The sequence below is a fragment of the Tetrao urogallus genome (genome assembly GCF_951394365.1).
Source record: "Tetrao urogallus genome assembly, chromosome: 26".
NCBI lineage: Eukaryota > Metazoa > Chordata > Aves > Galliformes > Phasianidae > Tetrao > Tetrao urogallus.
Genome location: NC_136839.1, coordinates 1,850,349 through 1,911,296, shown reverse-complemented (window position 1 = coordinate 1,911,296; position 60,948 = coordinate 1,850,349). Strand labels below are relative to the sequence as shown.

Sequence of the window (60,948 nt, the reverse complement as noted above, 5' to 3'; positions counted from 1 at the left end):
CGGATAAAGCCACGCCTACTTTCCCCTCAACCAGCTGCGATTGGCGGACGCGCCCCAGCTCGGGGCTTCATTCACGAAGTCAATGAAACAAAGGAGCAGGGAGCTGAGCTCGTGAAGGCGGCGATGCGCCAATGGGAGGCCGCCCCCGGGCGCTCAACGGCCTGAACGGCCGCGCGGGCGGGGCTGCGCGGGGCTCCGCATGGGCCGGGAGCCGCCACCGGGTGAGACGCGGGGCCGGAGGGTCGGGGACTCGTCCTGGGACCAGGGGAGGCTCGTTCTTGGGCTCGGGGAGTTCTGTCCCGCTCGCTTACTTTAGTTCTAAAAGCGGCACGGAGCTTCCTTGGAGTCCCGGTTCTTCCAGCCCTCTCTCCGGTGGGGGGTGCCCCGCTTGTAGCCCCCGCCCTCGGTAGCTGTTGCCGGCCCGCTGGTAGCCCTCCTCTGTGCTTTCCCCAGGTGCGCTCCGAGAGCCGGCAGCTCCGCGGCCGCGGAGGTAGCGCCCGGGCGGCAGGATGAAGGGGTACGTGGACCAGCAGGTGCCGTTCACTTTCCCCCAGGTGAGTGGTGGCTCTACCGGGAGTGGGATGGGGCTCAGGGTCTGGGCGGCCCCCTCTCGGAGTCCCGCGCTGATCCGCTCCTCCTGCAGCCGCCGCCGGGCCATGCGGGCTCCGGGTGCCGGACTCCGACGAGCGCTGGGAAGAGCCCCATGGAGCCGGGCTTACTGCCGGCGCAGGATTCGGAAGGTAAGGGTGGGGGGGTGCTGGCGGGGGAGGCTGGGGAAGGCTCTGGGCAGGGGCCGGGTCCTCCCCCTGTGCCTCCGCCCCCACCTCCCCGTCCCGCCCGGCGTCTCCCCGCTGGAGCATCCCGCTGTCCCTCCCCAGAGCTCCACTGAAGAAACCTCTCGCTTTTCGTGCAGACCTCTTCCAGGACTTGAGCCAGTTCCAGGAGACTTGGCTGACAGAAGGTAGGCTCCTTCCCCTCGCTCTGTTTTGGTTTCTTCGTCTTTCGCTTCTTTGTCTTTTTGGTGTTTGTACTGTTCCTTTGCTTTGTTTGCCCAGCTCCAAACATTGAGGATTTTTTTTCAGGCTTGCCAACCTCTGCGCTGTGTAAATGAAGAAGCATGAATCACACCATTGTGCTGGGTATTTGCTTATGAATGGAACTTGGCTGCCAGCCCGTTTTCCTGGTTACAATTTTTGTTTCAGCCTCTACTTGTAACCGGTTTGATTTTATGCTAATTTGTCGCTGATCTTTGTTAGTTACCAAAACAATTCTATTTTCTTAAACAAACAATGAACTGTTATTTTAGTTTGGGAGCCGAGGTGCTTTTCCTAAGGCTTTTTCTTTTGGAAGATAATTCTCTGCAAGTACCATCCTGGAGTTCATCGTTCTACATTAATATCTAAACTGTTTTCTCTCTTGGCTTCAAAGAAGAGAAAGCCTCAAGTGCTGGGGAGTGCCGTTAATTCCGAGTGAAAATGGTTCTGGGCGATGTAGTGAATTTGTTCTCAAATTGTGAATTTGAATGAAAATGAATTTGTGAATCTGAATTTGTGCTTCAAACGATCTGTTTTGTAGAGGAACTGAAAAGGTTTCCTTAAGGACAGACTCGTGGTCAATAGGAGAGCGCTCACTGTGATATCGGTTCTCAATGGTTAAATAGTAGTTAAGTAAAGGAACATCTTTGTGGTTCTTTTCAATTTGGAGTAGGCAGAACTCAGTGAGGATTTAAGGGTACAATAGAAATTAACTGAGGCTGTTCTGGGGTTGAAACACTGCTAATTTGGAGCAGGAATGTCGGTATTAATTACTGGCTGTCTGTTGGATCTATGGAGCTGCATGCTTGCTTGGGACTGATTTCTCCATTGAGATTTTTATATCAGTCAGATTGCAGCAGTCTTTCAATTTTGAGTTTTCTGATGCTTGATAACGTTTTCAAATATTAACCCAAAGAACTGGTGCCCATTGGTGTGAATTCATTCCCACTCTGCAGATGGTCAGTGCCTCAGGTGGAAGGGAGGCTGCACTGAGGTCTCATAGCAGTGGATGGAGAAAGGGAACTGTCATTAACGTGTTTCATTACCTATAATGCAAACCTTAGAGGAAAAGCAGCAGCACGATGTTATCATTGCTACTGAGTTCCTTCTGCTTGGAGGAAAAACTCTTTAATAGCTCTGAAGATGGAAGGAACTTTAGGTTGTGCTAACAGCTCTGCTCTTTGCATCCTGCCAGATGAAATCCCCCCCTTCTCACTCTCTTTATAAGTCTGAATGCTCCACAGCTTTAAAATGCCTTTCGCTCCCATAACTTCAAACACTTTGCTGCTTTCTGTGAGTGATTCCTCACGATGCACTCAGCAATGATGTGCTGTGCTCTCCATCTTCTGGGTGCAGCTGAGTGGCAGAGCATCCCAACATCTTGTCAAGATCCCACAGCTGAGGATGGGGCTCTGGGTTTCCTATCCCTTAATTTTATGCTGCAGTCACAAGAAGTGCAGTGCCTGCAGCGCTCAGTGCCTCATAAAATGTAATGACTTTTATTTTTGATGGGCACGTGGACTATTCTTGAAATTACTAATGAATCTTCGGAGCTGAGAAGACAAGATTTTAACGGGGACAAAATGAAATGAGAGGGTAGAGCCCAGAAATAAGAGCCATTAAAGGAAGGCTTTGGAGGTGGCTTTGTGCAGTGGATTATTTCTGAGAGGTGACAGTAGAAGTGGAGAACAAAAATCTGTTGGAGGCTGTTTTGTTGCTGTCTGATAACAAGCAGATCTTCTGTCCCCTTTATCCATGTTATCAGATTAAACCTCCAGGCTGAACGCAAGAGAAACACGTGTGAGAAAATGCCCTGTGATTTAAAAACTGCTGCATGCTTTCAGAAAAGAGGAAGGTTTTACACAGCTCATCCACATCCAGAATCTGTCAGAATGTGCTGATGTGAGGCTGGCAGATGGTGACGGTGCAGATCTTGGAATGAAGCTGTCAGCAAAGCGACGCGCGCTGAGCTGAGAAACCCAACCTCAGCTCGGAGGGTGTGATGGCATTATTTCTTCTCAGTCACTTTCTGTAGGTGGTTCATGCCGGGAATTGGGCAGGTTTGCTTCTGTTCCCCCTCCTTTTGTGACTTACGGTCCCCGTTAGCTGGCACATGGGTTATTTTAAGGAGCAGTGATTGCAGTGAGAAGAGCTCAGCTAGTTCCACTCTAATCCGCTGCCCGTTGTTAGCCTGGATTATTCCCTGAGGTTTATTTTTGGCATGTCTTGTCTATCTTGGCTTCACATGACCGAGATCAGTGGGCTTCCATTGCTCATCTCCCTTTACTCTCTCTGCATTGCTTTAGAGCTGAGTGCAGGCTTCTGTTTGTGCCGCAATATCCAGAGCAAGGTCTGCAGTGAACCAGCAGTATATTTTGTAAGTGGTTTTGTGACTTCAGCTGCAAACTTTCCTTTCCCTGCAGTTAAAGGGGCATAAAAATAATAGCTGGAAGTTATAAAATATTATTGCAACAGGCGTCTGCTGTGGTGAAGGTTCTCCCCAAGATGATTCCTTGCTGTGTGCAGTGAGGGCTGTGGGATGTGGGCTGAGGGAAGCAGAGCAGACTCATCAGCAAGGATAGGACTCAGCAGTGTTTGTGCTTGGAACGTTGGAAGGAATTATTCCCTGTATGGATGCGCAAGGGTGAAGTTAGGAATGCTGCTCTTGGCAAATGGGAGATGCAGGAAGTGCAGGAGGACGTGTGGCTGACGGCTGTGAAATCACAAGAGCTGGTAACTACAACAAACACAGCAGCACCACTTGGATATCCCAGCATTCTGGTGTCAAAACAGCCTACAGTAGCACTCTGCACTATGAAAGCATTTGGGTTTGTCTTTTTTTTTAATGTTAATCTGCCAAAGGCCCACTTGAGCACCTTGCAATCAAACTCCTTCCTCTATCGTGCTGCTGACTTTTTGCCATGAGGCTCTTTGTTTCGGCTGAGGGAGACATTAAGTCTAGACTTTGTGCTGTTAGTGAGATGCTGGAGTTGTTCAGCAATATCTCCTTCCAGGTATTGTTGTTTTCCTCCTAAATGTTGTCTTCCTGCCCATCTACAAGTGGTCTCCTATCCTGTTAGCAGCTATCCCCTGCTGCTGGAGCTGCTGAAAGATCCTTCCTATACAAAGATGTAGGTGTTTCGTGCTCTCCTTGCTGCTTTGGCACAGCCTTTCCAAATCCCTCAGCTGGTCAGAGCGTTTCCTTTGCTAAATGCTTTTTAAAAAGATCCCACGTTTGATGTTGGTTGGGAAAAGTGAATCTGGAGCTGGTAAACTTGCTGTCACCCTTTCTGCTCCCAAGGAAGGGGCAGGATGCTGAAGCATAGCTCTGTGGGCAGCAGAGCTGGATCCACAAAACCCAAAGGGAAGCAGCTCTGTGAGCACTGAAGTGCTCAGGTCTTTCCAGCATAGAATCATTTCTACTTTACTGTTAATTACACCATACAAAGTACCAAATCTAATTCTCTCCTCTCTTTCTCTCTCTTTACCCCTCCCCCTGGCAGCTCAGGTTCCAGACAGCGATGAGCAATTTGTGCCTGACTTCCATTCAGAAAACCGTAAGTGGCGTGGGGTGGCTGTGCACCTCAAGGGAGAAGGGCTGGATGTGTTTCCAGGATCCATTTACCCCCCAAAGGACTCTGCAGATGTGACACAGATACGGAGGCTGAAGTGCTCTGCTCAGTCCTGCTCTGTTGTGACAGTGACAACGAAGCCCCACTGTTCCCATTCACACCATGCAGGGATGTCCGTGTGCTCAGAGCTACCAAACCTTATGCTGAGCTGATTCAGTGGGTTTTGTTTTTAGGTGGTGCACGTGGGAACGATCAGGCATCCTGAAGAGCTTATAGAGGGCATTAATATGATAACCAAAGGTAGAATTTGTGCTGTTGCTCATCCCAGATTGGAAGGAGTTAGGCTGTGTGTGGAATTCTGGGTGTTGCATGTCCTAGGGGGGAACGCTCTGGGGCTCTGCTCACCCACATGAGCTCATGCTGCCCTTAGGAACTGAAAACACGTGCTGAAAACAGCCCTGTTTGCACCAGAGTGTGCAGAGCACAGCATTTGCATCCATCCTGCAGAGCATCATGCAGGTCTCACATGGGGCTGGGAGCTTCTGCCCATGGCTGTGCAGCAATTCCTGCTCCTCTCCTGCCCAAATGCCAATGGCACAGCAGTCACTCCACCCTCTGGGCAGGATGTAAATGTTCATTGACAGCCAACTGCAGTCAGCTGTGCTGTTATCCCATCTCTCTTCCTCTCTGTTCAGGACAATTCTCCCCATGAAAACCAAAACAAAACGCTCCTCCGAGTGGTTTTCTCCTCCTTCCTTCCCAGCTTGGCTCCAGGCTTGCTCTCTGAGTCATGCAGCTTGTTTCTTCCTTTCTTTGACCTAGAACTGAGAGGAGGGCCGATCCCATGTTCCTATCTCAATGAATGAGCCAGTTGTAATGCGATCTCCTGTTCCAGCTAGCAGGGGCCAGAAGGAGTGGGCTGCTCCCAGCACATTTTACTGCTTGAGGTTTCGATGGAGCTCAGTGTACTGGGCAGAGTATTTCTATTTGTGTTGGTTTTTGTTGTTTTTTTTTTTTTTCCCTGCAGGCTCAGCCAACACATCAGTGTTTTTAGGTGGGTTCTGCCTGTCCCTTTACAGGTGTGAACTTGTAAAGGTTTACTTTGGTGTGCTTTGGGAAGAGCAGCTCAGGGGTGCCCACGGGAGCCCCTCATCCTCAGGAAGCCAAAAGCAGTTTGAGGCTCTGCTCTCTGATGGATGTATTTATTTATTCTGATTCTGTCAGGTTGCTTGGATCCCTCTGGGTGCTGGCATGGTGCAGAGGGTGAAGACAGGCTTTCCTGGAGTGAGCTGAATCCCAAAGTGGGCAAACAGATCCAGACTAGTGGGCTATTTTTCCCCCCTCCTCTTGCAGAGATCTAATTCTGGAGCAGGGTGGGGAAGTGCTAGCAGTAAGAAGTGGTCAGAATGTTGTGTACTGAGGGAAAGAAGCAGCAGCCCCTTCCCCAACCCTCTTGTTAGCAGCTTGCTGAGGTGCTTAGGAACTGCCAGGCTTGCAGTGAGGCACAGCTGGTGCTCCCATGGCACAGGTTAGTGCAGAAACAAACCCAGCAAAATGAGTTATTTGTGGCTCAGGATGTGATCTTCCACCCTTCAAACTGTAATCACAGCTCTGGACATCCCACTGCTCGCAAGCAGGGTTGTGTCACCTCAAAGAGGTGGGAGGAAACTGGCAAAGGGACTGCAGCAAGCCTTGGGAAGGGCTCAGCCCTCATTTGGGAGACTGATCTCTCCCTTGTTTGTATAAACAGAGCTGGGCATTTCTTTGGGGTTACTCTTCCTTCCCCTCTAAGTGCCATAGCCTCCTACCAGCAGCAGCAGCAGCAGAGCCCATAGGCAGAAGATGCTCACCGCATCCCTAAGCCAGGGTGAGATTTCCAGAGGAATGGGTGAAGGAAGTTGAGTTCCCTGCTGGATTTAATTAAGCACAAGAAGTAACGCTACCCACATCCTGACGCTGAGAACTGCAACCCACGTTTGTTATTCATGAAACCTTAACCAGCCCAGAAATATTCCTCCTATTACAGCCTAGGAAAGAGGCTGCAGAGAGGATCTGCAAGCTGCTCTTCCAGCTTGGAGGTGGGTTTGGTGAAAACAGGGACCTGAAGTCAGGTTCTGTGTGAGCACTGATGAGGCTCTTCTAGAACAGGACCTCCAGTTCTGAGTTGGTTGTGCTTCTGGAAATGCTTTTTGTGTGAGTTCGTCTGGTGACTGCCAGTAATAGGATGCAATCTATAATAGTATTTTCCCAGGGAAAGCTCTCAGCTCATTGTCTACAGAAGCCTCACACTTATTTTCATGCAGGACAAACCATACAATCAGGAAATCCTCAGTGTGGCATCGTATGATTGCATTATAACTTAATGCAGTGTGACATGGTAATGCTACCCATAAGACATGTTTAACAAGTATGCCAACGGAAGAGAGTTTTGCCTGGTGATGCAAACCAGAGCTTTGCTTTCATGTGTTGAAAAATGGGATTCCTGCATGCAACCCCTCGGGACTTTCTCTGTAAATGAGAGAAGTTTCAGCTTGATTTTCCCACCTCTCCCCCTCAGTAGCTTTTCACAGCCCTCCTGCAAAGATTAAAAAGGAGCCACAGAGTCCCTCCTCGGACCCCACGCTGTCCTGCAACCACAAGCAGCCATTCCAATACCACAATGGAGAGCAGTGCCTTTACGCCAGGTAACACAGGGAGGGATGGGGGCTGTTGGGAAATGGGGTGCTGCAGTGTTATCTGATGAGCTCTTATTGCCACGACCTGACCTGGGGGAGGGCAGCGTGGTATGGATCTGCAGCACGGATAACACAGGGGGTTGATATTTCCAATGCATGGCATAGCAGAGGGCCAGCATCTTTTTTCCTCCCTAGTGTTGATGAGAGCAATACTGAGTGCATCATAACCATGGGATTGTAATGCTCCAATATGTTTGACTCCCCCAGTGCCTATGATCAACCCAGACCAGTTGGGATCAAGTCCCCTGACCCAGGAACCCCAATCCAGTCGCAGCTCCAGCAGTTCCCCAGACAGGACAGGAACTTCCTGACTCCTTCAGGGCCACCCCACCCCACGTCCAGCTGTGGATACCTCATTGAAAACAGGTGAACTGTGGCAGCCATTGGCTGGGTCGGTCTGTTTGGGTTTGGGAAAGAGAGATGGCTGCATCAGCAGGGCAGGGAGGGGACCGTACCTCTCTGCTCTGCTCTTGTGAGACCCCCAGAGCAACAAAGATGTGGGGTGGGTCCAGAGGTGGCCACAAGGATGCTCAGAGCCTACAACACCTCTGCTATGGAGAAAGGCTGAGGGAGAAGAGGAGGCTCTGGGGGAGACCTCATTGCAGCTACCTTGTACTTGAGAGGAGCTTATAAACAGGAGGAGAATGCCCTTAAACTAAAAAAGGGGAGATGTAGGTGAGATGGGAGGAGAAAATTCTTTACCCAGAGGGTGGTGAGGTGCTGGAGGTGCCCTTCCCTGGAGGTGTCCATGGCCATGGATGAGCCCTGGGCTGCCTGAGCTGCTGGGGGGTACCCAGCCCATGGCAGGGGGAGTGGAACCAGATACTTCCAGGATCCTTCCAGTACAACCAAATTCTATGATCCAAACCCAAGTGCTCACTTCCAGCAATCCCCCCAGCCTAAAGCACCTTGAATCCACAGCTGCTGCCAGGGGTTTGAAGGGAAGTCTGACGTGAAGCTCACTGTTGCAAACGATGGGCTGTGTTGTTGTTGTTGTCATTGCAAACACCCACTGTAGGGTTGACTCCCTGCCCCACCTCTGCGTGCAGCTCCTCCAGCCCATGCAGCAAGCAGCACGAGGCCTTTTGTCCCCTTGAGCAGCCCAACACCAGCTTAGAAGGCCAGGAAAGCATCCCATGCCCTCTCTTCTCTTGCAGCTCTGCCTACCAGCCACCTGTGGAGATGTGCCGCTCCTTCCCCTCCTCCCAGGGCATGGCCCGGGATGCTCCCATCACCTACCAGCGCCCCATATCTGAGCAATGCCTCCAGTTCCCCCCACAGGGCTTCAAGCAGGAGTTCCACGACCCTCGGTACGAGCAGGCAGGCAGCAGCTGTCAGTACCCAGCAGCCGTGGTCGTCAAGCAGGAGCAGGTGGACTACATGTATGACTCAGGTGGGCAAAGGGAGCTCCTTCTGACAGTGGCATTGGTTTGGGTGAGCCAAGTCCATGGGTGAACATCCATCATTGTTGGATTCTGGCCTTTCCAATTGTGCTTGGTTGCATCTTCAGGAGCTGGGAAGGTGGCTGTGTAGTGAGGAATGCAAGCAGTTCTGCTTGGGGTGCTAAAGGGGAGGTTGGGGCATTCGCTTTCTGTAAGGAAGGGATTTCTGGTAGGCTGAAAACTAGATATAGGAGCTCAAAGGTGAAGATAACCCCACTCAGACTAGATTTAAGGCGTGCACCTTGTTGCTTTACAAGAGAATAAGCAGCCTTTGGAGGAGGCTTTGCAATTCCTTGATTAACCTAGAAAAGGTTGGCTTATTCTTAAGCCTGTTTTGGCAGCCCTGGAGGTCAAACGTTCTTCCTCGCCTCATACTGAAGTTGAATGCCTTTGGACAACAGCTGATTTTGACAGGATGAGAAACCCGTTCTGACTGGAAAAGTGTTTTCCTGCCCACTCCTTTCTGGTGAAGCTGCTCCAGAAACTGCAAGGTTGTGCTCATTGTTACATCCTGTGCTTTGTGGTGAGGTCTGAACCAGATTTCAATTCCCCCCCCCCCCCCGCAGCCTTTCCAGAGCAGTGTGGGCATGTGGGATCGCATTCATCAAAACCTGAATCTGTAAAGCATGAGAAAGGAGCGCTGTGTTTGTAGGTAATTAAAAACCTGGGAAATGCTCATGCAATGCCATACTTCATTTCAGCCAGACTGGATCACTGCATTAATAAACACCACTGATTTCATTTGCATTAATGGAACCAAAACCGGCTTCTTGGCCACAGTCTCTGAAAACCATTTGGGCCTTTGCCCAGCCCAGTGCATTTAGGAGGTTTGGACAAGAATCTTGCATTCTTAGATATATTTTTATCTGGTCAGGTAATGCTGATCATTCTGGTTGGATTCCAAGGGCGAGTCCCTGAAGGCAGAAGTTTGGCTCTGCCAAAGGACTGGCAGAGAAACTGGAGTTGGGGCTTGTCTCCCTGCTTCATTTTCTGCTCTACAAGCTTCTCTTGTATCTTGGTAGCAATGCATTGCCACTGCCATAGAACAAGAAATGATGCAAATAGAAGCATACAGCCAGGGGACCTGTTTGCCCCAATGCCAAGGGATCATAGGAGCTGCTTCTCTGTGCCACCCAGGTCTGTGTTCTGGGTTACACATCTGTGCAAAGGTGCAAACAAGTGCAACAACAGACACAAGCAGATAAACTTCCTTTTAGCTCCTTGCAGCTGGAGGATGATGTGCACTGTGTTAAAAGGACCTTTTTTCCTCCCCTTTAGCTCTTTTTCTTTGTCTTATCTGCTTGGTAATAAGAGGCATCAGAAACAGGATCTTGGAGGAATCTCAAGACTTCTGCTATTCACTTCCTTCAGAAGGCATTTGGAGACCATAGCAGTGCCTACATAGAAGACCCTAACCAGATAAATTAATATGTTGGAGAGTCCTGTGCAGGGAACTCAACACTGGGTGCTGAAGTTTCCCATTGAAGGCTTTAGGAATGGAGGGGAGGGAAAAGATGTTCCCAGCTTCAAGGGGAGTTTCCCTCTTGAGGGGGACGTGGAAGCTGGCAGGAAGCAGAGAGGGAGAGATATGAGATCAGCGTGGATGGAATTATACCAAAAACCTTCTACCATTAACAGCAGAAAGGAAGGCATCCAATATCTCAGAGCCAGTACAGAACATCCACGTCAGGTCTTTGCAGCAGAGGTGACCCTGAGCTGCTCGGGATGCAGGGTTTGCATTGTACTATAAGGTGATGCTATGGGGCAGTTGTTATGGGGTAGTGCTATGAGGTGACCCTATGGGATAGTGCTATGGGGTGGCATTATGGGGTCACACTCTGTGCCCTCCTGGTCCCGTTCCTCTGCTCTGAATGGAGGCAGAGGGATTTCATTCACAAAAATGGAGGTGCTGGGATCACCTTTCACTGCTGCCTGGTACCCACAGCTGCTGCTGGAAACCTGAGTGCTGCTCCCTGCAGCAAAACCCTGTGCTGTGTGAAATAAACCTGCTGATGAGCAGAGCTAAAAGCTTGCCGCTAAAGCAGGTTGGCTGCCCCCAAGCTGGCCTGTCCCATGGCCACAGCACGGAGCTCAGTGCAAATCTCTCTGTCAGTGTCAGCCTCCACCTGCTTCTTCCCATAGGAGCAGGGCAAGGCAGAGCAAACAGCAGAGATCTCCGAGGGTCACCAACAGAAATCAAGTTCATGGTTCTGCAAATAGCTCTCTATGTGCCAGAGCAATTGGATAATTCTCATTTTCCACAAGGGAAAAATCTTATTTGTTTCTGTCTGAAGATGTGCTGCCCTGACAGTGCTCATCCCACATGCTGTTCTAGAGGGAATATTCCTTCTGCTTTCCTGTGTTTTAATGGAGGTTTTGAATTAATTCCTTTTTAGCAGACAAAAATCCATCACCCAAACTCATGTGGGAGCAGAGAATGCTGTGCCCCTGCTGATACCATGCTTTCACTGGGCCTTGCTGGGCAGATGGGGGAGAAAATGGGCAAACCCAGGAAACCTCTTCTTTGAGAGTGGTTTACGGTCGTAATAATGCAGAGTCTGTCAGCTCAAACACCCTTCTGCCCTCAGCATCAGCAAAATCTGTGGGCACTGATGGCTCTACGTGGGAGTATGAAGGACATGGGCTGCGTTCACCCACAGCTCCCAATTACAGCTTCCCATCCAGAGGGTGTTTGATACAGAAAATGCAGGAAACAAGATAGAGAGGATATAAATTATGGCACCAGGCAACAATATGTGCTGCACAGATATCTGAAGGAGTCTTTCTGCTTGATTTTTGGGCTCTGATCGTTTTTTGCCTTCATGTTGGCTCTATTTCAATGGGAAGACGCTGTGTATCAGCACCTGAATGTTGGCTGCTCTCTGTTAAGATCTTCATAGTGCCCCTAAAACAAACCATAATGCCTCCTCACCTGTGAAAACAGCACCAGAGTGCATGGTTATCTTATACTAGGCTTCAGGTAAGAGAGAGATGTGCAAACTGAGCCTGTTGCCCCAGACCTGATGGGAAGGGCTGTTCTGGAGGAAGCCAGGTAGCGCCATGGAGATCAACTGGTTCAATCCATGGTACAAAATGTGGTGAAGATAAAGTTGTAGTGGGGTGGCTGGGCTGTAGGAAGGGCTCTGTCTGTCACCTGAGAGCTGTGCTTGTGCTGCCCTGTCTGCTTCTGACTCCTTTGTGCCTTCCTTCCCCTTCCAGGCTGCAGCTATGACAAGCAGATGAGGCCCTTTGCTGATGATGTCTGCGTTGTTCCAGAAAAATTTGAAGGTTAGAGGAAGAGTAACTTCTTTTAAATGGGCTTATCCAGCCTCTGTGCTCACGGCTTGGCCACTGCCTGTGCTGCTCATAGTGCATTCGCTGTGATTCATGAGCAGCTCTTTGGCACCCCATTTCCTGAGCATCTTTAGCAGCACATTCTAACGATTGTATCTTAATTGGGAAGTGCATCAGAGCTTCTAGAAGAGCTGCTGGTGAATTTGCCGCTTTGGTTAACGTGAACTGAAATATTCTGGGTAAGCTTTTATGGGTTGTGCTCTCTTTGCAGCTGTGTTTTACCCTCAGAAGCACTTTGTTTGTCCCTCTCAGCAGGTGACATCAAGCAGGAGGTTGGAGGGTACCGGGAGGGCCCCCCCTACCAGCGGAGGGGATCTCTCCAGCTTTGGCAGTTCCTTGTGGCTCTATTGGATGATCCCACCAACTCCCATTTCATTGCCTGGACTGGAAGAGGGATGGAGTTCAAGCTGATTGAGCCAGAAGAGGTGAAGCCCTCATGTTTCTCTGCATGCTCAGGGGGAGCAGCTGCTGACCCCCAAGACCCCCAGGTCCAACCTCAGCCCACCCCCACTGTGCCCACCAGCCATATCTCACTGCCACATTTTCACTGTTCTTAATGTCCTGCAGGCAATTGGAACTGCTGAGCCTGTGCCACTGTTTGAGCCTCATCCTTAAGTGCTGTAAATGTTTCTATATGGACTGCGGTCCCCTTTATCCAAAGTTGATCGGCTGAATGATGTTCTCTGTTCACAGCTGCTCACGTGCTCTGTGGTTTTATCCTGCAGGTAGCCAGGCTGTGGGGCATCCAGAAGAACCGGCCAGCCATGAACTACGACAAGCTGAGCCGCTCTCTTCGCTACTATTACGAGAAAGGCATCATGCAGAAGGTGAGTTTGCAAAGAGAATCATAGAATGGCCTGGGTTGAAAAAGACCACAGTGCTCACCTGGTTTCAACCCCCTGCTATGTGCAGGTCACCAACCAGCAGACCAGGCTGCCCAGAGCCACATCCAGCCTGGCCTTGAATGCCTGCAGGAATGGGGCATCCGCAGCCTCCTTGGGCAACCTGTTCCAGTGCCTCACCAGCCTCTGTGTGGAAAAGCTTCCTCCTAATATCCAACCTCAACCTCCCCTGTCTCAGTTTAAAACCATTCTCCCTTGTCCTGGTCACTATCCACCCCCATAAGCAGAGCTGGAGATTTTGTGCCACTTGTGATGGTCCTTTTGAGAGAGCCAGGAAGCCTTGCAGGTGCACCATCTCCTTGGGCTCACTGATTTACTCACTCCCTATCCACTCTCTGCAGCAGCTAAATGAGGATGGTGCAAAGGAGCTGAAGCTGGGAACGACACAAAGACATTATGGCTCCTCTTTGTATTATTTTCCTGCATATCAGTAGTAAGAAGAGCTTGAATTTAGGCAGCTGCAAAGGTGGATGATCAGCTGAGAGAGAGATCCACTGCCTGCGGCTTGGCCCCGCATGGTGGGGATGTTCTCTCCCAGATCCAGGACCCTGGAGGCGATAACTGTGTGTGTGACACCGTGCTGGGCAGTGAGGTGGTTGGCAGCATCCTCTGCTCTCTCTCTCCCTGCAGGTGGCAGGGGAACGCTATGTCTACAAGTTTGTGTGTGAGCCTGAGGCTCTGTTCTCTCTGGCCTTCCCTGACAACCAGAGGCCGGCCCTGAAGACAGAGCTGGAGCGGCAGATCAGCGAGGAGGACACGGTGCCTCTGTCCCACCTGGATGAGAGCACGGCTTACCTGCCTGACCTTGGGAGCCTCCCCCCGCAGCTCTACGGCAAAGGCTACACCTACTAGAGCTGCTTGGAGCTGTGTGCCACCCTGTTTGTGTATATAAGGAGATGTCTGGTTAGTATCCAAGCTGTATAGGTGTTTTCCCAGGCCAGCCTGGGGCTGCACGGAACTATGATACCTGCTGTGGGCAGGAGAAGGGTTCAGGTTGATGCATGGATGGATAACCAGCAGGAGGTTAATGGGGCTGCTGGGTGCTGGTGGTGCCAACCCCATATCTGGCAGGATGGGGCCACTCCTCAGTGTGAAGTCATCACCTGAGCAGGGCAGTTGCAGCTTCCCAGCATCACAGGTGGTCGCTGCCTCCAGCAGGAACCCACCTACAACATCCCCCCCCTTGGCAGAGGTGATGCCATCCTGTTCAGCTTCTTCTCACAGCTGGGGATGCCACAGCTGCTGCTGGCTGTGTTCTTCCAGTGCTGATTCCCTGGGTATTCTGCCCTCAGCCAGAAGCAGCCCAGACCTGTGCAGATTCACCTCCTCAGGGCCAATCTTCCCTTCTGCCCAGGAGAACTGTGCCATGTGGCTGCAGACCAAATGCCTCCTCCTGAACTGCTTTGTTGGCACTGAAAAGTACCCATCTTGTACGTGCATGCTCCTGCATTGCCACCTCCTTGCCTGCAGCACCTCATGCCAGGGTTGCTACATATTTCTGAGCTGGGCAGCTGAAGATTAGAGGCCACAGTGAGAGCACTCTCAATGTGCATGGCCCTGAAACCAGCACAGGGCAACCACAGAGCTGCCTGATGTGCTGTGCTGGGTCTGAATCAAATCAATGTTGTTGCCTCTGCCACCTGTGCAGCAGTGTAGTGTGGCTGTTTCAGCCTAGAAAGGGCTAGGACCATTTCTAGGATCTTTGGAGGCTCATGGGCTTGGCTAGAAAATCATCTGAGGTGCGAAAAGTATCTGAGAGGGAGGGGGAAGAGATTATGAAAAGGCTCTGTAGAATAACTTAAATCAGAGCTCTTATCAGCTGAATTTAGACCTAACCTCTGCATGCATTTACCTCTTTAAAGGAAAGTCTGAAGTGGTGGAAAGGCAGATGTATCTGCATCCTAAGCAGCACTTTAACTGTTTTTCCACTACAGTGAAAATTCACAGTGAGCACCGCATCCTCAGGGAGAGGTGCTGCACTTCTTAATTAATAATTCCAATCCCATTTGGGTGAGGAGCAGCGTGGTGAATCTGTACCAAAACAGACTGGAAGACCCATTCCCTCTGTGCTTCAGCCCTGCAGGGCTGACAGCAGCCCCTCCTGGGGGGGCATAGGAGCAGCCCCCTCTGCTGCTGCCTTCCCATGCTCAGCCCTGGGCTCCCAGCCCTGCTGCCTCATCTCACTCTACCAGTGCCTCCGCTGTCCCAAAGTGATGGCAAAGGGGGACCCTGCTGTTGGTATAATCTGCCTTTACTATTTATGAGTGTAAAAAAATACTATAATTAATAAATTGGTCTATGTCTTTGGTTGCTGCCCCTTCCTTTTAGCCCCTAGCTGTTCCAGTAGCTTGCTTTGGATCCATGCCTCCAAGCTGCAGGATGCCTGAAGCAATTTGTTTTCTGGAGTTCTTTGGGCTACCCTTGAGCCCATTCAAGCTTCCTTCCAGAAAGGAGGAGGGAGCTGATTATCAGTCGGGTGATATTGCAGCCCCATCTTTCACTCGGGGTTGTCAGTGCACGGATCAATGCTGCACGGAGCAGTTCTGGGAATCAGCAAGATCAGGTTCTCATAATTGAGGGGGGGTGACCTCCAAAGGGCAGAGATTTATAATACCCACAGCAGAGAGTGGGAGCTAATGAATGCACTCTGCAGTCCCAGTTCAGCCAGGCCAAGGCTGCTGGGGTGCCAAGCACTCCTTGTGCTGCTCCTGGAGGTGCCAACTCCATCCCACCCTGCATGAGAGTTTCCAGCACTCAGAAACCCAAATGCCTGCAGTTGCAGCCAGCAGTGCTGCTTTTCTCCAAGCTGGATCCTTGTGGCACATCCATGGGTGCAAAGGGTTGTGCAGACACTGCTCCAGCACAACGCTGTCCCTTCCCCCCATACGTTTCCAGGCCAGCTCTTCTCCATGCTAGATGTAGAACAGGGAGGAAGGACACAGCTCACACCATTGCTCTTCATGGGAAAACCCCCAGGGGCAATTTCTGCTCATGACAACGCTCTGCCACCTGGATGCAAGTACACCTGATATTCTCACACTTTTTACTATTGTTTCCTCACCCTATTTAAGATTTAATCCCACTGGCTTATTCCTCAGGATATGATGGTGCTTTGGGAGCAGCAGGAAATAAACCCTCAGCACTCATTTCTTTCCAGTTTTACCTTTTTTCTAGCATTCCTTTTGGTTGCTCCTTTTGCCCCACGGCCCTACCATCCCTCTGCCTCCAGTAACAGCCCAGAGCCCAGCAGGATGTGCTGTAAATCTCTCACACAGAACACAATGCAAAGTTCCTTTCTGGTCATAGTAAATAATTAACGTGCAACATTACAGCATGTCCCAGATGTACCCTTAAGTGTGTGCTGTCTGGGACAAAGGAATGAGCCCTAACAGGTTGCCAAGTGGAGCTGAACTCTCTTGAGCCCACATCTATAGGATTTTCTGACTGGAGGTCAGCGCAGGAAATATTCTACCCCTGGATTCCATAAGGCTGAATGGTGATAATGAAGAAAAGCAACAGCAAATCTCGCCTGACCAGGAGGGGGATTTAGTGACACAATGCAAACATCTCTCCCTGATCCAGCACAGAGTGCAGCAGGCACTGCTCCACTGCTTTGGTGCTGGTCTTGTCCCAGGAGCACCAGCCAGAATGCTGAGCAGTGCATGCCACACCATTACACACCATGGCTGAGCACAACCCCAGGGGCACTGACAGCAGCACAACCAAACCCCTGCAGTGTTTTATGGAGGACACAGGCATCGAGCTTGCAGATACACTCAAGAGATCTGCTCTGCTAAATTCCTCAGCCCCATAATGCCACCTCTGCACATCTCCCCCCCCTCCTCGAATCACAGGAACAATTGTCATCCCCAATAGCAGCTCGTTAGCTGGAGCAGTTAATGGCACCTGAAGTGCCTCTCATCTTCTGGCTCAGCCCCGTGGCACCTGTTTCCATTTCTCTGAGTGAGCTCCATGTGAGTTTGGGGTGCACTGCTGCCCTTTCTGCTTTCATTCCATCAGGCAGAGACAGACAGAGCCCCCAGGGTCAGGCAGGCACATCCCAGCTGCTGACAGCCCCAACCAAACTGATTTTTGCCTATGCAAAACCCTGGCGTAGTTCAAGGATCCCAGTACAAATGAATTAAAGGCGAGTTATTAAAGAGGGAACAACAACAACAAAAAAGCAAAACCAAAAAGACCAACCACATAAACAGCCCAGCAGGCACAGCAGTTTTAAACTAGTTGCATTAATGCACAACAGGAACATAGAAATTATGAACATTATGAAAGAAATTGGTGCAAGGATGCACAGCTGAGCACAGGTGAGCAGTGCCTGCATTCACCACTGGTGCTGCAGGGGCTTTGGGTGCTCTCCCCAGCTCTGATCCTGGATTTGTAGTGGAGTTCACACCTCTGTGCTCACAGGCAGCTCACTGCAGGAGGACCCCAGGGCTCCAGCAGATACCCAGAGGGCAGAGCTTGGCAGCTGTGGCCCTCAGCACTGCTCAGTATCACCTGCATCACCCAGCAGCTCCTCCTCCCCTTGCAGGCTCTGCTCAGGTGCACCAGTCTGACAATGGATTTCCATCAGCAGAGTTTTCAGGCACTGACAGATCTTGGTAGTAGAAATGAATGGCAACGCTTCCAAAATAGCCAGGAGCCACCAGGATCCAATTCGTTTCCACCTCTTTGCTTCTATTCTGGCCAAAGGGAACTGTTTCAAAAAGAGAAACTTTTCTGCACTCAAGGATTCCGTCCTTTCCCTCCTGAACACAGACTGCTGGCCAAGCAGCTCCACAAGCACCAGCACCATTTTCAGCCCAGACCAAGCAGCAAAACCAATGCAGCTCCAGCACCTGCAGCACAGAGCCATCAGCCCAAGGATTTATGCAGGTGACAGAAAATGCACACACAAAGCACGTGGGCTAAAAATGGGGGCTCGCTGTATTCCCAGCTGGCTTGAAGAGAACAATACATTCATAAATGAAAAATTCCACACAAGTGCTAATGGCTCGACATCACAGCCCTCTGCAATTGTCACAGAAAGCTCATGGAAACTGAATTACTACAAACAAAGCCCCCGTTGTATAAGGAGCACTTTGCTGTCACACTGGCTCTGGTAACAAGCCCATTAATGAGGCTAAAGTAGTTACTATAGCAGATGGAGCACGTGTGAGGGCGGCTGTAAAAATCACATTTATCTTTCTTGCATGAAGGGCAAAAGGTTGGGCTTTCAGGAAGAAATAAGACAGACAAAAATAAGATATAAAAACATACACATATATATATAAGCCAACTACAGCTTGATGCAGCTCACTAGCACAAGCTGGAGGCAAATAGCAGCCTGCCTGCCAACCATTGGGGAATGGCACTCGTTGCAACCCTTCAGTTTAATCGTGCCCAGTTATTCACTCCCTGTCTCCTTTCCCCCTTTACTTGTAGCTAATTCACTGCTAAGCTTGTTCTCTGCCAGCAGGCAGAAGGGAAATGGCTCAGAAGAGGATTCAATAGGACAACTGTATCTGCACAGTGACACAAGGAAAATAAACAGCCTCCAAACGTACAAAGTTTCTAATTCTATTTAGCTCTGTAAAGACGTAACAGCAGGGAAGAGCTCAGGGTATTTATATAACATAATAAAACAGTATATACAACATCCCTGTCCACTTTTGTACATAAATACAGCATATCTCCTTCGCAGATTGAAGCATATTTCTTGGTAGCTAGGTAGAGAACAACCAGCCAAGTTCTTTCTACTCACTTAAACAACTTTAGCAAACAAAACAGTTGGAGATCTCCATCTATGGCACCAAATAAGTTTCATCTGTTTGCAACAGAAAAAAAAACCCAACAATTTCCAGATACCTCCAGCATGACACAGTGCACACAGGGCAGTCAGATCTGCTCTCAAACAGGGAACTGTTACACTGTGTTTTACAGACATTTCAGCTGTAAGAGAATATTCACTTGAAAAACCAACGGTTGTGATGTCACCAAGCACTGGAAGTGGAAATAAAACACATGACACATTGTAGAGAAAGTCCAAACATCTGCAACCACTTATGCTCATAGACAGAGCCGTGCTACAGAGTGGATGTGGTTAATTACCATTTGATATACTAGCCTTCAGCACATAGGAGATGGTGAGGAAGGATAAGACTTGCAGTCTGACCTGTGCCATTATCCAAGTATAACAGACATTCTAGCTGAGTTTCAAGGGATCTTTCCTGCATTATTCCAAAGCCATAGATACTAAACAGCTCATTGCAGAAGGAATAGTTAAAGTGAACAGGAAAAATGCAGAATAAGCAGCTCCCTCAAAACAGCCACTGTCTGAGAGTGTAAGTTGAAATGAGCCCCTTAGCAGAGTAAAGAAATAAACCTGGTCATTCCAAACAGTCGGGTTGGTCAGCAGCTATTTCTTAACCACTGCCTTTTTATTGTTGTTGTCCTGCTCAGATTTCTGAGCCTCAAGGTTTCATCTCTAAAAAGAAAAAAGGGGAATGACTCAAAGTGTTTCAAGGGCCGTTTCTGAAGTGATGCAATACAGAGGACATTTGTCACACTGCTGTAGAAACGTGAAGAGCAGCTGACAAAAGCAAGCACCGCCCCCTTGTGCTTCTTCTCTGACAACACCTCTTTTCTGTCAACTTTGTAAGTAAACTCCAATTGCAAGCGTTCTAAAACAAAGGACACTTGCTTTTAGATTTGCTTTTGGACACAACAGTCCAAAAATCACCCAGAAAAGCAGTCTGTGGGAGGAGGGCAGGGTGCTTATCGGCGTCGGAACGCGCGCGATATTCTCCAGGCGTTGGGTTCCTCGTAGCGGTTGTACAGAGGTTCCAGCCTCTGCTGCTTCTTCTGTTTGCTCAGTTTGGTTGGATCCGAAACCTTGAAGAATGCTGGTGCAAATTCCACCAGCCAGCGGGGATCAATGGTTGTCACTTCACGCATGTATTCCTTGGTGGTCAGCACCAGTTCGTGATACACCACCCTGTGAAAAGAGGCAGCAAGGTGGGATATTGGCATCTCCAAGGAAAAAGAAATACAAAAGAGGCATGTCAAGGGCCGATTCTTCCCTCTGATTCACTCTGATTCTTCCCCTGTTCAGCAGAACACTCCAAAAGAACCCTCCAGAATCATAGAATCACAGAATCATAGAATCACCAAGGTTGGAAAAGACCTCAAAGCTCATCCAGTCCAACCGTTCACCTATTCCCAACAGCTCCCACTAAACCATGTCCCTCAACACAACATCCAGCCTTTCCTTGAACACCCCCAGGCTCGGTGACTCCACCACCTCCCTGGGCATCCATCCCAGTGCCTGACCACCCTTTCTGAAAAGTAATACTTCCTCATGTCCAGCCTGAATCTCCCCTGCCATAGCTTGAAGCCATTCCCTCTGCTCCTATCACTGATGACACGAGAGAAGAGGCCGACCCCCAGCTCACTACAACCTCCCTTCAGGAAGTTATAGAGAGCAGTGAGGTCTCCCCTGAGCCTCCTCTTCTCCAGGCTGAACATTCCCAGCTCCTTCAGCCTCTCCTCATATGGCCTGTGTTCCAGACCCCTCACCAGCTTAGTTGCCCTCCTTTGAACACATTCCAGGGCCTCAATATCTTTCTTGCAGGAGAAAGAGGCAGCAAGTTGGGATATTGAGATCTCCAAGGAAAAAGAAATAAAAAAGAGGCACGTCAAGGGCTGATTCTTCCCTCTGATTCACTCTGATTCTTCCCCTGTTCAGCAGAACACTCCAAAAGAACCCTCCAGAAGAACCACCTTCTTTTTCCTCTCCTACCTCTTCAGCATAGAAAGTTCCGTTCAGCCCAAAACGACTCATTCTCTTTCTCAACATTCCACAAATCTCAATCCCACAAAACAGAAACACAGAACTGCCACTAATTCAGTCCCAGCTTTGGTTCTAAACAAAAGTCTCATGTCTGCAGAGGCACAAATTCCAGCAGTAGAAAGAGCCAAAAGCAGATTTGAAACTTCTCTTACTCCACTCACTGCAGAAATCAGAAGCCTACACCTCGATCTGTGTACTACAAACAGTGCATATGACAGGCTTTTAAGTTGTGGAGTTTGAACTGAAATAGGAAATTACATGATATCCCTTTCCTTACATCAATTAGACAACAAAAAACCATAAAACCATGACAGCTCACCATTCTGGCTGCCTGTTGAAGAGAGCACTGGATGGGTGAATATAGACAACTTGTTGATCGATGAGCGTTCGATAACCCTCCTGAGGATCCTTCTTTGCTGCATTTCGGAAGAAACCACTGCAAATGGCCTTCTGGACTCGAACTGTTGCTTTGCCACAGGACACCACATCCAGTTTGTGCCTGCCAGAAAAGAGCGAGGGAGAAAAAAAGAAAAAAGAAATAAATAAATCTGAGTTCTCCATAGCCAAGTGGAGCCACTATCATCAGATTAATACATTTTATTCAGTTCCTGTAGTATAAGAACAGTACAATGTTCCTCTGGAGATGCTCACCTGTCCATAATGCCCAACATCTGCTTGCGGATGTCCTGCGCCCTGCGTAAGGAGCGGGCTTGGATAAAGTTTTCATAGCACCAAGGATTGGAAAACTTGTTGTTCTTCCAGGAATTGTACACAGCCAGCAGAGTGAGGTGGTCACCTTCTGTCTGATGGAACTTGGCTTTCTTCTGATCAGCAAGGGCTTGTTTATCCTAACACATAAAGTATGCATCCATCACTTACATCTAACCAGAGCTACTGAAGCTTTGACCCTGCTGCTCTTCCAACCCCCTCCCCACTTGTCCAATCTGCTCATAAGTCATTAATTAGACACTGTATTACATAGTCTGTTAACTTCAATTTTGGTCTAAGTTGCAGCAGGCCATCCTAACAAAGGACCAATGGTTTCAAGAGCAGTCTGATGCAAAGGAATCCTACCACAGCACAGCCTGCTGCTTGCTGCCTTAAAAGCAATCATCAGTGGTTTGTCCTGAAGAAATACATTCCATATACATGAAAATGACAAAGCCATTCTGACCTGCAGAGCTAAAGCTGGCTTGGTTTAGGATTATACGTATTTACTGGGAAAAGAAAAAGACTTGCAGCTTCCATCTTCCCACCTGCAAAGAAACTACTAGCATCCCCCCAGCTACAGAGTGTCCAAAAAAGGTGGCAGATATGCAATGCATGAACCAACAGGTTTGTTTTGGCAGATATGCTCACTCCCTAAGACCTAAGGCAGCCAACACAAAACACACTCATGTTGTAACAGTGCTTCCTCTCAGCAGCACTGCTTACCTTCGGCCTGTAGAACACATTCTGAACAGACAGCATGGAGACTATTGTCAGCATTTCCTCGCTGCATCCCAGATGTACAGACATGATCAACATTTTACACAACATGGGTTCCAAGGGGAATTCTGCCATCTGCAAAAGAATTGTTTCAGAGTACCCTGAAAAGCCTCAAAAAACCTTGAGTTCTCTCAGTGGAATAGAGAAAAGCTCTTTCTCCTATGCTTTCTCATCAAAACTGTGTGTATTACCCAGGATAATTATATTCAACATTAAATTATTTGTCTATACACACACTCGCAAGGAAATCTCAACACTTAGAGGAGATTATTGCAGATATTCATATAAGTAACCTTACGAATAAGCAAAAATAACAGCTGATCCTTAAAAAGCAGAAAATACAAAACAACTGCTCCATGCCACCCTCTGAATGGCAATCCAGACAGCACCAAGAAGTGTTTTCTTTAGCCTACCCTGCGCCCAAGTCGAGTCAGTAATCCCTCATCATCCAGAGCTCCCAGAGTGTACAGCTGCTCCATAGCAGTGATGAGAGTTTCCATTGGGGGAGCATCCATAAAGTCAAAGGACAGCAGATCATTGATGCCCATTGCCTGAGCAGAGGGAGTGGAGATGCAAGTTAAAACACAGAGGAGAAGGAAGACACCAAACTCCAGCCAGTGATACATAAGCATCAAAACAAATCATCAACTGACTGAACCCGCATGGAAAGGCTTGAGGCAGAGCCTAATCCACTGAGAAGTTTATGATCAGGCTGACTTGCTGAAAGCCAGAGAAATACCCACCTTCAGGGAGAGCACTGTACTGGCTAAATTTGTTCTCTGGATTTCAGGCACGTTGGTTGTTAGCATTTCATCTCGATAAGCACGCTCTGTGTACAGCCTATAGCATTTCCCAGGTCCTGTTCTCCCAGCTCGTCCTGCTCGCTGCTTTGCTTGAGCCTAAAGGCAAAAAAGGCACGGCAGTGAACAGGTGTAAACAGGTACCATTAAAAAAACATGACATAAAATAATTATTCACCATTTTATTTGTTGTGATAGAGCAAAAAGATTTCCAACACATCCCAAGAAAGTTACATTACATGGTTTAGTGGGAGCTATTGGGCATAGGTGAACGGTTGGACTGGATGAGCTTTGAGGTCTTTTCCAACCTTGGTGATTCTATGATTTTCCTTAGCATGGCCACAAAAAAATCTCAAGGAGTTTTCACAAATGCAGTTTTATCATTGCTTTACTTTGTGCTTGGATCCCACACCATTTAAATGCGTGTTAACAGCAGGAAATAAGAGCACTGAGTACAGAATGCCTACCTGTGAGATTGGTGTAACCACCAGCTGGTCAATCCCAGTCTTGGAGTTGTACACCTTCTGCTTCACAAAGCCAGGATCGACTACGTAATATATTCCATCAATGGTAAGCGACGTCTCAGCAATGTTAGTGGCAATAACAACCTACAAACAACAGCTTGCTTCAGTCACCACTTTCTATAGGCATAGATGCAACCAAAAACATTCTCCATGCTATGTAAGAGCCACCTTTTCTCCAAAAGTACTTCCCTTTGTTTGAAATAGTAACTACAAGGATGGGAAATGCTAAAAGAAGTGCGATCAGCACTGTTAAATACCCAACTATTAAAGTATACCAGGAGAAAATGAAGTCACACTTAGCTGAAATTACCTTTCTGCTTCCTGGTGGAGCTGGGTCGAAGATCCTGGTTTGCATTTCACTGGGTAAGGCTGAATATACTGGGAGGATAATCAGCTCTGGAACATCAGGTCCCAGAGATTTCATCCTTTCATAAAGGATCTCACAGGCTGTGTCAATCTCCTCCTGGCCAGTTAGAAACACCAAAATATCGCCTACAAAGGAAGTGAAATATGCATAGGATCAACTATGCTTAGTACAGCTCCTGTATTACCAGATTTCCATGTGACACCTTTCCATTTGAAGCAAAGCCCCACTTTTGTTGGCCCTTCAGCCAGAAGCAACTCACTTCACCTTTCACCCAGCATCTTGAGCATTTTATTGACTGCATTTGCAAACAACAGACAGCAGTGCCAAGGGCTCTGTTCTGCTCCTGTTACCAACTACATTCCATGAGTCAGAAAGACACTGCTCATAGCTTACAGTCCCCCAGTTACCTATCACCCAGACTCACCATCCACGAATCACGACTCTCCACTCACCTGGAGGTTCAGTTAAGTGGATCTGCATTACTGTAATCAGACTAGCATCCAAATAATCTGTCTCTGGCTCTTTTGTGTACAGAATTTCGACTGGGTACGTTCTGCCAGGGATTGTGAAGATTGGAGCCTCATAGAAATACTGAGAGAACTTGACAGCATCCAGTGTTGCCGACGTCACTATCAGCTTCATATCCTGCCTTTTCTGCACTGTCTGTGGCAGGAAAGAAAGTTCTCAGGTCATTTATTGTCTTTGGGACAACTAAAACACAGCAATTGACTTCAGTCAAAGAAATATTTAGTATTTAAGAAAGAAACGTGACCAGCTGTCTCAGGTCATTTGACAAATAATTGGGTGACTCAATCCAGCATTGGGAATTTTAAATAATGAGCCACTGACGTCACATTTCAAACCTTCCTTAGCAGCACCTATCACAGAAAGCTTTGGGCAGAGAAGGAAGAGCAACGCGACAGCATTCCTCTGCTCACCCAACATTAAAAGCACCTTGGAAAGCTAAAGCTTTTTGTTTCTGTTGAATTTTGCTTGCTTCATCTTCACACAGAGAAAAACGTGGACTACAGATTATCAGGAACATAGATTTGCTTCTTAAGAAACTCAGTACTGAAATGAACTTGACCTGTGTGGCCTTGCCTTTCCCAGTGGGCTCCTACCTGTGTACAGCACACAGGGGACATCAGAGCAATAGAAATCAGATATGACATTACCTTCTTCAGGAGTCCAAAGAGCACATCTGTGTGAATTGTCCTCTCGTGGGCTTCATCCAGCATAATAATGGCATACTGGGTCAGATCAGGGTCTATCAAGCACTCTCTCAGTAACATCCCATCTGTCATGTACTTGATGACAGTTTCAGGGCTAGTGCAGTCTTCAAATCGAATGGTGTAGCCAACCTAAAAGGAAGAGTTGAATAGAAAACACACCATTTGTACACTAAAACTGCATCTGCACCCAAAAGAGATAATTACCACCATTAGTTCCTAGTTTGATTACTCTGCCAGCCAATTTTCCAGCTTACAAGGGAACACACAAATGTACATTAGCATTAGAACAGCTCCACTATTGATTTCCTCTGCTTTTCTTCACGATTATTCTGGTACATCATTCAACTCTGAAATTCACCTCTTGTCCCAAACAGCAACCAAATTCTTCTGACACTCTCTTGGCAACAGACATTGCAGCCACTCTGCGAGGCTGAGTGCATCCAATCTTTCCTCTTGAGGTGTACCCTGCCTCAGCCAGGTACTGAGTAATCTGTGTCGTTTTCCCAGATCCTGTCTCTCCAATAACAATCAGAATCTGGTTGTCGTGCACAGCCTGGAAAAGATCATTAAAAATGCATATATTCACAGTTTCAAAAATGAGAAGAAGCAAAAACAGATGTAGTACGGTTAGGACTAATTGAAAACCTACTTCTCTTGCTGCAGCTGACCCAGACCAAAAGGGATGCACTCTTACTGAAAGAGTCTGCAAACTTCTCAACCACACAGCTGACAAATCTCTTTGGCCACGTGATTCTAGCTTTAATTTTGATTTACTAACATCTATATTTGTAAGTAAAAATAATTACTCTGAGCTATAGCCATGCTCTTATCAAGTGGTTATTCACCTACTAACAAGCTAAAACAACATTTATATTAAATTATTGCTGGTTCAAACATAATTTCAAGAGTCTTACTTGTATCAGCTGCTCCTTCAGTCTGAAGATTGGGAGACTCTCTCTCTGCTCAATGATAGAAAGCTGTGTCTTCTTACCATAAGAGGCTTTGTTGCCACCAAATGCATGTTTCTTCCACTCTGGGATATCATTGGGCATCATCCCAATACCTCTCATATTTGCAGCTATTTGTCTTCCATCCACTAGAAGAGAATCAATTTCATCATCACATTTAAGTTCACGCAGCACAGATCCCAATAATCCTGCTCCTGCCACTCCATCATCCACACCTTCTATATTTTTCTTGTGCATTTATGCATTTTCAAAGTTCCTATATCAATACCCCCCCTCTATTACATTAATTTCCAGCCTAAAAGCAAAATAAAATTGTTTCACCTTCCATCTTGCTATTTAGTAATGCATCATCAGCTGCCACGTAAAAAATGCACAGTTCACATTTAGATGTGTGCAGGCATACCATCAGGGAGAGGATCCACCCAATGTGTGTTGAGTCCCATGGGGATAGAATCCATCTCTGCTTCTCTTTGGGCTTGTTTAAGTTCCCTTCTTTCTTTAGCTAAAGCACTCTGCATCATTGCAGCCTGGGACAACGAACCATCTGGATTCTGAAAAGCAAGAAGAAAAAACATTAAAATTTCAAGTGCTCCCAATTAAATCAATGAAATAAAGCATCCTGTCTTTAATCCTAAAAATCTCTTCTTACCTTTACTATTTTTATAGGACTCATATCCATGCTCTGTTTAGTATGACCTCGAAGGAATGGTGGCTCCTCTTCAACTAACTCAATCTCGAGATCTTCATCTAAATTCAACAAGTGGTAATTTTAATAGAGAGTTCCAAATGCTTAAGAAAACTGTGATATGTTTCACATTCATTTCACAGCAGAAATGTGATTTCTCATGTCCAGAAACATAAGGAATTAAGAGCCATATGAGTACTTAGAAACACTACCTTCTTCATCATCAACTTTAGGAAGAATCCCAGTCTCCTCATCAAAGTCAGGAAACTCCTCCTTAGAAAGCACATTGGCAGCAATCATCTGGTAAGAGAATGAATAAAACATGAATTTATCCCCATGAACAAACACAGCTGGCACCCATGAGGTCTCAGTTCTAATGATACCATCAGACTTGCAAGCCAGGAATAAAGGAATGTTCTGATTTCAAAACAAAGCACCATTCCTTCGTTGAGGACATTCTGGACACATCGCCCCACGTCATCCAGCCTCACAACAGTCTTTCTGTTATTCTGCATGACATAAGCATGAGACAGCTGGCCAAAAAGCCCCACGAGAAAGCAGCAGGCTCTATACTTAGAGTCAAAGCACAAATTAAGCTACGCACTGTATTTTAGACCACAAAACTTAGCAGGTTTACTGAGTGACACCCTATTCCCCTCAAGACAAAACACACCTGCTTTATTTCCCATTTCTCTGGGTCTGAAATTCGGGTGAGCCGTTTCCGTTCCAAGGTATCATCCTCCACCTCTGGGGCATTCACCAGGGACAGGTGACTGGGTCTGTCCGGGTTTCTCATTGAAGTTTCTTCATTGGTTTCTCCAACCAAGTTTCTCCTCCGGTTTGGATTCAAGTCTTCCCCAGTGTCTTGATCAACATCCTACATCAGATAGATTAATTAGTCAGCTCTACTTATGCTGCATCTAGATAAGCACAGCAACAGCTTGAAGTTCCATCAGTCACTCAGGTGAGTGTCAAATCAAAACAACTGTTCAGACCATTACATCAGAAACACACAGAACTACAGAAAATGAATAGGAGATAGCAGGTCACTTAAAAAATGAGTTACAGTTGTATCTCTGACTTGAAGAATTACGTGTTAGCATTCACTAACGAGACAACAAAAAGAAATGTAATCCTTAAACATCTCAGCATCCCGTAACTTCTACACTGAGCACCACAGAATGGATCCAGTAGGATGTGACAGTTCCATACCTTCATGCTCAGGCTGGTTTTGGATCCAGTAAAGGATAACACTTTGACCTTCACTCTTTGACCTTTGCTCACAACATCAGCAACGTTGGCAACACGTCCTTCCCTTCGAAGCTCTGAGATGTGGACCAAGCCCTCCCAACGCTTCCTGTAGGTGAAACAGAACCACGTGAGACGTTGAACATGATTACTCAGATGGTCCTTCAGATCATGCAGAGTCTGGATTAAAACATTTTGTTGTCAACTGGTTGTCTGTGTAAGTTCATAAACTGCTTTTTGGTAAAAACAGTTCACGTTCTCCTCTGCCTACCTTATTTTCTGAAACAGAACTTCATTTTAGCAACAAAACTCAGCGTACTGTTTTGTAGCACTGTAACCTCTTTAGGACACCAGCAGAAAAAAGCAGAGACAGAACAGTACCAGATTTGTTGTAATTATTATAACATACCTCAGACCTTCCAGCTGCACAAAGCACCCAAACTGCATTATACTGGTGACTTTGCCATTGTAAATGTCTCCAATGGAAGGCTCCTCAGGCGGTGGACGGTCCACATGCTTGTCTCTCCATCTCTCACTGCTCTTCTCAACATACTTGTCTCGATCCCTACGGTCCCTACTTGGACTCCTGCTCCTTGAGTGGAATCTGGATTTACCCCTGTTCCTATCCCAAGTCCTGGAACGAGACCTAGAACGAGATCTGTGCCTTCGTTTCCTGTCCCTGCTCCGGCTTCGGCTCCTCCTCTTTTTCTTTGCCCTTAACAAACAAAAGGAAATATATTCACACTGAAATTCCACAGAGCAAGCAGACAATATTAACTGCCAATATCCATTCCCTTAAAGATGAATTAAAAACACACCGGTGCTCACTGTTCCTTTGTTTGCCTTGCCTGTCTGCACTAGGCATCAGAGCTTCAAGTTCTTTAAGTGCATCCGCTGCCACTTTCACATCATCTTCATCCAGCATGTTCTACAAGAACAGAGAATCACTCTATAAGACAGCTGAGAAAAGAATCCATCACCAAGAATTCACCCACAGAAAAAATTATCTCATGCATTTCTAGTCAGAAAGAATACAAGATTAAAAAAAAAAAAATCAGGCAGAATATATGATAAGAACAAATGCAAAGTGTAACAAAGCTACTTTATTTTGCCACAATAGTGAGCCAATCTGCTTCTACGTGAAAGACAGCTTCATCCCAAACCTCCAACTAAATTACTGAGTTACAAAATGTAAGTTTGTACAAGCAACTGTTTGTAACAGCTATTCCTGATGACTACATCCAATAATATCAGCCTTCGGGCTCTTTTATGTTTTATTTCTCAGTCTGCTCTTATTCATGCTTTGGCTGGAGATACAAACGCTAAGAAGAAAAACTTGAAGTAAACAGAGACACCAAAAAAGCCACAATCTGCGTTTTTGCACACTCTTGAAAGAAAACTGAAATCATAACCTTACCCTAACGTTGGGATTGTCTGGCCTGCAAAGGGCTGGAAATAATTCCTTCAACCTTTCCTTTTCCGACTTGGGTTTGACAACAGCCTCTGCTTTGGAGATTAATAAAACAAACAAACAAGAAAATTTTGAAGAGTCAAAATGATTTCTGCTCAACCTGTCTGAAATTAAATACAAAGTTTCAGCCGAATACAAAGGTTAATACAGATCTCACAGGTTTTAGAATACTAACATATATTGCTCTGTATAAATACAAATATATATTGTCTCTATAAATACAGACAAAAACTGCAAAGGACGTGAGAGCACGGTTTTGTTATTTTTGTTTCTTTTTTGCTGAACTGATGAAAGGGAAAAGACTTCACTCACCTTTACTCGTAGATGGTTTTGATGGAGGCCGCATTGTCTGTATGAGACGCAGCAAGTTACTAATGAGGGAATCCTGAAAAGGAAATGGAAGGCTTAGATCTAAGAAGTGATAGCATCACTTTTGTTTATTATTACAAAGCACAACAGAGGGGTAAACAACAGGGCAAAGAAAACTGAAAAGCTGAATATTGCATAGCTGTGCAGTTGAAAAAAATCAGCAGCCAATCCCCACAACTCTCCTTGATAATTCAGGTCAAAGGAACACACAAAAAGCATTCAGATCTCACTCACAGTGAACTCAGCCCCATTCTTTTGGAGAACAGCTTTAAACGTGTCAAATGTGGTGTTTTTCTCGGCGAGATTGATCACAAATTCGGCTACAAAGAAAGAGCACAAAGTCAATCAAACGAGGGCAATGCCTAGCTAGATCCATCTATCTACAAGGCAGCGGCTTCCCTTTCTGGGAGCTCACATCAAATTTCGTCACAGTGTTTCTTCGGAAGGCTTTTTTTTATTTTTTCTGAGTTCCAAAAACCCTTCGCTAAAGGCGTTGCGGCCGCCAGGCCCGGCTACAACCGCCCTCCCCCCGCAGCTGCCGCCCCGCCTCGCTCACCCAGGTCCTTGTCGTTGATGCCCAGGTGGTTGTCGAGCTCGGTGCAGACCTTGGAAACCAACGACAAATATTCGAGCTTGGCGAGCTCCTCTAAAGCCGCCAGGTCCGCCATAGCTTCCCCCCGCATACCCGGAGCCACTTCCGTATCCGAGAGGCACCGGAAGTCGGTCTGATCATAGAGAGGATGTGGGTGTGCTAGAGCGGCTCGCTCCAGAGCCAATCAGCACAGACGGTGGGAGCTCGGGGCGCAGGAAGTGCCCGTTGCTAGGCGACGCGTGCAGCCGCCATGTCGGCCTTCCACTGGGAGGCGAGGCGCAGACAGGCGGCGCTGGAGCGGCGCAGGGCCGCGTTTCTACGGGTGCGTGGAGGGCCGGGGCGGGGCCGGAGGCGCGGCGTCGGGGTGACTTTTATCGCCCCGTGTGCATTTTGCAGGCAACGGGTAGCTCCAGGATGGATACCGGGCACGGCGCCGATAACGGCGCGACGCAGGCCTTGCCGTCCGGTGAGCAGAAAGCGGCCCCGCGGTCCCGGGGTGGAAGGAGGGGCTGAGAGCCGGCCCCAGCCCGACTCAGGGCTGCTTCGTTCCTGTCACAGAGCCTCAGCCCAGCCGCTGCTGCTGCCCGTGTCATCGTGTCTCAAACCCCAGTGCCAAACTGCCCAACCGCTTCTCGGTAAGGAGCTCCTGAAAAAGCTGGAACGTATGTGAGAGCCACGCTGGACACGTTTAGATTTGTGGCGTTCCTGTTTTATTTTGTGCTTAGATCGTTGAGGATGAGGTTGGTAATTTCTTCCTGTAGGCTTAGTGTGAATCGTGCAAAATGACTCCTCGAGCGTTTCACACATATGGGAAACAAAGCAGAACATCATGCAGCGCTGTGGTACAGAAGAGACAAAGTAATTTCCCTTTGCATCTTTAGGCTGTACAGTACATGCAACAATGATGAGGACCAAGAGACTCCCAGACCTCCACCAGCAGAACGAACCCAGCACCGCCTGTGTACAACGCAAAGGCCGTTTCACCAATGTCAGCAGCAAAAGCTAACAGCTGAATAAAACAGCATTGCGCCTCAAAGGGAAGAGTCTCTCTTAAGCAGTGAGCGCTCTCCCAAATCCTTATTCACTCTGCTTGTCATGCCCTATCCTCTCCCTGGGGCTGCCAGGCTTCAGGATTGCTGACTGAGAGCTCCCCCAGGGAGGAAGCTTCACTATTTCTGCATGATCCCAACAGATGACAGAGTGAGGGACAATGCTTCACACTCACAGCCCTGTGTTTGTTGCTGGTTCAGGAAGTGTGTTTTGAAGAAGGGTTCAGAGGTTTTCTTCAGCTGTTCTGATGCTTTGGTACTCCCCTTAAATGGGACAGAGGAAAGAAAAAGCTCAGCTCCTGAGTAAAAATTTCTGCTATTTTACCATCTAGAATGCATCAGGCAGCATCTAAAGTAGAACTCAAAGCATCCATTTAATACACCTGTCACATAGGTGGTGCTACTGCAGTCAGACAGAAGGCTGACAGGATTGGTCCTCCTGTAAAAAATTTTTTCTCTCTCTTTAAAAAGACTACGAGAAATTAAATGTTGAGAGTCCTTGGTGCCTCTAGGGCACCCTGAAACACACTGAGGAGCTTAGGGAGGCTTCTAGTGTACTCTTGGGTTCAGTGGGGTGCCCTTGAAGTCCTCTAGGACACCCCAGAGCACACTGAGGAACTCTAGGAAGCCTCGAGTGCATCAGAGCACGTCCGGTAGCCCTGGAGGCCTCGACTGCCCCCCATCACTTTCAGCGGCCCCGCTCCCTCAGGCCGCAGTACCTCATTTCTGTCAGCGGGCGGCAGTAGCGGGCAGCGGGAGAAACAGCCAATGACAAGCGGTCTTGCTCAGCAAGCGGGCCGCCGCGGAGCACGCCGGGAATTGTGTCCCGCCCGACAGCTGAAAAGGCAAAGAAAAACTACAAGTCCCACAATGTCGCGAAGAAGCGTGGACCAATGGGGAGCGGGCGTCTTGACGTAGCACGCAGGCGCGGTAGGGCGGGCGGCCGCGGATTCATGTGGAGGTCAGGGGCGCTGCGGAAGGAGAGCGGGGTGGGAGGTGGCGGAGGGTCTCGGGCCGCTGGGAGCTGCGCTGCGGTCTGCGGGTAGGAGCGGGACCTCCGCCCACCAGGCCTCTGTCCTGGGAGTCAGCGGCCTCGAAGAGCGTGGATGGGAGGAGGGCGGCGGGGAGAACGGGGACGTGAGAGGAGCTTAAAGTGGGTTGGGGATGTGGGGGTCCTCGAGGGGGTGGGGGAAGCTGGGGCAGGGAGAGCTGCTGGGGCAGGGAGAGCTGCGGGGCCTTGGGCTCAGAGCTCAGGGAGAAGCAGCGTGGTGGTTGCTGGGGGTGGGGAGGGGGAAAGGAAGCCTGTGTGGCTGCTGAGGGGGAGAGAAAGAGCTGCTGTGTTAATGTTCCCACTGCAGGGCTGGTTCCTTGGAGGAGGGTTACTTCTTTACTGCCCAGGTCTGTAGGTGCACACGTGCAGGGCTGCCTGGCTTTCTCGTTTCGCATAGTTTTACAGAAGTCGTGGATTTTTGCAGGAGGTGTTTGTTAAAGGGGCTAGAACTCGTGTGAAATGGCTGCCAAGGTGTTTGAAAGCATTGGGAAGTTCGGCCTGGGGCTGGCTGTTGCAGGTGGAGTCGTCAATTCTGCTCTATACAATGGTGAGTGGGACAGGCTGAGTGCTTCCAGTTCTCTTTACATCCTTTTTGCCAGGCTCTTGTTTGCTCTGTACTTTTGTTGCTAATGGCGTCTGGGGAAAACAGCTATGAAGCCTTTCAGGGCTGTTTTGTACCTTGTGCGTTGCGTAAGGAGGAGGACTGCAGACTTTTCTCAAGAAAACTGTCTCTTGTGAGCAAGCTGAGAGGTCAAGGGTTATGGATGAGTATTCTCTTTTGATTTGTTGCTCCTAAGAATGTAAATATTTTCACCGGTTTCACAGTGCAAAAGGCCTTAACTAACTCCCAGGCTGTTTCCATGGAGGTTTTGGTGCTGTGCAGGTATAACTTGTGACAATACTGAAACAATGTTGTTTTATTTTCCAGTTGATGCAGGACACAGAGCTGTTATCTTTGATCGATTCCGTGGGGTCCAGGACACAGTGGTAGGAGAAGGCACTCACTTCCTCATCCCCTGGGTACAGAAACCAATCATTTTTGACTGCCGTTCTCGCCCACGTAACATACCTGTCATCACTGGCAGTAAAGGTGAGCTTTTGGACTGGGCAGCTCTACAAGATCTGGGCTCTCTAATGTACTGTGTGTGTCTCTTTTGCTGCTTTGCAGCTGGGTGAACAGATGTATGAGAAAAAGCTTTCCCACAGTCAAGACCTTTATTATATATTAACCTGCTGAAGAGGACTACAGGCATGAGGGTTTTCTTTTCTGAACATGGAGATTCTGTGTGTGTAGAGTCCAGTTTAGCAGTCAGGAATGGTTTGATACTTGTCCCTTAAATAAAAAATTTCTATGTTTGCAGTAGGGTCAGTAATTCCCTGAGTTACAAACAAACTGAAGCTTAAATTTAATCTGTAAGGAGGATTTAGATCCCTAGGTGAAAAGCAGTCCTTGGTAAAAGAAATACGAAAAACCTTTCCTTTCTTAGAAATCTGAATGTTTATTTTGTCTTATTTTGCTTTCCTTTGGAGAGGACAACTTCAGGATATCTCCTCCCCTGCTGCTAAATCTGTGACTGTTTCTGCAGATCTACAGAACGTGAACATCACGCTGCGTATCCTGTTCAGACCCGTGACCGCGCAGTTACCCCGCATTTTCACAAGTATTGGAGAGGACTACGATGAGCGAGTGCTGCCCTCCATCACAACTGAAATCCTCAAGTCTGTTGTGGTAAGAACAGTGTGAATGCTGCTGGGCTCCACCCACCACCTTTCTTTTGTTTTAGCGTTTATGGGACCTGCTGGATTGTGGAAAATGTAAAGCTCCAAAGTGAGACTTCTCTTTCTACCCCTCGGCTCTAAGGGGCAACCCAGAGGAGTTAAAACTGTAGCTGTGCTAATTGCTTCTCTGTCATTCTAACTCCTTGGCTTTACTTCCATCGAGTTGAGTGACGAGCAGAGCATTCCTCTCACTGTTGTCCATCCCAACTTCAGGCTCGCTTTGATGCTGGAGAATTGATCACCCAAAGAGAACTGGTCTCCAGGCAAGTGAGTGAAGACCTCACAGAAAGAGCAGCAACTTTTGGCCTCATTCTGGATGATGTATCCTTGGTAAGAGTTCTGTTTCAGTTTTTCTCTCTGCACAAATAAGAGAAGAAAATTGGTAGAGGATCAGAAAAGGGGTGTGAAAGTTTCTGTATGTGGACCATGTTTGTCTGCAGTTGCACATGATGCAGTGGCTACAGTTCAAAGCAGTTGGTTGTGTCATTGGCCTCCTATGTCCTTGAGCAAGTTCTTGCACTAGCTTATCAACAGAGTCCATTATTAAAGGGCTTGAGTAGTTAAAATGAGAAGCAAATGATTTTGTGGATGATGGATCAGTCTGCAGATTGCTATAGAGAAGCCTGCTGTTCCACAAATACCCCGAGACACAGCATTTTTTTTTTTTGTGGTGTCTTTTAAAACTATTCAGGGAGTGAGCACTCCCCTCCTTCCTCCCTAGAAGCTTTGTAAATTAAATCTTTGGCAGACTGATCTATGCATGCATCTCCCTCTTCTGGGATTTCCTTCCAAAATCCTGCCTAGAGAAAAGAGAAACAAGCGTTTTCATCTGGCTTTGAACACACAGGAAGCGTTTGCAGGAATGTGGCTTTGTGATTTATTTTTTTTTTTTTAGTCTCTTTTTCTGAATACACTACTTAAGGAAACTCACACTTCCCTTGGAGCATCCCAGTAGTCTGTATGTGTACAGAACAGCTCAGGGAGGGCACAACAGTGCATAGTTGAGTATGAAGAGAACAGGGTTGCTTGGCAGACTGCAGGCTCCTGATCTCTAAGCAAGAAATAGTAGGAGAGCATATTATGTCTCTCAAGATATTTGTGTTGACCGACCTCCTGGATTGAAATTGTGTTTATGGTGTCTTCCTTGACTTTTTTTTTTAAAAAAAAAAAAAAAAGGGAAAGTTTGCTAGGCTTAGCTTCTGTTACACTGCATTTTTAATTTTTGTTTAGTGATACTGGCTTTCCATCTTCTCTGATAAAGGCAGGATGCCTCCTGCCTTAGAGGTGTGCTGTTGATAGCAGTGTCGCTGTAAATGCTGTTGTGAACTGTGATTTCTGCCCTGCAGACCCATCTGACCTTTGGCAAGGAATTCACTGAAGCAGTTGAAATGAAGCAAGTGGCCCAGCAAGAAGCAGAGCGAGCCAGGTTCATTGTGGAAAAGGTGCTTTATCCTTCTGAGAAACTTTGGCTTGAAAACAGTCTCTGGTATCTCTGTAATTTCATCTCATTGTGAATGTTTCATTCACTTGGTTTCACTCAGAATCATAATGCTAATATAGTTCACAGTTCTCAAATCTTCTAAGACAGCTATCCACCAAGAGTGCCCTTAGGTGAGTTGCTCTTCCCGGAGGTTAAGATAAGATAATTTCAAGACTTTTAAACCTCTCCTCCATAATAGGCAAAAAAATGTGCATGTATATACACAGTTTTAAGATACAACCTCTTCTAGCTCTCTTAAGTCTTCTGGAGGAAAGAACAGTAGGCTGGTGAAGGAGAAATTTGTACTTTAAACTTGACAGTAGCATCTTCCTTCTGTTTTCTGTTCTGCTCACTTCTCATCTGTTCCTTTGCAGGCTGAGCAGCAGAAGAAAGCAGCTGTCATCTCAGCTGAGGGAGACTCCAAAGCAGCTGAGCTGATTGCCAACTCACTAGCCACTGCAGGTGATGGCTTAATTGAGCTACGCAAGCTGGAGGCAGCTGAAGATATTGCTTACCAGCTCTCAAGGTCTCGCAACATTACCTACTTGCCCTCTGGACAGTCTGTGCTCCTCCAGTTGCCACAGTGAACCTGGCTCTGCAGCCACAGCTACCCTGATGACCTTTACCTGCCAGATCAGCTCTTTGCAGAAAAATCCTTGCATTTTCCTGATTGGGTAAAGCAGAGAAAATGAAAATTCAACTGATACAGGATTCTTAAATAAAACTGAACAAGCTTCAGAACAGACCTGTGTGCCTCCCATATATTGTCAGAGTAGTGGCTTCATTGACCATTAATTAAGCTAGGTTTGAGAATGCCAACTTTTCAGGGAGCTTGAGTAAAGGAGTTTTCTTCTGTTTGTTTCTGGGCATGATTAAGTGGCCCAGTGGCACTCAGAACACCACAGTGTTTATATCAATGTGTTGCTGCAATGTTCATTGCCTTTAGGCTGACTACACGTGGGCTGTTACAAAGTTGCAGGTCCTTGGACTGTGGAATAGAAGCTGAGAACTTGCTGGTCAGTCAAGCCAGTGTTTTCTCAGGTGTTAGCTAAGAGCAAGGGGACACCTGGGTTGTGTAGTGGCTTTGCTATTTGTGAATCATGCCAGTGAGAGCTGGAAAGGCAGTGGATTGAGTCTGGGGGTGACAAAGCAGAGGTTCACTTAACATGGTGGGTGGATTTCAGGCATGGAGGAAAAGATGGTTCTGCAGGAAGAACTTTTTACATGCATGCTGGGCATTGCCTTTGCTGCATCCTGATTTATTCCCTGCCACTTCTCCTGTTGTGTAGCTTTAGTTCTTTCACAGGATCAGTGGATGTGACAGTCACACTCTAAAAAAGAGTGCTCAGAAGGGCACATGAGCTTAACTTTTTCAGAAAGCAAAACGAATGCAAACTGAAGGCTTGGGGCGGCAGCTATGCTGCTCTCCCACCAGATGGTGGCAGCAGCTATTCTGCTTTCTGCACGCAGAGGGTGGTGGAGAAGACCAAGCTGTGCCTCGGCCTGCCCGGAGAGAAGGTTCCCCCTGGCCTGGGCAGAGGATGCACAAAGCAGAGCTGGACAAGGGCACTCACAGTGGCACTCACAGTAGCACACTGCCCAAACAAACAAAAAAAAAGCTGGTATAAAAGCTGTCTGATGGGCAGTGCTGTTCTGGAAAGCAGGTAAAAGTCAGGCTGTGCTAGTAAAACTGATGACCATTAGACTATATGGAGCATCTCTGGTCCCATCTCCAGGTTTTATCCCCTTTAAACTACAGAAAATACTGAGCAAATGCCTGTCATCTTGGTCCCAAGGTGGTTTTCTTTGTTGTGTGTCTCCTTGCAGCCCTTCAACTGTTCCTCCTGTGCTCCTTTTGATCCTGAAGGCTCTCCCTAGCTTAGTACTAACAGGGTGGGCAGAAGTAACAAAGTCATCTAGGCATGACTTCAGGGCTGAAGTTGTATAGCTTGACATTAGGAAATAGAATTGAGATTCTGGATCCAGACAACTAGTATTTCCAATTCTTTCTGGAAGTAAGAATTACCCAGTGTTGGTAAAAGACTGGGGCTTTAGATTGAAAAAATGCCATAGTTACTTGGCACCATAGCAATTACAGTAACGGCAGCACAGACTTAACTGGTAATTATCTGAAAGCAGCCCAAAAACTAAGCTGTGGGGACTGATAGCTTTGGGTAAGGTCTGCTGTTTGTGAGCGACATGAGAGACCTGCTGGGGCTGCTGCAGGGCCCTGTATGCAACCTTCTGTGCTGGTAGAGGTGCCAGAACGCATCTCCTGCTTTAGACCAAAGAGCAGCATTTGGTTGCTACCTTCACACATCAAAGCCTTACAATCCACAGTGAAATCTCCCAGCCCACCCTGCTCTGCCTTGTCTGCAAAGTTCCAAAGAAGTGGGGGGTGGGGGGGAAGATTCTTCTCTCCCATCCCCTGGAGACTTGGCTTTACTATTTCCTTTCATGCTATGGAAGAGCTCAGCTTTGCACTAACCACAGCAGCTGGGCTAGCCCGCTAGCAATATGCAGACCAGCCAAACAAGCTTTTGTTCATGATAAACAAACAGGAAACTGTTTGATTTCCTCTGTTCACCCCCTCTCTTCCTATTTAACAGATAACCAGCTTACCTGAGTTGAGAGGAGAGCAAAAGAAACCACACAGACAGGTGCTCTGGAGCAGCTGTACTTTGCAGAATGGTTATTGCAGAGGAATGGGCATCTACTCTGATAGTTGCTAGTATACCAAAACTGCTGAAACCTCTCTAGGTAAGGGAGCTCCCTGAGTTTATGATAATTTGTACCCTGCAGCAAACTGGCAGCATGTCTGAAGTGGTTAGAACAAGGAATAGGGAGGAGTTTCCTTATTGCTTCTTTTGTACTGCGGATCAAGCAGAAAAAGCCTATCCCAAAATGCAGAGAATGGGGGGAAGCTCTTGTGGAAGTAGGTAGGAAGTGAATAATTGCCTAATCCAAGCTGGAGCTCAGCTAGTTTAATTATTCTTTGCATGACACTAGGCAGCACAGGGGGCAGAGGGTCCCCTCTGAGGCTTAGCTCTATTACTGCTGTGAAAACAGCATTTGAGATTCCTACGCTAAATCTGCATACAATGCTGATCTGGACTGCATCAGAAACTTGCAGTGAGTTACCCCTGATCTCTGACAGGCCATCACTGTGCCTAAGGCTGGGACAGTGCATCCCAGCTGCTGGAGGGCAGGGCAGAAAGCTAAGAGTGTAAGATGCCAGCTGCAAGACTGACATGCTCCTGTCCCCCAAGCTGGTAGACAAAGTGGGGCAGGAAGGGCAGGAGGAGGCTAGGGAAGAATGTGTGCAGGATGCTTCAGAAGCAGTAGGTTAAAAATACACAGCAGATGCAAGGACAGGAAGGAAGCAAAGGTTAAGCCTGAATAAGGTAAGCCCACCCCAGAGACATTAACACAACATGACTTTTGTAGGGGTGAGTCTCACTGTGCCCCCTCTGCAAAGCCAGTAAATATTGCTCTATTGAGGCAATTGCTTCCTCTCAAACACAGCTTTTAATGGGTGATTTTCAAACCCATAGAGGTGTTTTCACACATGAAGCTGGACTATAATATCGGATGGGAGTGGAAAGGAGCAAGTTCAGCCACTTTTTTCCTCACTAGCCAACATATAATAGACCTGCACTCATATAACTCTGGTAGGAAGTTGATGCTGATCAGAGTAGAGGTGTTCTTAACAAAAGAACATATCTCCACAGCCTGGTAAGGTGATACTCACACTTAATTACTTCATCACAAGTCTTAAAGCTTACATAGCAGTCATAGCACCAAGTGTCTGGACAGCAAGCTTAGACATATGGTTTAATTTTCAGGTAGTGCTGTGTGGAGTCAGGAGTTTACTCAATCTCTGTATGGCCACTCCACCTGCATCCTGCTGCTCTCAAGGTCTAACCAAGGGTATGAAGAGAGATGCTGGTGGTGTTAACTCTGCATTATTTGGAGATAGATAATCTTTAACTGTGGTCTCTAGCAAAAGAGAAGGGAGAATGGGAACAGGAATTTCCTCTGTCTGATCTTCTCTGTGCTGATACAGTGTCAAAGCCCAACACTCAAGGGGGTAGTTCCCTTGGAGCATAGGGCTTCCTGTGACAAGAGCTGGCAGGAAAAGCCCTTTGTTTCCCTTTTGCTTCCTTTCCCATTGCTTGAGGGGATCCTGAATCCTGCAAGACGTAGCACAATACCTAAAGTATTAGTCCAAAAAGCAAGTGGTTGGGTTACAGCAAGACATCAGTGCTCCTGTCCATGCTTAAGTTTCGCTTCTCCCTCAGGGCCCGTTCACTGCAGCATCCTTGAGCAACCCTGAGGGCGTTTCCCCTTTGGGGAAGGAAAAAGAATCCTACTTGCAACTGCATTCTCACCAGGCCCTCAACGCTGAGTTCAGGCTTTTCCCAAAGCAGAACTGTTATGACGTGAAGGCTTCAGTCAAACAGCACCTTGCTATGCTTGGTGCCAGCCCAGAAACAGCACAAGCCATGAAGATTCACCTGTGGGAACAGTGAGTAGGACAAAAGGAAGGCAGCCCACCTCCCTGCTGGCTGTAGGAAGAAAGAACACTGGGAGGGCTGTTTCACTGGCTGCTGAGAGTTTCCCAAGAAATTATCATAGCACAAGTCCAGGTGATGCAGAGAGCTATTGCTGCTTGGGTAGAATAGAGAACCCTCACCGACAGAGCCACATCCCATAGCAGCACAGCTTAAATGGGACTGCAGGCCCTGGACCGGACAGACATCTCCTTTACCAGAGCACTCCAGCACTGGTTTACTACCTGGAGGACATAAAATAACCAGACCAATCAGCTCAGAGATTGCCCAAGAGCACCAAGCTGTGCAAACCCAACAAGCTGGCCAATGCCACAAGAAAATTAATTGCTGATAAAGGTAGGAACTAAGCTCTGTTTGATTTTTCTCCTTCCCACACTATTCTGCACCTGGCACTAGCAGTCATCTCCAAAGAGCTGCATCTCAACAACATTCTTATCCATTAGATTTGCTTTCTCAGCAATTCTAGAACACCCATTCCTATAGGAAAAAAAAAACACAGGTGTGTGATACTGTGTTCTGGTGCATCTAATTTGAATTTGCATAATATTTAGTCTTTTTAACTCCGAAAGATCCTAAGCTACTTAGCAATGAAGGATCTGGTTTCCACAAAGGAATTCACCTATAGTTGCATTGCTGCTACTTCTGGAGCGAGCTGCAAACAGCTGCTTGCTGAAACACTGCAGCAGTTGAAGGCAGGAAATGAAGATCTGTATCACCTGTTCCTGGCACTGCATGAAGTGAGGAGGATGTGTGAGGGCATTTCCCATAGTAGCTGTACTATAGATAGAAGGGAAATACCAGAGAAAGTAGGCAAATGTGCCACAGCATCTTACTGAGCAGTGAACAAGACGCACATATATGCCTCTAGAAGTTAAACAACAGCATGAAGGGAAGACAGAGATGATAGCAAGGAAATCAGAGGGCTGATAAGGATCTGTGGCTGTAAGGCAGGCGTGTGCTAGGGAGCAGATCATGTGCAAGCAGAGATGTGGGACTGTTCCTGCATTTTGTTTGTTTCCCTTTACCTGGCTGACATGTCTTTTCATGTCAAAAGATAGATCAAAGAGAGGGATGTAAATAGCTGAAGGGAGTCCTTTGTGGGAAAAGGGCTGTGTTACAGCCAATGACTCAGACAGATCCCTCCCTGGGAGCCAGCATGAGGATGTCAACTTCCATTAATAAAACAGCCAGGGAAGAAAGTGTGCAACTGCAGGGTGCCCTGGGCATTCAGGAGCCAAATCACACAGCAAGGCTTAGAAGAGTCAGTCTCCTCTGCAGCAGCCTCTTCCCCAACACAGATGCAGAAGTGACAAAGCAGAGAGATAAGGACAAGTGCTTTGTTGTCATGTTGGAAATCTGACAGTCCAAGAATACTTGCACTCAGTCCCTTATCTTTTTAAGTCCTTCCTCTGCAGAGTCCTAGGTGTCTGCTGAGAAACAGGGACTTAACATTTCCTTTTAACCTCTGTACAACTTGTTTTTGGGGAGAGCAAAATCACTGTGTGAAACTGAAGTAGAAAAGCATTTTTTTACAGGAAAGCCTCTGCAATCTTCCAGTACCTATTTTAAGGTAAGGGGACTTCATGCCATAGGTAAAGAAGCCAGGCTAGAAAACCACAGACACAGCATCAGGGAAGGTGGGTACAGCAAAACAAATTGAGAGACTAGGTGTTCTCCCCACACATTGGAGAAAAAACTTATCAAGGCACTTGCCTGCTCTTGTCCTACAATCAGACATTAGCAGTGGCTGTGCCTTTATACAGAAATGGAAATGGTGGCTTCACTCCTCACCTGCACTCCTTTGGACACAGGTATCCCTCTGACAGAATTTCACATTTGAAATAGCATCTCTACAACCCACTGCTTTCTTGTTCATCCATCTGACAAGAAAAAAGTCTTCAGAGCTTTTCTTCCTGCTCTTTTCAAGGTTTGAAATTTAATTACATGGCCTCTCTTTATGAAGAGCTGCATAGCACAAAGGTGTGGGGCTGAGTAGGGGCAACAACATGCTCTCAAAACCTGGGTCTCCCTTAGCTACCCTCTCCCCTGCCAGCTATACACAGTCCCTGCAGAGATGAGAACAGCCTGGGATCTGCTCTGAACTGAGTCTGCCAGTAATAGCTCCAACAGGGCTGGCCTGAGCAACACATGTTGTGCTTTACTCCTTTCCCATGCCCACACAGCAGGAGTTGCTGGGGCAAAGAAGAAAGCTGGCAAGCAGTTGGAACCAGATGATCTTTAAGGTCCTTTCCAACCCAAGCCAATCTGCACCTCTATAAACACCATTCTGATCTTACTGTGGTGCTTCCCAAGCATACGCTGTCCTTTTATTTGATTGTGAACTTTGAGAGTCCCAATCCCTGCTCTCCACAGGGAGCTCAAATCTGGGTTTTATGTGCAGTAATAAAATATTCCAGCAGGTAGCATTTCGGTAGGCGAAAAGACTTTTTGTTCCCCCCAAAAAAACTCAAATTAGATTCCTACACCATTTGGGGACCGTTTACAGCAAACAAGGAAACAAACCACAGGTAGAGGAAGGGACTAAAGGGGGCTATGGAAGGGATACAGGCCTGCAATCAGACAGGAGAGAGTCAAAGCTACACAGTACAAAATTCCTCAAGTCTTAGGATGCGGCTAACACCACCAAAAAGGCTGTGCCCTGCCCCTTTTTCCTGTTTCTGCTACTCTTGCCTGCCCTTTTGCTGCCGCCAAACCTAAACCACAGCAGCGCTCTCCCCTCCTACACTGCACTCAGAAGTGGTTTTTAGGGCTACAGAGGAGGCACTGCTGCTTCCTAGGGGAGGTGGGACTGTGCTCAGCACTGTGGACCCCAACCCAGCCCCACGCTGGACCCCAGCCCCACGCTGGACCCCAGCCCCACGCTGGACCCCAGCCCCACGCTGGACCCCAGCCCCACGCTGGACCCCAGCCCCACGCTGGACCCCAGCCCCACAGAATCACAGAATGGCCAGGATTGGAAGGGACCTTGGATCATGAATCTCCAACCCTCCTACCACACACAGGGCCAACCAACCTCCACATTTAATACCAGACCAGGCTGCCCAGGGCCGCATCCAACCTGGCCTTGAACACCTCCAGGGACGGGGCAAGCACGTTGGACCCCAGCCCCACAGCCCTTCATGAGCCCCATACCTGCCCCAAGCTGCCGATTCCACCAGCAAAATCCATTTCTCATCGCATCTCTCCCTCACACATCACACAGGCCCTGCAGGTGGGTGCAATCAAGAAACCACAGGCCAGAATTAAGTGGTTATTAACGTTTTAAAGCAAGAGAAGGTGTGGAACAAGAGGAAACCGGGCTTTGGTCTAACAGAATGACAGGATCCTCGGTCCGGTGGGTTTTCTCTCCATGAAGCTTTACCTGAGGGGCGGCCCTCAGAGACCCGCCCGACCCCTTCCAGCCTCTCGGCGAAACGTTACCTCCATCCCTCCCGTCTTCAGCAGAGCCACGGAGGTACCCGAGGGAAGGAGGCGTGGACCGGAGCGAAGCCGCAACTCGCCCAGCTCAGCTGACTGCAATTAGGGCGGCCTCTTTTATTACCTCAGCGGAGTAACGGTCGGTCCGGCCGGGGGCAGCCGCCGCCGCTCGGCCCCTCCTGCCGCCGCGCGCGCGCCTCACCTGAAGCCCGCCGGGCGCCGCGCATGCGCACAGCTCCCCCCCAACGTGCGCTCACCTGCGCTCCGCGTCCCCTCCGCCGCCTAAGCTGAATAGAGAGAAAAGGGGGGGGGAAGAGAGGCAGCCGCGCATGCGCCGCCGCGCGCCTCGCGCCGCTCGCCCTCCCCTCAGCCTATGGGTGTCTCCCCCCGCGCGCGCCCGCGGCAACCACCTCCTCGGCGCGTGCCCGCGCGTGCGCGCGGCGGAGTCGCGAGACTGGCTGCGGGCGGCCACGTAGCGCTGCGGCGGCGGCGGAGGAGAGGAACGCTGAGCCGCCGAGTCCGAGCGGGAACCGCGTCCGTTGGCGTGAACCCGAACCCTCGGCCCGAAGGCGGCGGTCGTTCGGAACGTCTCGGAGGCGGCTGAGGGGGCCGAGCGGAGGGAGGGAAGGAGGGGAGGGAGGGCCCCGGCCGCCCTGCCCTCCGCCCTCCCGCCTCGCCTCGCCTCCTCCACCCGCCCTCCGCCGCCTCGCCCGTGCCCCCCCTCCTCCTCTCGCCGCCCGGCATGGAAGGCGGCGGGGGCGGCCCTGAGGGGATCGGCCTGGGTGAGTGAGTGTGTGTGTGAGTGAGTGAATGCGGGCCGCCCGACCGGCCCGGCTCCCCTTCCCCCTTCTCCCAGGCCTGGCGGTAGCGCTAGGCCCGATCGCTGGTGGGGGGCGGAGGGAGCGGGGCTGAACGGCCTGAGGGGCCGCTGAGGGGCGGGGGGGGGGGGAAGGGGGAAGGGGTAAAGAATTGGGGGTGGGGGGTTGGGGGGCTGCCACCTGCTGGGAGCAGCGAAGGGGGGGGTGGGGAGATGGCAGCCCCCAAAGCCGGCTTTGTGTGCCCCCCACCGCGGCCGAGGTGAGGGCTGTGATTCCAATCGCGATTAAACGCGCTCCTTCCTGGAGGTGTCAGGTGAGGAGGCGGCTCCTGCGGAAGCCCGCTGTCGTGTAGGTGCAGGTAGGGAGAAAACGGACGGTCTTCCTCTCCCTCAGCTCCTTGCTGCGGTGTTTTCCTCTCCCCGCTGCCCTCGGGATGTCGGTTGTAGGATGCATGTCGCCGCGTTTTCGGTTTGCTTTTTAGCTCGCAAGTGCAGAGAACGGATTCTTTGAGGCGCGTTTCTCTTTTAATGGTGTGTTCTGTGGTCGTCGCTGAGTTTTGTCACGCTGTGCTGTGGAAGTGATGGAAGGGAAAGAGGAGGAAGTGCTGTACACACAAAACATGTGAGGAACGTGAGATTTGTCTTTCCAGGGGAGCTGCGTATTGTTCTGGGAATGGCAACTGGCACACGCTGTGTTGGCGGTGGTGGATGCGGTGTGAATCGAGAGAACGGTGGTGGGAATGAGTGTGGACTGAATGCAGGAGCTGTGGTGCCAGCAGCGATTTGTGGAGGTGCTCTGTCTCTGCGCTGGCTGCAGCTTCACCTGCAGAAGTTGTGCCTTCCTTCTGTTGGAATTGCTGGACAACGTGCATGCTATGGTTGCAGAACTCTGTGCAACTTATGTGGCTAAAAACACCAGTTTTAAAATCTCAGATAGAAAGGAACTATTGCATGTAATTTATTTCCTTTATGTGGATTTGCTGCTATCGTTGGTATCTCTTCTCTCTCTTTCCACCTGGATTTTTTTTGCTTAATAGAGATGAATCCAGCGCTTGCTGTATGGTTTGGGTGCTGTATGAACTCAGTCCTTGCCCCAGGCAGCCAACACTCAAACGTAGATACTGATAATAAAGCTGAGATATAAACTCACAGTGTAAATTTATAGTTGAAGGATAGAGATTTTGAAAGCGCTTTCAGTGTGTTTGTGTTTGAAAGAGGAATGCCAAATCGTAAAGGCTTTTTGCTTTTCTAACCAAGCAATTATATGTAATAATCTGAGACTGAAGGTTTTATTTATAATGCTATCCAGTGTTTGGTGAGTTTAGCATTCATGGGAACTTCAGCGTCTAGTTGCAGTAATAGATCAGATACTTGGTAAGATAAAATATTTTGTGGCTTAGCATTCGTATTACTTTATGAAGAAACAAACTTCCACGTATTTATATGATCAAAGAGATTTTGTCATTAGAGATTTATTCATTTGTCTTAAAGGACGTCGTTGATCATCTTATTTCTTAATGCTGTTCCAGAAAACCTTTGGCTGATATTTTTTTGGAGCCTCATTTCTCTAGCAGTTTGGTATGAATGTTTAGTTGTATACAGGAGCTAAATGTAAAGAGCTGTGAGGTTCTCCTGTGAGCGCAGGGTACTGGGATGTTGTGGTTTTGCTCTCGTTGCTAAAATAATACAACGTGAAGATTTCAGACTGAGAGGTGCAATTTCATCTAAAGATAAGAAGTTGTGTGCACAAAGATCTGTTTAGAGGTTGGAAGTTGTCTCATGCAGTCCCACCTAGAGCATAAGGTATCCCTGTAGGAACTACTTAGGAAGAGTCCTTTGAGTGTTGACAACTGCATTATATCCATATTTTCAGTAAACAAGATTGCATCTGCCAGTCTTGATACCATGGGCTGTATTTCTCAGTGCCTAATGGCAGAGTGGTGTACCAACAGCATATCTGAGATGCACATATGCATATTTACAGTGATTACAAAACTACGTGTCATCCGTGACCTATTTCTGTGGCACAGCATAACATGCCTTATCAAAGAATAAACTTCTTTCTAACTCCATAAACAAAAAGACAATTGGAAGAAAGTGCCAACCCACTGAGAAGATTGATGTGTTCTGCTCAGCCTGATGCTGTGGATTATTGTTGTATTAAGATGTTTTATAACCCTCTCTTTGTTGGTTAAATTCCTGCAGTATGTAACAGCTGATCTTTGAATGTATTCTGCAGTAAAACAGCCCCCTCAGCAAGATTTTGCCTTCTAAATGGAAGATTAAACAAATTTTAAGAGCACACAGTTCCTTTAAGCATTCTTTCTGTATGTTTTGCTTTGTCTTTGCTATGTGTCTTTTCAGAATCTCGTAGTACAGGGAAGGATGGGACCCCCACAGCAAGCAGAAAAACCGTGGATTCTTATGTGGAGGTCATTTTATTATCATGCACTTTCAATATTAATGCAAATCAGCGTAGCAGATGCTGTCTGCAGTTGACATTGCCCTATAATATTTTGAGTTTCTTCAAGCTGAGGAAGCGTGGCTGAATTATTTCAGTGTTTCCCATCAGGATTTGTAGATTTAACCTGTTGTTCCTGTGGATTGAAAAGCCCAACTTCAGTATCTCCACCGCAAATGCTAGGCTTACAGATTTAAAAACTGCAGCATTTCCTTTATTGTATCCAAGGAACTGTTATTGTCTGTTATAGGGGTGTTTTGGGTAGAAGTTACCATTTGATGCCTTTCAGAACGTTTTAATAAAAGGTGTGATTTGGCCTTGAAGTCACAGGCTGCTTGAACACCCTTAGAATAAAAAAATGTGTGAATAAAATCATGACCTCTCTCAGGTCTTTGAAGGATCTTCATTTCAGAAAGTGGGTGCACTTTTCTTACAGCTCTGAATTAAAGCTGATGGAGGTCCAGTAACTATTAGAAGCGCAAGGGACAGACTTTCCGAGTTCACTTGGAACATACCTATAACCTAAACTTCCAGTACCTCATTTCCCAATTACTTTTGCAAATTCTTAGTTTGTGAGTGAATTTAAATTGATGATTTTTTATTTTTTTTTTAATTGCTCCTCCCTCCTGCAAAACAATTGCATGGGGAGTGAAACTCTGGCAGTAGCTCTGGTGCCAGCAGCTTAAACTCATTAAGGCAAGCAGCTTGCATGAGTTTCCTTGACACTTTAAGACACCCTTCCCTGAGGAGGTTTCAGACTGGTAGTTTTCACTCAAGAGAAACATTTTGCTATGCTAAGCAGCTCCCAGCACTTATGTGCCCTCGCTTGTGTACATCTAAAGTTTTGAAACCTGATTCTTCTCATGGAGAAGTGATTTTAGAAATGCAATGTGGAAATAGAGGGCTGGCCTGCTGGCTGGTAGATCACTGCTGGGATCCATATCTAGACATTTGAGACAAAACCTGTTAAGCCAACCCCATCCTTTCTCAGGTACTAAATATTAGCAAGCAGAAAGCTTTTCAGCTGGAATTTTAGATATATATTTGTGGTGCCACTGCGCAATCAGATGGCCTGGTAGGGTAGTGGAGAAGTAAATCTTGTGAAGCTTTCCTAATTTTATTTATTTTTACAAGCAGAAAGCTTTACAGTTTGGAATTTACAGACAAGCATCCACTGATCGATGTGGGATTGGTGGGAATTCGGTACACAGAAAGTTGCAAATATTTGAGTTGGAGCACAGCTGAATCTTGCAGGTGCACCATGTGGACCAGAACTGCTTTTCCTGTGGCTGACCAGTCTGATGGAGGTCTGACAATCTGTTCTCAGCTTTACAGTTCTTTGGAAGTCATGACAACTTTGTTAGTCCTAATGGGATGGAAGTGGATTTATAGAATACTTCTTAACTCTGCTGTGTGTATACAAGTTACACGTGCTGATAAGTGTGTACTTCGGTGTAGAAGGCAGCTATTTCTAACTGAAGGCCTGGTTGCTGGTATCTGATGATCAGAGCGCTGGAGCACCTCTTCAGTGAGGAAAGGTTGAGGGAACTGGGCTTGTTCAGCTTGGAGAAGAGAAAGCTCCAGGGAGACCTCATGGTGGCCTTCCAGTGCTTTGAAGGGAGCGTATAAACAGGAGGGGAAAGGCTGTTTGTGAGGGTGGATGGTGACAGGACAAGGGGGAATGGTTTTAAAGTGAGACAGGGGAGGCTGAGGTTGGATATTAGGAGGAAGTTTTTGACCCAGAGGGTGGTGAGGCACTGGAACAGGTTGCCCAAGGAGGCTGTGGATGCCCCATCCCTGCAGGCATTCAAGGCCAGGCTGGATGTGGCTCTGGGCAGCCTGGGCTGCTGGTTGGTGACCTGCACACAGCAGGGGGTTGGAACCAGATGAGCTCTGTGCTCCTTTTCAACCCAGGCCATTCTGTGATGGCAGGGATGAGGCTTCTCCTAATGTGTAGTAGGTATTGGCAGTAATGTTTTTGGACCCTGGCTGAACAGTGTTTATGATTTCTGAGTGATGGAGATCTTGTTAGCTGTACATGTTTTAAAGAAGCAGCTCTCCTACTCACACTTGTGTAGGTTTTCTGGTTCTGTCCTTTCTACTGTACTGTTTCATACAGTGATGGAGCTCTTTTCTTCATTCTAATAATTTTTCATTATTTTTTTCCCTACAAGTTATGATACAGAGATGTGATTTCAGAAGGCTTCAGCAAGGACAGAAATGTGTCCTCATGCATCTTTATCACCCAGGTCATGTAGTAGTAAAAATATTTGCTGGGGAGCTCTAGTTAGCTTTATTGTAACGTCTGTATCTTGAATCATTCATTTCACACTTCCTAACTGCAGGGTAAAATCTATTGGTGTGACATGGCACTCTGCTTGCAGTTTGAAAGTCTGAGAAAACTTAAGCACTGAATGTAATGGTAGCTTTGCTCCTGGCAGTTTTAACGCACACCTTGTTGCACTTTGCTTCTAGTTGTATCATTCTAAACTCGCTCTGTATCTTCTGTGCCCATGTTTGGTGTCTGCTCTCCTTGCTTTTTCTTTACTGTGGTGTTTTCTACTGCCCCTTCTGACTGTTCTCACCCTGAAACTTGTTAGCTCCTGTAAAGGCAGCGTCTCTGCTGGTGAACCTATCATCACTAGGCCTTGGAATTCATTTTTAAGTGAGAATTTGAGCTACGCGAGGGCTGAAGTCATTGGAAAGGAGAAATCCTGTTTGCCACAGGCTCTTGAAAAAGCATTATTTTCTCAGTTTAAATTATTAAGCATCATCCTCAGATTGTTGTGGTGCCTCTGGTTTTCTTACTTTGCTTTTTATGGGCATTGAAAGCCAGATCACACCTATAGAACAAACGGGTGGTTTCAGGAAGCAAAATTTTGCAGTGGATGGTAGCATTCATGTCTGTGCAGAGTGAGCTGGTTCACTGGTCCAGCCAAAAGCAAATCCCAAGGAATGATGATGTTTTGGACTCATTTCCCAAGACATCTCTGTGTGCAGCCATAAAAATGCCACTGCTGGCACAGAACTGCAAAAAGAGTGCGCTGCCTCCTCTGGCCGTCACACAGACTTAGATCAGATTAAAAGAACCAAGCAACTTTGACCTTAACTTGATTATTGTTTTCACTTCACCCAGAAGGAAATTTATCACAGAGTGCAGATAAGGTGTAGGTGGCTGAAGGAGGAACTAGAGGAAGAACAGGGAATCAACGCTGCTGTATCAGTGGAGGAGTACTTATGTTTGAGAGCTGCACCTGCCAAATGTGAAGCTTGAAATGGAGTGCTCCATGGTGCACTGTGTGTTTCCATCACACCTTCAGGTGAAAGTAGACTTGCTGAAGGCTTTCTATCTCCATGTCTAGCTCTGGTAATTTTAGCACTTAATGTCATTTCTGCTTGCAAAGGTAGAGCTTATGCAAGTAGGAATTTCTGTCCCTCAGTTAGCATTTGTTGAACACTGATAAAACTGTGTGTTGCTAAATGTACTTGAAGTAACATAAATATTTTAAAAGCAAGACTGTATGTTTTTCCAAACATTTACATTGTGCATCTAAAACAGTGCACCATGTTTCGGAAGATTCAGTAGCCCAAAACAAGCCAGTAATTGGTAATATAAGATACAGTATCAAACAGTTATTCAGTGTTTAGAGGAACACTGTGACATTGTGCAAGGAGAAGCACATACAGTGGTATAGTTCTAACACTGACATATTTTTTTTGTCTACCCTAGCTTGTCTAAATGTCACAGCAATCATTCCAGGACGGCAGTTCTGGTCGTTGTGCTTGCATGAACACACTTCTCTGCATGAAGCATGAGATCAAATAGAGTAAGTTCGAGTAGCATTTGGCAATTCAGTAGTTAAAATGCTGCTGGAAGTTATAAAAAGGGAACACAGAGGATTTAAATCTTTCTTTTATGTTTTGCTGGTGTGAGAAGAACAACCTTTAGTTTAAACAAATTCACACTTTCACGAAGCCAAAGGTTTTGCTGTTGAAACCTTGATTCCCCATCACGTAGCACTCAGCCAAAAATATTTAGCAGATTTTTGGTGGACTGCAAGTGACGCTTTTCTTCTTTTTCTTTTTTTCTTTTTTTCTTTTTTAATAAGTGTAAATTAAACAGGGATTCTGTAAAGCGTGCGTTGTAACATCAGGCTTTCAGCTGAGGTTGAATCATTTTAAACATTCCCCTGAAAGAGAAATGATGCAGGAGGACGTGATGTGCTGCGATGTGCAGCACGGACTGATGGACAGAAAACGTGTTGGCAAACAGCCGTGTTAGTGAACCTGTCTGTGAGCTTTCACGTGCTTCGTACAGAGCAGTTCCGTTTCAGGCGGATGGCCTTCTCCATTCTGCACACTGCAAATGTCTCCTGTAGGGCTCGCTGAGCTATGAGTTACAGCTGTTCTGGGTTTAATTCTGAGTGCAGGTATCCCTTAAGGTTTATTATTTCTCACCAAGTTATTGCTGTTAGTTTAAACTGAGGAAGAACACCTTTCCCCTGGAATAGATGTCCAGATGGAAGATATACTTGTCAACTTTGCTTCGTGGACAGACTGTTTACTGTTATATTTTTTGAAGTTCACTCCACTGATCTCCATTGAAAGGCACAGCCGCACATCTCCTGCCACTTCTGTCACTCCTCACCCTCTGGGAGGAAAAATGTTCACTTAGGGAAACAAAAGTACAGATCTTGAGGATTAGATTTCGTATGCCAGCCCGTGTAGCCTATATTGTTAGGGCAATTATTTGCAGTCTTGTCGGTGTTGTTTAATAAGTAATATCATCACTGGGCATCTATGAAAATAAATGAACAGTTTAAAACGTTCGTGGAGTTTTTATTAGGTTTCAAGATATGCAAACAGATAATGAGGAAGGGAGAGTTTGTGAAGCAGAAAGGAATCTTGCTACTGAACAAGAAGAAAACCAGGCCAAAAACCGAGTGGTTTGGAACAAAGGACAGACTAATGGCTGAAACAATTGCCTTTCAGTATCATGGCAGTTCTGGGGATTTGGGCACATACTTTGAGGAATATACACATTCAAAAGGACAGATAATCTTTCCATAATTACAGTTATTACAGAAAAGTGATTAGCATGAAAGCTAGGCGTGTATATGTGAATGGCTATGGTTAAGTAACTACCTGGTTCTGTTTTTATCTCTCTGTTTTCTGCATTGAAAGAAATAAAACTGCTCAGAATAGATTTGAATACAAGGAAGTTCCTAACCAAAAGTGTTTAATTTTGATATATTAAAGACAGCAGGAAGTGTTAAGACTTTTAATTTTAACATAGGTTGTGCTTTACAGAACATCTTCCAGGATAACAACGTTGAGATCCATGGTTATTTATTTCAAAGTAGTTCCTTCCCAGCAGAAAGCCTTCAGCTTGTGGCAAAATCTGGGGGATTATAATGCTGCTGAGTCCTGAAATGGCAAATTCTTCAGCTATTTTCTGTGCAGATAATGCTTGAAAATATTCTAGATTGTGAAAATCGCTGGTTTTGAAAGCCTTTGTCCTCCAGAGCAGATTTCTAGACACAGCCAAAGTATTTCATCTTCAGAAACAGAAAAATTCTGGAGGTTTTTTTATCTTCTCTATTGTGTTTTAACTGTGGGATATTGCAGAATTATAGGAGGCATTTCCCTCAGATTGGAGAGACGCTCTGCCTCTTTTTGTCCATTAGCTTGTTAAATATTGAGAGGCAAAAAGACAGCTCCATACAGTGAAAATATGTTGCCTGCTGAGTTAGCGAGATACCTATCACAGATTATGTTAGAAACAGTTGGGGAAAAGAAAACAAAAAGTGGGAGATGAGACTGTTTGAATGTTGTATTTCATCTCTGCCTTTCATATACCATCCTGCCAAGCATACTTGTGCCCAACCTCTGCTTGGAGAGCTGGGCACTATTTACTCACTCTTCAGTCTTTTGTTTCCTTGCCAAGACTCCCTGCAATATTTCCAGTTACTGCCAGCACTGTTGTGTTTCATTGGATTCTTTTTTTTTTTTTAATGGTGTCTGAACAGCTTTAATTTCACCAAAATGCAAACCGCAGTGCTGCACGTGTTTTGTATCTCAGCTTACATATGAGTTGATGGGAAAATCTGCTTCAAGTGAAGAGAGTTATGATTTTTGTTTTCACAGCACAGCCTCAGCAGTTCCTTTTTGAACACTGCTTCCAAACATCCTCTCTCCACGTTAACCCACAGATCCCAAAGTGCAAATTTCACATTCTGATTCAGCAGAAAGGATTGCTCATCTCTGCTTGCCTTTGTAGCTTTTCCTCCAAGTCGAACCTGCTGGCAGGTGCCACCTTTTAGGTGGGCATTACTGATGGTGCAACACACAGTTGCATTTCTTCTTTTATTCTGAATTCAGGTGGGCAGAGGCAGTGTGGAAACAGCAGCGCTGTGCTGTCTTGAGAGAGGATTTACAAGTAAAGAACGTTTCCTTTTTTTTTTTTTTGCATTTGAAGCAGCTGAAATGCACAAGAAAGGAGCGATTGTACGGCGATGTAAATAATTCCCTCTTGTCCTATAGTCCTGATTACCCTCTGCTGACACGATGTAACTTGTACCAGATGTGTTTTACCATTAACTGGGAATTGCTGTGCCTGTGCGCTGCTCTGTTTCATGCACCTGTTCTTCAAACTGTGTGGCTGCATTGCAGCTTTTTTTTTCGTGTGCTCTGAGATATTGCTGATGTATTGAAATGTGCAAGGAGCATTTTACTCAAAGCCTTGACTTCAGCATTGCATCTGTAGTCATTTCTTGTTAATGTGCTAGTCAGAATTCAGAGAGAAACTCATTTTGCTGATGCGTCCTCTTGCATCTCTGTCTTGCCATCTGGTGAAATTTGTGACATTAAATTGATTAATGGGTAACACTGATTACTACACATATTTACAGAAGCTGAGCAAAAAATCACCTTTGCTTTACTTCCACATTTACACTTATCTTTCAAACTGAACACAATTAATGCTGCCTTAGAACAATCCTCATACTTCTTCTACACCCAAATGAAGTCGTTAATAGGTGTGGAAGTGTTCTTACTTAAAATTCTGCTATTTTGAGAGGGTCGAGCTATCCTGCTGTATTCTGAATTCAGCTTTTAGCTGTCCTGGGCATTCCTACCTGTTGAATTAACACACAGCCATCAGAAGCAGAGAAGCAGATTCTCCAGTTTCAATTAGAAATTTGGGTGGTGGTCAGCCTGTGGCGCGTCCCCAGCATGGCATAATGTTGGGGCTGTGTTCATTTAACCCCCCCAACCTGCTAATGACTCCAAGAGCAGTTTCTTCAACAAATACTTGACTAGTTTGAAATTGGCACGTTATCTTGTATAATATAAGTGATTTATTTTATACACATGGTTGTTTCAGTGCTTGCAGACTGTGTGCAGCATTGGCTGCGGTGGAGCTGCTGGATTGTAGCTTCCAACCAAAAGACATCCAGGATCTTTAACGCCTTCAAACTGTTAATGCAGACACAGAATGGCGATGGTTTGTAAATTGAAGGATGGATTTTTATCTTTTGAAGTGATTTTTTGGCCCTTACAGCAATCTGGAAAGAGTGGGGAAACCTCCAGATGTTAACTAAGTAATAAATCGATGCAGTGCTATCTTCACATGTATATGCATCCCTCCATGTGCCTGCATTACTTCTCCTAGACTTGCCAACCTACAGCAAAACAAATTAGACCGATGTCTGCCAGTTCTCAGATGTAATACTGATAAGTTGGTGGCAGCAGTGAAACTGGTACTTAAAAGGAGGGTGGATTGTCGCTGGTTGTGGGGAGCCTTTCCATTCCCCTTCAGGGAGCCAGCAGAAACAGTGCAGGCAGAAAGAATGAGCAGCTCAGTGTACATCTGTGGAGCTGGCAGCCTATTTCTGACCTCAGGCAAACAGCTGTAGGCCACGCAGGGGTCAGGAGCTTCCAGGGAACCTTGATATGCAAGGCTGACTGTGCTACCACTTCACGTACTTAGAAAGGGTGGGTAAGCAGTATTTCTCTTTACATCAGTGTCTGCTTTTGGTGGATGCTTGCCAGCACACAAATCACGCAACCTGAATGCGCGTCGGACTAAAATCTGAGATATCCAGACTTCAAGCTGGCCGCTTTCAGGGGCCTCCCTCTGCCCTAAAGGACGTGTAATTTAAATTCATTAACCCTTCTGAATATTGGACTTGGTCTGTATTGATTTCAAGGCATCAGCTGAGTCAAAGTTGAGGCAGGCAGTGTTCTGTGTTAGAAACTGTTCTATTTTTAGTCCAGAAAGCACAAAGAAATGTGTTTTTCTTCAAGAAGCAGCAAAAGCGTTATGTGAAGTGTTGTTCCCACATACACAACGCTTCCTCCACCTGTGTGTGTGTGCTTTCTTTCTGGGTGTGAGCTTTGATGTTGGTAGGCTTGCAATCATTTCTCATGCAATCTTCGATTACCAAACACTGCATGCGCCTCCTAAGTTCGTTCTGTGCTCATTAATGGTCATTCCTTGGGGTTTTTTTGTATTGAATCTCCAAAAACCAACTTTGAAGCTTTAGATTGAGGACGGTGAGGCACTGGAACAGGTTGCCCAAGGAGGCTGTGGATGCCCCATCCCTGCAGGCATTCAAGGCCAGGCTGGATGTGGCTCTGGGCAGCCTGGGCTGCTGGTTGGTGACCTGCACACAGCAGGGGGTTGGAACCAGATGAGCGCTGTGCTCCTTTTCAACCCATGCCATTCTATGATTCTGTGATCCCATCTATGTTTTAATGAGAACGTTCATTGCTCTCATTTGTAGTATGGCTGAAATTCATTCTTTCATTTCAAAGCTGTTGAGCAGCTTTAAAAAAAGAAATGGATTCCCCCTATAAGATTTCTTATGTTTGAGATTAGAGGAAAAACAAACAAGTTCTGTTGCAAGATTTTTTCACGGTGTTTGAACTGCTGCCTCTCAGAACTGTCAGCCGCCCAATAGTGCATTGTTTGTGTTTGATGTATGAGGAGGGCTTTGCTTTACCAGCTGTTTGGCTGCTAAATAGTTTTGTTCGAAAGTTGTGGGTCCCTCGAGGGTGGCAAGCAGTGCACTGAAAGCGAAAGTAGGTTACGGTGCCTGCAGGCTGAAGTGGTTTTCAGACCCAGAAGCTTTGATAACTCGTAATCTGCCCTTCTTTAAAAACTGTTTTTTGAAGTGGGAACGTGTTCGTACAAAGTGGTGTGTTGTATTGGATGTGCCGTAAATGGGCACAGATGAAATGATGGCAGAAGAATGTTTTAGCATTAATGGGGGGATTTTAGCTTTAACTTCCTTCTCACGATGAGATTTTGCTTTTTCTGGCTGGGTAGCAGTAGAATTCTGGTAGCCTTCCTGAACTCCTCCTGCAGTTTGTGAGAAATGCTTAATGTGCCCAGGAAGTAATCAGGTGTGGTTTTCTATGCAACATAGTGATTTTTTTTTTTGGGAGCAGCTGAATAATTTATGAAATGTTGTCAGAGAAAAACTGAACGGTGGATTGCATCGTGCCCACTGCTTTTAAGCTCCTTCCTGGGTATAGGATTGTTAATTCTGGCTTGCAATCACAGCCAGCTTATTTGGTTATTTACTAGCATTTCCATCCGAACGTTACTTGTGATCACAAGCCAATGTTAACAGCCCCATCTCCACGTATTTCCTGGCCCAGCTGGGCTTGGCTCTCCTCCTCCTCCTTCACCTCTGCAGCTGGGAAGCTGCAACTGGGAGCCTGCTGGGCTGGGGAGAGCAGGAGCAGCAGGAGCAGGCCGTGCTGCTGGGGTGCTTGTGAGTCTGCCTGCAGGGTTCTTGTTGAGTGCATTTGGAAATTGCAAGAGCTGTTCAAGAGTCTTTTTAACTAACTGCAGGCTTGTAATCAAGCAACTGCTTGTTGGTAAGTCACTTTCCCCAGTGTGTTATTTCAGAAAGATTAGGGCAAGGTTCAATCGTTTTTATTATTCAAACAACTGAGACCATTGGTAGGTTTATTTCCTGTTCAGTTAAATTCATTTGGAAGGGGGAAATTTCTATTGGAACAGTAAGCTTGAAACTGCAACATATAAAACATTGTATGAAAACATGTTTGGAAGGAAGTTACTGCATTTGTTGTGTGGAAAGTAACTCAGAATGAAGTGGAAGGAAATTTGTGATAAAAATCCCTGTCTGTGTTACTGCTTCATGTTGGTTGTTTTTCATTACTGCACCAAGAATAATAATAAAAATCAGAGTATGAGTCCACAAGTGTAAATGTTTTATTCCTGTCTGCTACCTGAGGTTTCTAACATGAAACTCAGTGAGATTTTCAGGCCCTGGTAACGGGACTTCTGTTTTCTTCATACTTAGGGAAGGTCCCTAAAAGCAAACATGAGTGATGATCTCCTCGTGGGATCTCTCCCAGTCTCTCCTTCATTAACCTCTGCATCCTGTAGTTTCAAGTGCTGTTTGCATGAGCAGCTCTGATGTATTTCTGACTTGATCCACACAACCAACAATCTTGGCTTGCTATTGTTAATGCTGTGCTACTAAAACGTAATTGTCCTAGTAAAAAATAAATGAGAGGGCTTGATTACTTGTATTCATTAGGGATCACGTGATAATTTTTGCAAGAGGAAGTAATGGTGTCCTGGTCAAATTCCAACTTGGATAACATAACTGAAATTTAGATGGGCAAATGTAATATCACTTGGCTACTGCATTGAGGAACAAATAGCTGGGGGAAGGGAGAGTGAGACAAAAGAATAAGGTATCTTAAATCAAGAGGCTCTGAGGGATTTCTGAGGTGGAAACAAGGAGGGGACACGCTGTTCTTAACCTGAGTCAGTGCTGCCAGTTGAAAATGTTTCCATTGAAATTCTTCATGCGTATCTACACTAATGGAATGTTGTTTGGTATAAAAACTTCATGTGCCCACTTTCTGGGTAAGAATGGGCTCTCCAGTGGAGGTTCTGATGGAGAAGAGCTGTTTCTATGTAGGCGTACACCTCTTTTGATGGAGAGGCATGTAGAGTAGTGCATTGCCTGGGGACCATCAGTCCTCCAGAGTGTCCAGCAGAAACACAGATCAGCACACTGACTCAGCTTTGAGGCAGTGATAGTTGGTCTTTGGCGGGTGGAGAGCATTCATCTGGAAATTAATGCTGTGCTTTGATTTCAGATCCTCACAAGTCTACTTCTAGCTCACATAAAGGTGCATGAATTTGTGCCTGACTCCCACATTTGCTTGAGATAATGCTGTAGGGCAGTCCCCCCCCCTGCAGGAGATGCAGCTCATAGATGGTATACACTGGGCTTTACCACAGTTGTACAAACTCGAAAGAATTTGGTGAATATTTTAGTGATTTTTTTTTTTTTTAATTGACCTTATGTTCTCTGTTGTCTTTTATAGATAAAATGTTCAACAGTTCGTTGGCAACTTTCTTCAGAAGAATAATTTCTACTGCTCTGCTCTTGCCATAATATCAGAGTTCTGTGACCTACACATCCGTGCTAAACATCAGCTGAGAATCCTGGTTTGTTCCTTCTGTGTAGATGGAACAGGCATCGGTCATGAGAACCCACCCTGATTTAAAGCTGCTTGCTTGGTTTTCTGGGATTAAAGGTGCTTAATGAATCAGGCCCCCCCAGATGAGTCAAACAGCCAATTCTTGCCAACAGTTGGTTGAAAACTGTGCTGTGCATGTAGCAGGTATGGCGCAAGAGGACAGTCGCCGTGGTCAAGTGCCACCCACATTTTATCATGGTGCCAGCCAGGAACTCGATCTGTCCACCAAAGTATACAAGAGAGAGTCAGGAAGTCCTTACCCAGTGTTGGTGGACAGCAAAATGAGCAAACCACATCTCCATGAAAGAGAGGAGCAGCCGTATTTCAGGGAGAACAGATCAGTAGGAGAAGTCCGGGCTGTGAAAGAAGATAGAGAAAACTCTGACGACTCTGAGGAGGAGGAAGAGGAGGAAGATGAAGTGACTTACAAAAGGGAGCAGATTATAGTAGAGGTAAACCTTAACAACCAAACATTAAATGTATCAAAAGGGGAGAAGGGTGTCCCCTCCCAGTCCAAAGAGACTGCTGTTCTTAAGACCAGCAGTGAGGAAGAGGAGGGTGACAGTGGGGAAGAGGCCACTGAAGACAGTAATGATTATGAGGAAAATGAGAGGCAGAAGAAAAAAGAGAAAAGAGTGGAAAAAGTTAGTGTTGCACAAAGGAGAACAAGGAGAGCTGCATCTGCTGCAGCAGCCACAACTTCCCCATCACCCAGAACTACAAGGGGTCGTAGAAAGAGTGTGGAGCCCCCCAAGCGTAAGAAGAAAGCTGCAAAGGAGCCCAAGGCACCTGTGCAGAAATCAAAGTGTGAAGAGAAGGAGACTTTAACCTGTGAGAAGTGCCCCAGGGTGTTTAACACACGCTGGTACCTGGAGAAGCACATGAACGTCACTCACAGGCGCATGCAGATCTGCGACAAATGTGGGAAGAAATTTGTTCTAGAAAGTGAGCTGTCCCTTCACCAGCAAACAGACTGTGAAAAAAATATCCAGGTAGGTTTGCTCACCTGCTTGCCAGATTTCCATACCTTCTGTCGTGCCCTGGATACAGCTAGCGGACACTTCAGAGGGGGAAATCTTTTGTGCAGACCAGGTTCTGACCAAGGCCTTGTCTCTGCTTATCAACACCTGGTGTCTTCCAAAAGAAGTAAATGGTAGGGAACAAAGTGTGCAAGCGTCGTCTGATTTAGCAGAGTTACTCTAGTATTTAACTGTATGTTGGGGAAAATGCAAAGCCACTTGAACAAATGTCAGACTCTAGAGTAACTGGCCTGGAAACAAGTGCATTTAACAGAGCAGAGCCAACTTCTTCAGGTGCTGAGCACCTGCAGCTATCACTAGCTTTCAAGTTCAGAAGCTGAGGTTTCAGGGGAGAATGAAATTATATAAGTGGTATCATAAGCAGAAAACTTTACAGAACTGGAGAGGCAAGCAGGTGAGAAAGAAACTAGCCAAGTCAGGATTTGGAGTTGTGTTAAAATGTAACTTCTTTAAATCCTACTGAGATAATCATATATAAGTAACGCAGCATTGCATGTAGCTCGTGTGTTCACAGGGAAACGCATGAATTCAGTGAGTAAGCCTGCTCATGAGCCTGCCCTGTTCTCAGTGCAAGTAAATCTTACTGATAATACAGAGATGTCTGGTCTTACTCACCAGAAGATTTCCAGTGTATAATTTTATACAACAATGGAAGCCTGTGTTGTAATAGAACCATTTTAAAGTTAAAGCTGTGGAAAGAGTTTTAGTTTCTTATTCATCTGTGGTTTGTACTTTGCTCATAGGCATCTCTGTTCTCATGTAACTGGGGGCAATGTTGTTTTATCTGGCGATTTGAACGTGCTTTTTTGCCTTGTTAAACTTGGCGTGGTGTTGCCTAGTTGAAATTCTTCCACTGCCAGGGTGAAGCAGCTCGGGTTCAGTTTCTTTGCAGCTGAAACGTCTGGAGTTTGTAGGGCAACAAGGTTTTGTTTGTCTGTCCAGTGAGTTTTACCAAAAACGTTTTTAGTTTGTTTATTTGCTGAAGTGCTGAACTGAATTGTTATTCAGTCCCCACTGTGTGGGAGACGGTTGAAATATTTGTTGCAATTTCTCTTTGCTGCACGACTCAAATGCAGATCTGTATAACGCTAT

The 60,948-nt window shown here is 46.8% G+C and overlaps 4 protein-coding genes across 7 annotated transcripts in view; 3 read left to right on the top strand and 1 right to left on the bottom strand.

Moving 5' to 3' along the window:
- Window positions 1–509: 509 nt before the first annotated feature.
- Window positions 510–13,891, top strand: ETV4 (ETS variant transcription factor 4; the record flags this gene model as incomplete). The annotated part of the gene is made up of 11 exons (XM_079547262.1): window positions 510–554; window positions 644–740; window positions 914–961; window positions 4,538–4,591; window positions 7,164–7,290; window positions 7,549–7,707; window positions 8,499–8,734; window positions 12,003–12,071; window positions 12,390–12,562; window positions 12,863–12,964; window positions 13,670–13,891. 11 exons carry the CDS (start codon window positions 510–512, stop codon window positions 13,889–13,891), a joined length of 1,332 nt encoding a protein of 443 aa, XP_079403388.1.
- A 5,922-nt stretch (window positions 13,892–19,813) lies between these two features.
- Window positions 19,814–30,708, bottom strand: DHX8 (DEAH-box helicase 8; the record flags this gene model as incomplete). 3 transcript variants are annotated; one of them, XM_079547024.1, is made up of 23 exons in its annotated part: window positions 19,814–20,033; window positions 21,208–21,387; window positions 21,540–21,736; window positions 22,323–22,451; window positions 22,790–22,927; window positions 23,120–23,275; window positions 23,644–23,784; window positions 24,011–24,192; window positions 24,520–24,730; window positions 25,243–25,428; window positions 25,658–25,852; window positions 26,214–26,395; window positions 26,671–26,818; window positions 26,917–27,014; window positions 27,165–27,252; window positions 27,626–27,829; window positions 28,165–28,309; window positions 28,610–28,915; window positions 29,019–29,128; window positions 29,618–29,706; window positions 29,984–30,056; window positions 30,275–30,360; window positions 30,597–30,708. In XM_079547024.1, the coding sequence occupies 23 exons, from the start codon at window positions 30,706–30,708 to the stop codon at window positions 19,814–19,816; spliced, it is 3,576 nt and encodes a 1,191-aa protein (XP_079403150.1). The 3 variants fall into 3 exon arrangements, with proteins under 3 accessions (XP_079403150.1, XP_079403151.1, XP_079403152.1); XM_079547025.1 differs by having other exon boundaries at window positions 29,618–29,703; XM_079547026.1 differs by having other exon boundaries at window positions 28,610–28,919; window positions 29,017–29,128; window positions 29,618–29,703; window positions 30,597–30,681.
- Window positions 30,709–33,191: 2,483 nt separating this feature from the next.
- Window positions 33,192–36,578, top strand: PHB1 (prohibitin 1; the record flags this gene model as incomplete). Of its 2 annotated transcripts, XM_079547087.1 has the most annotated exons (6): window positions 33,192–33,279; window positions 33,661–33,822; window positions 34,319–34,461; window positions 34,725–34,841; window positions 35,858–35,953; window positions 36,366–36,578. In XM_079547087.1, the coding sequence occupies 6 exons, from the start codon at window positions 33,192–33,194 to the stop codon at window positions 36,576–36,578; spliced, it is 819 nt and encodes a 272-aa protein (XP_079403213.1). The 2 variants fall into 2 exon arrangements, with proteins under 2 accessions (XP_079403213.1, XP_079403214.1); XM_079547088.1 differs by lacking the exons at window positions 34,725–34,841; window positions 35,858–35,953 and having other exon boundaries at window positions 34,319–34,467; window positions 36,510–36,578.
- Window positions 36,579–58,867: 22,289 nt separating this feature from the next.
- Window positions 58,868–60,948, top strand: part of ZNF652 (zinc finger protein 652) — a gene marked incomplete at its 3' end in the record, with an annotated part of 6,958 nt that continues 4,877 nt past the window's right edge. Inside the window, exon 1 of the mRNA XM_079547294.1 lies at window positions 58,868–59,808. Within this exon, the coding sequence (XP_079403420.1) occupies window positions 58,900–59,808 (909 nt within the window). The 5' untranslated portion in view covers window positions 58,868–58,899. The remainder of the gene's footprint in view (window positions 59,809–60,948) is intronic.